Source organism: Suricata suricatta, chromosome 11, assembly GCF_006229205.1.
Source record: "Suricata suricatta isolate VVHF042 chromosome 11, meerkat_22Aug2017_6uvM2_HiC, whole genome shotgun sequence".
In the NCBI taxonomy this organism is placed as follows: Eukaryota; Metazoa; Chordata; class Mammalia; order Carnivora; family Herpestidae; genus Suricata; species Suricata suricatta.
Genome location: NC_043710.1, coordinates 91051685 through 91123773, shown reverse-complemented (window position 1 = coordinate 91123773; position 72089 = coordinate 91051685). Strand labels below are relative to the sequence as shown.

The 72089-nt window shown below is 41.9% G+C and overlaps 3 protein-coding genes across 9 annotated transcripts in view; all 3 read left to right on the top strand.

Annotated features, from left to right (window-relative positions):
- UBASH3B (ubiquitin associated and SH3 domain containing B) overlaps positions 1-3714 on the top strand; it is a 130061-nt gene extending 126347 nt beyond the window's left edge. For all 4 annotated transcript variants that reach the window (XM_029956391.1, XM_029956389.1, XM_029956390.1 and 1 more), the window contains exon 14: positions 1-3714. This exon is cut by the window's left edge and continues 913 nt beyond it. The gene's annotated coding sequence lies outside the window, so the exon portion shown is untranslated.
- Positions 3715-15156: 11442 nt separating this feature from the next.
- On the top strand, positions 15157-45095 carry CRTAM (cytotoxic and regulatory T cell molecule). The gene is made up of 10 exons (XM_029915335.1): positions 15157-15259; positions 23639-23785; positions 27144-27296; positions 29305-29448; positions 30407-30568; positions 35081-35161; positions 37155-37238; positions 39141-39287; positions 41257-41343; positions 43049-45095. The coding sequence occupies exons 1-10, from the start codon at positions 15214-15216 to the stop codon at positions 43177-43179; spliced, it is 1182 nt and encodes a 393-aa protein (XP_029771195.1). The 5' UTR covers positions 15157-15213; the 3' UTR covers positions 43180-45095.
- Positions 45096-59950: 14855 nt separating this feature from the next.
- JHY (junctional cadherin complex regulator) overlaps positions 59951-72089 on the top strand; it is a 56323-nt gene continuing 44184 nt past the window's right edge. The window contains exons 1-2 of one of the 4 annotated variants that reach the window (XM_029957162.1): positions 59951-60027; positions 62294-62701. In XM_029957162.1, the coding sequence (XP_029813022.1) occupies positions 62391-62701 (311 nt within the window). In that variant the 5' untranslated portion in view covers positions 59951-60027; positions 62294-62390. The other 3 variants (XM_029957163.1, XM_029957161.1, XM_029957164.1) reach the window with 3 other exon arrangements.

The window sequence follows — 72089 nt, the reverse complement described above, 5'->3', positions numbered from 1 at the left end:
GAAAGGGACCTGGAATTTGCCGTGTTACAGCACTTCCAGATGGCCACGATTCGCTTGTCTTTGCCCGTAGAGTCTAGACTGTGGTAACTGGTTAAGGATGTCGATGATTTGAAAGCATGTAGGTTCAATACATTATCTGAGTCAGCAAGAAGCTCATTCTTGTGCAATACAGCCGTCTTTACAAACCATTCCAAGGGTCAGGTCCTTGTATAGTTAGAGCACCTGTCAATCCTAACGGAACACCCACCAGTGTATCAGTACACCAGGGCTGTGTATTAAAGTCAGGGAACTAATTTAAAGGATGACAGTCACGATGGCTGTTTGTGCTGTCATTTTTGTTTGTTTGTTTTTCTATAACTTAAAATATGTAGGTAGGGCTACTTAAGAAAAGATAGGAGAGCCACATCCTGTGGCTTCTCATCGCACCTTGCTTCCTGATTTCAGAGGGAGTCTATTTAGAAGAAAAATAAATGACAATCAAACCAAAACATCAGTTATCAATGTGTATTTGTGTGACTAGCTGACTGTTGGCAACAGACAGGGGTTTGTGTAGTGTAGTTCACTAGATAGAATATGTGTGCAAAACATTAGTGTAAAACAAATCTATAGATTTTGTAGCACTGAATAAGCTTCAAAACCCTAATATACGTAAAACCCAGTATGTACAAATAGATCTATGCTCCTGTTTGAATCTGGAATTTGAGGATTCCTAAAAAGAAGTAAAAGGACTATGTATGTTAATCAGCGAGAGGATTACAGTTGGTTTTTATTTTTGTTTCTTCAGTCACTTAGACAAATATGTCATGAATTTTACATTTTAAGAAACAATCTTGATTTCTTCTAGCACTGCACAAACACTGATCCTGCTCCTGGGTATAAAAGTGCTCTGTGCTGATAACCATTGTATCACAGAAAACTTTTAACCTTACAGTGGGGGAAATATTCCCATTAAAAGGTTTCAAGAGAAAAATCAGGTAATGGCCAATGTAACATCACCGCTGCCGTTCGTTCTTTTATCCGTAATGAAATGAGTCCACTGTTTAATCAGATCTGTAATGTTTATTGGAGGCTCCACAAATTTCCATGGACTTGCAATGCTCGGCATAATGCTTGAACACTTTACATCCGATTTCCTTGAAAACCGTAGCGGCGTGTTCTGGGTGGAGTCTGTACCTGCACAGAACCAAGTTTAGAATAGGTCCTGCCTTGACTCTCTCGGTCCTAGATGACCTGATCGGCCAGTTTATCTGAACAACAGTCCCTTGTCCTCAGCACAGTGTGGACAGAGCCTCAGCGCTGTCATCTGCTTGCACAGGAGTCACAGATCTGAAATCATTTTCTGAATAATTTCGGTGGAAAACCCTGAATTAAAGAATTTATTCCTCTGCTTTAATCATCCAGATTGTTTATCAAAATGGTCTGAATGGTTGGAATTCATATTAAATTCTCGTTTCACATATACCTATTTTAAAACCTAAACTCGGACTCCCCACTGAGAAATCCTCTGAAAATCATGTCGAATCTGTGTGTAATAAAAGGAATGCACAAGTCTATTCCATGATTTCATTTTCATCCAAAAATTCTAGGTTGATATCAGAACCTGAAGTTCAGCATGGTTCTTTTTGATCTGAGGCTGAGGTTTCTTAAGAACAAAAGCTGGAGGGGAGGAGAGAGAAGGAAAGAAGGAAGAACATGGAAGATAAGAACCACATGTTTCTGGTAGAGAGGAATTTTTTTTTAATGTAGAAAGTTACCTGAAATAAACAGAGATGAAATTAACTAAAGGATTTGATCCGGGACTGAAACTCTGAAGCAGTTTGCCACATCAATCCGCTAATGCCCCAGGATTATTCATAGCTGGGACTTAGGTTTCGGTGATTTTAACATGCCACGTCTATTCCTTGTGGACTAGAATAATTGGCACATTTTAATGCACAAGCTGGGAGTCTCACTTTCCCAGGCCCTCTTCTCTATCCCTGCATCGGTAGCTAGGAGCCTTACCCCAGTGTGGAGGTAGCATACAGTGTTTTCCATTACATTTAGATTCATAGAATCTGAATGGCTGATTAAATGGCCATCTGATGGCTAAAAGAGGGGGGTATTTTTCACCCTGTAGTGGAAGGCTTGGAGGAGTTTCTACTTTTTATTTGAAGTATACTTTAACCAAAGAATTATTTTAGGATAACCTTATATTTAGAAGATGATTTTGCAAAAAATAAATATAAAAAACAAAAAATAATATCTTCTGAGTGATGTCAGTTTGGTAAATCACTGTGGACAATTTTCTTGCATTTCAAGCTGATGCGGTCATTTTCCTGTCAGTGGTATTTGGAGGCACATACATTGTCATCCAGCTGTGCTTAGCGTTACCATCAGTGTTATTTTTTTCCACTCAACTAGCTGTGTTCCTATTAAAGGAAGTCTTAGATTTCAGTTACCCAGTGTCATTGGGAACTCACTGAAGAGCTGTGGGAAGAGAAATTCCTATCTCATTGCCTTTGTAGGAAAGCATCCCAATGTAGCAAAAAGGGAGGCATTCCTTTGTAACCTAGGCACTCCACAACTCCAGTGTTAAATTTGAAAGCAGTGATGAATTGCTCTTTGGAATCTACTCTAAGTAATGCGTGTGTTCGAATACAGATGAACCTCCTTTTATTTTCACAGGCAAAGTCACAACTGTACTGTGTCTGTGCGAACTTCTCAGATAATGAGGCACAGGGTTATTTGCATGTAAATTGTAGGCCTGCATGTTTGAGAACGGAGAGGCGCTAGCTGCTCCGGCTGCCTTGCCAGGAGGGATCCGCCTGGCCTTGCAGGGTAGGGAAAAGAGCTATTTAACATCTACTTAGGTTAATATTCACTTTACAAAGGTGATGGGGTGGAGGTGGGGGAATATCTTGTTCGGTGATGACAGAAGCTTTTCACATTTAAACATAGGATTCAAATTGGATTTACTTCTCTTTGACGCTTCAACGCAATGAATCTTCCTAGGAAAGTTAACTAGCTGTGATGAAGATTCAAGGGAAGGGAAAGACAGGCCAATAAATACAGAGGAAGTAACTTGATCTTTAAATACATACAATGTGCTCGGTGTATGCAAGTTTAAAATTATAGCAAGGAGTAGTCAGACCTAACATACAACCCGCTCTTAGTGTATTACACAAAACCACTCGGCTGCCGCGACCCACACAAAAATCAGAGTGTTCTATTCTCGGACTCTGTACAGGAACTATTGTATAATGGGAAATGTGTGCTGGCTCTTTCTCTGTCACTCAAGATGGGAACACCGTCCCAAAGCATTCTGGTTATGCACAGGCCACTCTCAACCTGCTGCTTTCTGGAGGTGTATCAGTTTCATTCTCCTTTATAAGGCTGTTGTATCATGTGTGACTTTTTCTGTTTTGTTTTTTTTGTTTTGCTTTGGTTTGGTTTTTTTGGTTTTTCTATGTGACTCGGGTGTATTTATTTGAAGAAAAAGGTCTGTAACTATAAAAAAGGAAAACCACACCAAATTGTATTACCAAGTTCCTTGTAAACTACCTGTGGCATCTGTGCTCTCCTGGCTGTGTGTTCCTCCTCTGGATACGGCTCTGGCACCACTGTGATGAGATCATTCCATCCCACGAGCATCTCCGTTGAAGTGGTTCATAGATGATTTAATAAAGAGGAGCTGTGTCCTCAGTCAGTCCAGAGCAGTCTCCTATTAAATTCCGAGTGGTCTCTATTCCTTCCTGTTTTTAGATGCTGCTGCGGTCATTACAGTTTCATAAATATCCATTAAGAGTGTGATTCTTCTCTCAGAGGACCCCAGGGGGGTCGGGGGGGGGGGCACATTTCCTGCTGATGGAAATGGAAGGATGCCCCAGCAGCACCGTGGGTCTCTCTGGTCCCCTCAGGTGAGGCTGCTCTCCGAGGCACCCAGGCTGGAAAGGTGGCATTCACCCAGGAGAAAACAGGCTCCCATATGCTCCCACTGCCCATGGGTGAGCCTTCATCCATCACCCCTGCTCACTTGGAGGAAGTAGGTGTACCGGGAATGATCCACAGATTAAGAATTTGGGTAGGGGCACTTGGGTGGCTCAGCCGGTTAAGCATCCGACTTCAGCCTAGGTTCGTGGGTTCAAGCCCCGCATCAGGCTCTGTGCTGATAGCTCAGAGCTGGGAGCCTGCTGCGGATTCTTTGTCTCCCTCTCTCTCTCTGCCTCTCCAATGCTCATGCTCTGTCTCTCTCTCTGTTAAAAATAAACATTAAAAAAAAAAGAATTTGGATAAGTGAGGGGAGCCTATGGGTCAGTCAGTTAAGTGTCTTTCTCTTGATTTACTCAGGTCATGGTCTCACAGTTCATGAGTTCAAGCCCCACATCAGGCTCTGCACTGACAGCATGGAATCTCCTTGGGATTCTCTCTCTCTCTCTCTCTCTCTCTCTCTCTCCCCCTCCCTTGCTCACGAGCTCTCTCCCCCTCCCCCAAAATAAACATTAAAAAAAGAATTTGGGTAAGAGAGAGGGACAATCCAGCTCAAGCTAGGTTCACGCTCCTAAAAGCCATAATAGAGCCGATTTTTTAGGTATGGATATATTAAGCTGATATGCAAGTGAGAACCAGCCACGTATGCCGGTTTATACTCGGGACATGAATGCAGATTTTCACGGACACAGCCAGTCACTCCCCTGAGGCGGCTTACTGCCTGAGGAAACGGGCGCGCGCTCACGTGTGACACAAGACCAGGCTGTGCTTAAGCCTGTGGCTCGTCCTCAGTTGTTCTCTGCCCCACAGACACCCCAACGCAGTTTGCCCTCTGGTGAAGGAAGGGGAGCCTGCCTGCATATCCAGATGAATCCATGTGCGCTGGATCTGTTTAAGCTGCAAGCAGCGAAATATCTTTTTTTTTTTTTGTAGTTAAAGACTAAAAAGCAGTCTTCCTTCTGAAGAAACAGAATGCTTCATTTTGCCAGAAATCAACACGTAAAACCCAGATGGCTTGCTCCTGACCACGGAGAGGTGCCACTGTGCTGAGAGGGCAATCCAGGAGGTCTGCATGTCACTGGAGAACTTCCTGCTGTACCCCAGAAGCAGCCCTCCTGCCAGGGTCAGAGCTGGGTTATTATCCTGGCATAGCTGCTTGCTAGACCCCTTAGACCATTTGCACCTGCAAAATAGGCACGTACGTTTTTACAGCATGGTTGTATGAAATGGGATAATGAGTATGAAAAGCTAGGGGCTCCTGAGGCTCAGTCAGTTAAGCGTCCGGCTTTGGCTCAGGTCAAGCTTTCACGGGGGTCAAGCCCCGCTTCAGGCTCTGTGCTGACAGCTAACTCAGAGCCTAGAGGCTGCTTCAGATTCTGTGGCTTCCTCTCTCTCTCTCTCTCTCTCTCTCTCTCTCTCTCTCCTGCCCCTCCCCCGATCGTGCTTGCGCTTTCTCTCTCCTTTGCCCTTCCCCCCTCCCTAAAATAAACATTAAAAAAATAATAGAAATAAGTAAATTAAAACTCTAATAGGACATGCTATGCTGAAGACACTACTTGCTAATAAATAATTGCGTTTGCTAAAGCTAAAAGTAAAATCGCACATGTAGCCATTTTCATATCTGTAGAAAATATCAGGGGCAAGTAACAGAAGTAGCCTCATTCACACTGGTCTCACTTTACGTCATTCCCGTAAACTGGCTTTGACAGTCAGAAAACGGTGCAAGGGGGTTGTTGGCTGACTTCTGGGGTTCAACCAAGAGGCTGTCTTAATGATTTGCCACCTTCCTTTTTTTGTCACTCTGTATAGTCTTAAAAACACATCTGCATTCGGTCCTCATAATTTTACAAGGCAAGGAAATCCAGGATTATGAGCTCACTGTATGACAGAAACGAAGACACTGGGAGCAGGGATTCATTCATTGGTCCACAATATGGATTGAATGCTACACTCTTAGCAGGGTGGCCGGCTCAAGCTTGTCCCAAGACCTGCAAGATCCCTGCTTCTGTGCAGCAGAGAGAGGGACAGTGATTACATGAACAAGACAATCACAGCTGTCGACCAGTGTTGTCTAGGAGGAAAACCGGGTGACATGACAGTACCTCTGGGAGGGATGTGGGGCAGGGCACACTTTACAGATGGTCACGTCTGGCGTCTTCCAGCAGCTGACAATGAACCCTCCAGCTAAGGCTGGGTAGAACCTGGTCACAGCGAAGAGCTCCCGCAGAGGCTCCAGGAAAGCAGAAGGATTGCGGATGCTCCCAAGTGAAAAGGAGTTAGCGGGTGAGAACATAAGAGGCCAAGGAGCTTTAAAACTTAGGAAACACAGCAGGGAGGAAGGGGCAACAAGGCTGGAGAGGGAAGTAGACCTAGACCAGGGGTTACTGAAATACCAGTCCACAAGCAGAACCTGGCCCATAGCTTATGTTTAAATGGCCCACGAACTAAGAATGTTTTTATAATATTAAGTGGTTAAAAAACATCAAAAGAAGAGGCGCCTGGTGGGCTCAGTTGGGTAAGCGTCCAACTCTTCATTTAGGCTCAGGTCATGATCTCATGGTTCAAGAGATGGAGCCCCATACCGGGCTCTGTGCTAACAGAGGGGACCCTGCTTGGGATTCTCTTTCTCTTTCTCTCCTCTCTTTCTCTCTCTCAAGATAAATAAACAAAAAAAAAATCAAAAGAAAAATATTGTTTCATAACCCATTGCTAATTATATAAAATCCAAGTTCCAGGGCCTATCAATAAAGTTTTATTGGCACATAACCCATGCTCGTTCATTTCCATATTGCCTTAGGTGGCTTCCAGCACACGTGGGCAGAGTTTAGTAATGGAGGGAGTATTAACTACTTGGTGATCGATAAGAAGAGCTCACCAACCTCTGTTGTAGACCACGGTGAAACATTGGGTTTTATTGTAAGCCCAAGGAATCCAGCCCAGAAGCTAGTTTTCCTGGCATAACAAATTAATAGATTGGTGGTGTTCAGAGGCTAGCAAAATGATAGCATTTGTTGAGTGGTTATGTGTATCCAACACTGCTGTAAGTACTTAACAGATGTAAGCTTCTTTAAGCTTTAAGCTTCTATTATTTCCAGTTTACAGAAGAGGAAACAGAGTCTCAGATGCAGTAACTCACCCAACGTCCCTTGGCCAGTACACATTAGAGCTGAGCCAGGTCAGCCTGGTTCCGAAGCCTGCACTAATTCCTTAAAATATTTTTGTAAAGAAACTTTAAGGAAAATATCACCCAACCCTGAGGTTCCTAGCAGATACTTCTGTTTCTTCAAAATACCCTTTGGGAGCCACTGCACTTGAATCCCCTCATTTGTAGATGAAGGACCCCCTGGGAAGTCATTTGTCCTGGGACAGATATGTGAGCCAGGGACAAAGGTGGCACTGACTTATTCTGTGGTCCATTCCCCCAAACCCCAGTTTCCTTGTGAAATCAACTCTTCCTTGGGTTCTTTATTTTGTTTCCAGAATGATCCATGTGATTCAGTCCTAGGCTTTAGAACAAAAGCTTAGCAGACTCTCTCCTTTTGCAGCTACATCTAGCCTCCCGTGGTTCCTGTGGGCATGAGATACAGCCCCAGCCACCCGCAGTCTCCCGGCTGATGGAGGGTCTTTTATGGGCCACTGTGCTAGGCACTGGGGATACTCTGCACCCAGTCGCCTTCTGCTGTAATTATTCTCCCCATTTTACAGATGAGGAAACTGATACCAAGAGGCAAGTACATTACTCAAGTTTACACAGCCACTACTGACAGGCCCCAGGTGATCGTCCAGGTCTGTCTGCCAGGCCCCTTCCCCCCAGCCCCATCCCATACTCATCCCACTAAGCTTTGCTGCTGCCAAAAGAGCCTTCTCTCAGTAACTGTGACAGCTGCTGCTCTACTTTAGAAACTCCACAGCCACTTAGTGTGTGTCTACAACAGTGCTCGAAGACTCTCTACACGAGGTGTGAACCCAAGGCATCTGCTGGGAAATGCAGGTGAGGCCACTTCTGGCCTTGGCCTTGGGAAAGGCCACAGGATCCTCACAGCGGCCAAGAAATGTCAGGAAAGTTCAGGTCCTCTCCTCATCGCATCAAAAACCCCGGTGGCTTCTACACATGGGGAAGTCCCCATCTTTTCTGACCCTTAAAACAGTCTACCTTTCACGTACTTAATACATGTCTCCTTTTTCAGTTTTTTTTCCCCCCAACGGACGTTGACCAAGGCGATGGCAGGAAAGAGAAGATGTCTGTTTGTTTCTCTAAAATCTGTCCTCCACGCCACCACCCCCTGAAACGGGACTTCCTATCAGTGCTAGAACACAGGAGGAGGATTTCATTAGATGAAGATCAGAATGACCCACTGGCTGTCTGTTGCAAGGCCTCCCACGTGCAAGGTGGTCCGTAGACTCTCTTCCATCAGAGGACAGATAGCAGGTCACCCGTGACCAACCCCCTTCAACCTCATCTTTTCCTTCCACCTGGCTAGGCAGCCACACGAGTCACTTTCTGCCGAGCCCCCTGTGGGCTGCAGGGTGAAGTGGGGGTGGCGAGGGGGTGGAAAGAACCGAGAAAACCACAACTGCATGTCACTCAGGGTCACCAGCCTGCCTTCCGGCACTGCCCCCACGGACCATTTTAAACCTCAGACCAGTGGACTATCATGACGTGTGTCAAGGTCTGTGACCAGTTGGATATCACACCAGTGGGCGAAAAAGGTCATTGCCCACAGCATTGCCATCTAAAGTAAGGCCTCCTAAGCGTGTGCAGGTGGCTCAGTCAGCTGAGCGTCCAACTTCAGCTCAGGTCATGATCTCACGGATTGTGAGTTTGAGCCCTGCCTGAGGCTCGTGCTGTCAAGTCTGTCAACCTCAGCCCACTTTGGATCCTCTGTCCCCCTCTCTCTTCCCTTCCCTCACTTGTGCTGTCCAAAAAATAAATATTTTTTAAATAAATAAATAAATAAATAAATAAATAAATAAATAAAGTAGGGCCTTTCTGGGGCACCTGGGTGGCTCAGCCAGTTAAGCATCTGACTTCAGCTCAGGTCGTGATCTCACGGTTCATGAGTTCGAGCCCCACCTCAGGCTCTGTGCTGACCGCCTGCAGCCTGTGAGTCCTCAGTCCCCCTCTCTCTGCCTCTCCCCTGCTCATGCTCTCTCTCTCTCTCTCAATAATAAACAAACATTACAAAAATAAAGGCTGGTCTTCCTTAGTGCTCTGGGAGAACGACACATCAAACATCCTTTTAGGTATGAGAGAAAAAAGAGCGTCTCAAATGGAGCAGCGCTCCCTTCATTCGCTCCCTCATTTGACAATTTATTTCAGGTGCTGTTGTGGGTCAGGTTCCCCGGGTTAGGTGTCGAGATGGAGATTCGTGTGCACAGGGGATGCTCTTGGAGGACCCTTGTGAAGGAAGCGAGATCAGGCAGAGCGAGATACCGGAGTGAAAGACAGTGATCACCAAGGCCTCTCCTGATCCAGATCCTGCAGAGAGCTATGGAGCTAGAATTTTCCTTCCAGAGTTGCTCCGTCTCAGACAAAGAGGAGAGAGCCGCTAAATCCCTCCCTGAGTGCCCCATGGAGGAAGGAGATTGCTGGGTGAGATGGGTCTCTCCCACTGAGCGCAATTCCCAGAGAGGGACCCAGAGGGCAGGTCCCGTCCCTTTAGCTGCCAGGAGATCGAGGGAGAATCTGGGTGGCCCGTCAGAGTATACACCCCAAGTGCCAACTGAGGACCAGCATTTACTTAACTTGAACTTTGTTTTCTGAATTAGATTGTGAAAAGCAAATATGGGAATACCCCAGGTTCTCTTTGTTTATTACATTGAATCAGTTATAGGGTGACTCTAATTATTAAAAACTGTACCCTGATAGGGGCACCTGGGTGGCTCAGTCAGTTAAGCATCCAACTCCTGATTTCGACACCATCACGATGTCATAGTTTGTGAGTTTCAGCCCCAAACAGGGCTCTGTTCTGGCAGTATGGAGCCTGCTTGGGATTCTCTGTCTCTCTCTCTCTCTGCCCTTCTCCTGCTAGTGTGCTCATTCTCTCTCTCTCTCAAGATAAATAAACTTTAAAATAATTTAAAAATAAAAACAAAAAATCTCTACTATGGTAAACTGTCGGGGGCTGCCAAGTTTTCTGTCTGCCTGAGGCAAGGATTATCACTCTCCAGAGAGTGAACCAGTAAACAAGATTTGCATCTAGAGGCTGGAGACTGCCATTTCCTGGTCAAAATAACTTTGGCGTCTGTCATACTGGGCAAGACGTGGAGTGGCCAAGGTGCACAAAAGATAAAAACCGTATTTTAGATTATTCAGTGCTAACTCCCCCCTTCCCAGCATTGCTGAGGCAAATCTGGGCGTTTCTTTTGATATCCATTTGACTCTGTTTACCTGGTAACTGACCTTGGTCAGCTGTTTTGTTTTCCCGCCTTGAAACCTCCATTAAGAGACAGTTTTCTGAATAAAGCTCTCTCTTTCGCCTGATCGAAACCGTGAGTGCTGTCTTTACTCTCTGCGTCTCCCTCTCCTGCCCCCTTTTTCTCTCCCTCCCTCAGGAGAAGGACCCCCCGACGATTCTCCACCCTGCTGGTCGGGGTGGATGAAACAGGTACCACCTAACGCCAGGGTCGAGGCCCTGGACCCGGCCTCCGGGTTACGACAGTAAACAATCCTAAAATCCAGCTACAGGTGAACAGGTAAACAAGCCGCGGTGCGTTTATATAATGAGCCACTTCTCAGCACTAGAATGAACGCGCCCTCAGTGCAGGACACATCACAGATGAACCTCCAAGTATGCTGAGCGAAAGCCGCGAGACGAAAGTGCACACTGTATGGTTTCACTTACATAAACCTCTGGAAAAGTAAAACTAACTGATAGAGACAGAAAGGAGATCGGCGGTGGCTTCCAGGTGGGAAGTGGGGAGGGACAGGGGAGCAGGTTAAAACACGAAGGAGGGGACTTGTAGGGGTGAAGGGGGGTGGTCACTCTTGACTGTGATGAAGTTTTCAAGGGCGTATGTACATATGACGATTTATCAATTTGTGCACTTCAAATACTACCGTTCATTATGTCCATTACACTTCAATAAAGCTATTGCTATTTTTATTTTTATTTTTTGAGAGAGGGCATGAGCCAGGAAGAGAAGGGGCAGGGGGTGGAGGGGAGAAAGAGAGAGAGAGAGGAGAGAGAGAATATGAAAGAATGAATCCCATGCAGTCGCCACACTAAGCACAGAACCTGACACGGGGCTTGATCCCATGAATCGTGAGATCATGATCTGAGCTAAAATCAACTGGATGTTTAACCAAATGAGTCACCCAAGGATCCCAGTAAAGCTATTTTTAAAACATCTATACTGTAAAAGGTCCCGTGCCAGGCCTCAGGAACACCAAGCTAAGAAACAAACCGCTTTCAGGAAGCTTGGAGTCCACCAAAGGAGACAGAGGCATATTCAAAGAAACATAATGCAAGTCAGAATAAAAACCAGTATGATAAAAAAAGAAAAAGGAAAACTCTTATGGGGCAAAGAAAAGCTGAGAGGTGACTTCTTTCTAGAAGTACTGAGGACAGTAATGGCTAACTAGGTGCCAGGCACTATGTACATTAATTTCTTTAATTCTTACAGCAACCATATGAGTGGGTGCTAGCATTGTACCCATTTCACAGGTGAGGAAACTGAGGCTTTCGCCTCCAGAATCTATGTTCTTAATTGCTATCACCACTCCTCTCTGAGAAGTGGGCTACATTTGATCAGGGCCTTGAACGATGACTAGATTTTCCCCAGAGAAAGAAGGCGATTTTTGGCAGGAGGGCAGTATGAACTAAGATCCAGAAAGACTACAACAACAAAGGGGCGCCTGAGTGGCTCAGTTGGTTAAGCACCTGACCTCAGCTTCGGTCATGATCTCACTGTCTGTGAGTTCGAGCCCCACATCAGAGTCCACTGTCAGTCCACTTCTGATCCTCTGTCCCCTTCTCTCTCTGCCCCTCCCCCACTGGTTCCCTCTCTCTCTCTCAAAATAAATACACTTAAAAGAAGGCATCTTCAAAAACATTATTAAAAAAACTAAAAAGACTACAACTATGAAAATATATTATATACCTGAAATAGAGCAAGGATTTTCTATGAGCATATTTTGGGTCAGGGTAGAAAGGGGGATTGAAAAGTAGATCAGGGCCAAGTGTGAACCTTCAATGATTTGGTAGAGTCTGGACTACCATCTTCAGGCAAAAGGAAACCACTGGAAGTTTTCCAGTGGAAGAGTATTTGTGTTTTAGGAAGAGAATGGAAAGAAAGCAGAAAATCTACCTGTCTTCAGTTACATGAACACCTGATACATTTCATGTAAACCCACTCACAGGTATTGCACTAAAATCACGTGAAATCAATGGGCCTGAGCTGGGCTACACTGTAACTGTAGTTTTAATCCCAGGATATTTTATTCTCCAGTCACCTGAGTCATTCTGTTCGTTCATTCTGTCTTCACCTATGTTTTCATACATTTTTACTCAATAGAGAAAGTTACAGAAAACTGCCATTGGGAAAGAGGGAAGCAGGACCCTACCTGAATTTAATTCAGAGCCGGACCACGATTTTTTTTTCCACTGGCTTAAAATGAAATGTCCCATGATGACATTTTTACTTCTGTTTCCTGTAAAGGTGGGTTTGGCCTCCTCATACATTCATGTTTAGAGGGTATGTTCATGATCTGAAAAATCAGTACCTGGGTCCAGACGTGATGCTGGCTCATTGATGGCCCATGTGACAAGACCGGAAGTAGACTGCTTTCCCTCTGTGCTTTGACGGGAAGTGTTAGAAAACCCTGCAAGGAATAGCACTCTTCTAGATGAAAATGTAAGAAAGTACTGACTAACCATAGGCAATTCACACCTCCCATGGGAGGCCCAAAGACACACCTTACACACATGTTCCTCAGGCTTTCTTAAGGGGGTAGGAGACAAGGTACAAAAATAAGGCATCTCCCTAAAGCAAGGACATGGCAGCCACAGGAAAATCAGATGCTTAGATACCACAGAGCCTTAAATACAAAAACTGGGAGTCTCTAGAGAGAATATCACATGGGGAAAAAAAATCAGACAAAAGACTTAAGTCTTGGTTTGTCTTCTCTGCTCTGCCACTGACCGTCACTTCTAGCAAACTCCTAAATTCTCCATTTTAAAACATGGTATAGAGGCGCCTGGGTGGCTCAGTCGGTTAAGTGTCTGACTTCGCTCCGGTCATGATCTCACAGCTCAGAGCCTGGAGCCTGCTTCAGATTCTGTGTCTCCCTTTCTCTCTGCCCCTCCCCTGCTCACTCTCTGTCTCTGTCTTTGTCTCTCAAAATAAAATAACAAAGAAATTTTTTTAAAAAGATTTTTAAAAATGGTATAATAAGGAAAACCCAAGTGACTCAGTCCATGGAGCGTCCAACTCTTGATTTCAGCTCAGGTCGTGATCCCAGAGTTGTGGGATCGAGCCCTGTGTTGGGTTCTGCATTGAACATCGAGCCTGCCAAAGAGTCTCTCCCTCTCCCTCCCTCCCTCTCTCTCTTTCTCACTCCTCGCCCCATTCTTCTCTACCACTTGTACTTTTTATAAAATTAAAAAATAATAATAAAAGAAAAAATGGTCCAATGCAACCTGTCCATTCCCTGCTTCCATAAGCAAATCAACGTATTCAGTATAGCCAACAAGCAATTTATGGAGCATCTCCTCTGACCCAGCCCCCCTCCCCCCCTGGCTGGTAGAGTGAGGGATGGCGCCCACATGTCTTGATTCCCGTCGCAGAACACAGTCAGTGTCACTCAACCTTGACTTGTGATACCCTGGAGAGCTTGTTACACCCCCAGGTGGCTAGAGGCCCAAAGCATTTACATCATCATACAATTTGAGAAATATCCCATGATATCATGTTACGTCCTACAAGAAAATTTGATTTTCTCTCCTCATTTCTACACATTAAAAGAGGAAAAATATTTGAAAAACATTTTTGATGGATAGAATTTTCCCTACCCAAAGTATCAAGACATTTACAGAATAACAACATGTATGTTTGTTTATTTTAAAATTTTATGATTTTTTAAAGTCATTTCTACCCCCAACATGGGGCTTGAATTTAATTCATGACGCCGAGATCAAGAGTCGTGTGTTCTGTCAACTGAACAAGCCAGGTGTCCCATCAACATTCATTTTAATTAGAACCAGTAAATATCATTTCCTTTATAATTTGCCAAACATTGCAGACTATTTTCTTTTTTTTATTTTTTTTTCATTTTATTTATTTTAGAGAGAGAGAGACAGAGAGCAAGAGTGTGGGGGAGGGGAGGGGAGGGGGAGAGAGGGGAAGAAGGGGAGAGAGAGAAAGAGACAGAGACAGAAAGAATTTCAAGCAGGCCTCACGCTCGGCACAGAGCCCGGCAACTCTGGGATCATGACCTGAGCTACAATCAAAGGTCCGACACTCAACTGACTGAGCCACCCAGGTTCCCCTGAGTAGACTATTTTCTAACTATTAGTATTAGTCTATTAGTATTTTGCTGTGTGTCCTGGAAAAAAATGAAATATTATATCTCAATTTGCCCAATTAATAACAGTTAAATACCAAAATAGTTCATTTGCCTATTATGACCCCCTACTAGATCATACTCTCCTTAAAAATAAGGAATTTATCTATTATATGTGATATCTTAGAACAATACATACTAGATGGCTGGATAGATGTAGAGATGGATGGATGGATGGATGGATGAAAAGTTTTTAAATGATCAAATCAATAATGGTTTCTGCCCCTGGAAACCATATACATTGTTGTCAGAATTAGAAACAAACTATTCACAAAGCTTCAGCAAAGACTGTCTAATTATCACTGTCAATACACTAGCAAAGTAAAAATAAGCCTACATCACTACACAGGGAAATTTTAATCTCTCTCCCACCCCTCCTCCCCCAAAAAGCCTCGCAATGAGTTGATTTACCAGTACTTCCCACGTGTGGCAGTGACCTGTACCACCAACACATCACTCACACCTCCCCATGATTGCGATGACACATGTGGTCCCCTAAATGTTCCACCTGGAGGTATTTTGGGGGTGGCGAACTAAGAGGGGGCTCTTCAAGAGCCAATGGAGGCGGCGAGACACATGAGGTCACAAAGCGACTGCCTCTCCCCTTCAAAAGAAACCACTCTGCTCCATTTATTTCAGAATCTAGAGGAAGTTGACAGAGTGTGACAGCAGCACAGCACAGTATGTGGTGGAGACTTTTCAGCTTGCTGGCTTGCTTCCCCTTACAAGGTAAGCACTCAGAGCCCTTTCTTTTATGCTAGTCTTGACTTGGTATGTTGCCAAATCTGCCTATCAGTCCACTGTGTTGGCCATGGCCCTACAACAGAAGGCAACCCAGGTAAGTATGTTAATGCTTCCCAAGCTACACCAAAATTATACGGGGAGCGATGTTACCTCTTTATTTAACCTTTTGTTCAGTTGCTAAAGGGTATGGAAAGGGTCATCGGAGTATGTGTCTCTGGGGGATCTATGTTATGGCAAAATGTAACAGGCTTCTTGGGCTCTGTGTTTTAGGATCTACTCTCTGAAAGGGTGTCCGTTTTGGATTTTAAAAACTTTTTCGCTGAATAAGCATTAGCCAGATAATTTCTCTAAAACTCAACTTCTGTATCTTGAAATTAAGAATGATTTAAAATGTTGGGACACCAAACTCCCTGGATTAAAAAAAAACTTTTTTAATGTTTGTTTATTTTTATGAGAGAGACAGAGAGAGAGAGACAGAGCATGAGAGGGGGAGGGGCAGAGAGACAGGGAGAACACAGAATCAGAAGGAGGCTCCAGGGTCTGAGCTGTTACCACAGTGCCGGAGGCAGGGCTTGAATCCATGGACTATGAGATCATGACCTGAGCCAAAGTCAGTTGTTTAACCCACTGAGCCACCCAGGCACCCTTACAACGATCAAATTTGAAAATGGCAAAGTGCTACACAACTCTCAATTAGTTCAGAGATAATAATGAACCCCATGAAAAGTTTCTACTTATTTTTGGAGTCAGTGATACTTTACATTTTAATATTTTTTATGTTTTTATTTTATTTTTGGGGGAGATGGAGCGTGACTTGGGGGAGGAGCAGAGAGAGAGGGAGACACAGAATCCAAAGCAAGCTCCAGGCCCTGAGCTGTCAGCACAGAGCCTGATGGGGGACTCGAACTCATGGACGGTGAGATCATGACCTGAGCCAAAGTGGGACGCTTCACTGACTGAGCCACCGAGGCTCCCCTATTATACTTTACATTTTATTATAAAATCAAGTTTGATTTTTGATGCTTACTTAATTCTAATGTAGTAATATGAAAATTAAAGATATTGTTTTACAAAAGTCAAATTATTCCTGCTCAAATATCCTGCGGGGTATAGATGTCTTTCAGTCTGATTGCAAGTTGTACCAAATTCTTGCAAAAGAAGCTATGCATAAGTGTATTCCTTGTTTTGTGGGTTTGCTTGTAAATATCGAACTGAACTGAAGTTAATTTTCAAGTAAGGCACCTGTCCTTCTATATCTGCTTTCCCCATACAACTGCATCTGAATGACATTATTTAAAAAAAAAACAACCCTAAATTTCCTATTTTACACTGTATTTCAATTTCCTATTTTATACAATTAAATGAAGTGCTTTCTTTTTTGGTCCCTATACCCTGAGGCCCACAATATGAATTCAATATTGGTAATAATATTAGTTTCTTCAATAAGTGGCTTAAAGAATAGCTCATACATTTGGGAGAAGTACATTTAGACAGCTAAAATTAGAATGATTTCAATTATTCTGAAGTTTGAAGCCTTTAACTGACCTTAACTTCTGAGGATTCAAGTTATTGCCTCATAAAATTGCCTTACAAAAATTTTTTTAAACAAAAGCAGCAATAATCATGTCTTAAGATAAACCTAAGGCAACATTTTTAGAATGTAAATTATTCAAATACTATTTATAAAGACAGGAGGAAAACATATTTATTGTGCCATGCACAGTGTTGGGTACTTTTATTAATTACATTTAATTCTAGCAAAGATGTTGAGGTATTAATACACATGGGGCACCTGGGCGGCTCAGTCGGTCAAGCCTCGGACTTCGGCTCAGGTCGTGATCTCACCGTTCATGAGTTCGAGACTCACATTGGGCTCACTGCTGTCAGCTGTCAGTGCGGAGCCGGCTTCGGATTCTCTGTTCCTCTCTATCTGCCCTTCCCCTACTTGTACTCTTCCAAAAATAAATAAATATTTACTATCCCTAATTTACACGAGAATATAGAGTTTACAAGAAGTTAGATAATCTGCCCAAGTTTTCACATCTAGTGAATCAGCTTACACAGCACATATGTATTGTCTCATGAAAAGTGTGTGTGTGTGTGCATGTGCGCACGTGCAAGTCTTTCTACCAGGTTGTGATAGAAAGTGTTTCTTAATGTAGATCAAAAGTATGAGGGGCACCTGAGTGGCTCAGTTGGTTAAGCGACTGACTTCAGCTCAGGTCATGATCTCATGGTTTATGAGTTCAAGCCCCACGTCAGGCTCTGTGCAGATGGCTCAGAGCTTGGAGCCTGCTTCAGATTCTGTGCCTTTCTCTCCCCTGCTCATTCTTTCTCTCTCTCTCTCTCCCCCCCGAAAAAAAGTGTAATAGCCACTGATTTATATGGTTTGGAAGATTTGTAACTGAAGAATCCCAATCTGAAAAATCAATCAAAGGTCCACCCAGAAGGCATCTAGGCTAGGTATCAAGCACAAATTATCCCCTCTGACTTAACGTTGCTCAGGTCCAGCAGAGTCCCAAACAGGAACAGTGCTGATCATGCTGCTTTCCGGTTAGCAAAAAAGGCAGCAAATCATCAATTCTGGCAACACTATATGCTGGCAGCTGTTTTTAGCTGTGAATTATGGGAAGATCACTGTACCTTCTTCCACCATTGCAACTTCTTTTTTTAAAAATATTTTTTAAATGTTTATTTATTTTTGAGAGAGAGAGTGAGAGAGAGCAAGTGAGCGAGCATGAGCAGGGGAGGGGCAGAGATAGAAAGAGCCACAGAATCTGAAGCAGGCTCCAGGCTCTGAGCTGTCAGCCCAGAGCCTGATGCGGGGCTGGAACTCATGAACCATGAGATCATGACCTGAGCTGAAGTTAGACACTCAACTGACTGAGCCACCCAGGTGTCCCTCACCACTGCAACTTCTAACTGAGGCTGCCAAGAATTACAAACAAGAAAAGTCCCATAATCTCCGGGGCCCCCTCTTTTCAAGGTTACTACTCACATAAATAGCCTTTAGGATGGGTAAAATGCAGTAATAATGAAGAATTTTTCAAAATTCACTCATTGACCTGTATTGTGGATGATGAAAATCCACCAGTTCGAACCCTCTATTCTGATCGTTGGTAGAGGGTAGGATTCAGGGAACAAAGAACAGTAACAAATTTAAGGTGCTGTTGATATTCCTCTTGATAACCTCCATGTTTGTTGACACTTTGGGATGTCTTCTTGAAAGCCATACTGAAAATAACTTAATTCAGGCCAAGTCAGATTCATTTTCACCCTCGTAACTTTCTCTGTTAATTCTATGTAAAAAATAATCATCATCATGATTTATAATCATCTAAATTGAAGCACTTTTTTGTCTACTACTTTATAATAGTCATGTAAATAGGGCTCTGATTTGACACAATTCATTCTGTGTCTCTTGTTTTAATTTAACTCAGGTTTTCTATGCAACATAACAGTTACAGAGCTAAGTTTCTATCCTATTGCTAATGAATATATAAACTTCATTTTTTAGTGATTGGTTCACCTAATACTTATAATCTTACTTTGTATGAGGTCCTGGGACTGTATAATGAACAAATGGCATCAATCTTTCCCTGAGAAGTTTGTAAGCTAAACACAGAGACATACTTGTAACCAAATAACTATAAAGTAACGTGCTAAGCCCTCTAACAGAGTCCATTCAGAAGCTTTGGGGATCTGGAGCAGATGGCGGGTCACTGTGAGGGAGAAGGAGGCTAAAGGCTGGTTAGGCATTGGGGTGCCAGGGTGGCTCAGTCAGTTAAGCGTCCAACTTCAGCTCAGGTCATGATCTCGCGGTCCGTGAGTTCGAGCCCCGAATCAGGCTCTGTGCCGACAGCTCAGATCCAGGAACCTGCTTCAGATTCTGTCTCCCTTTCTCTCCGCCCCTCCCCAGCTCATGCTCAGTCTCTCTCTGTCTCTCAAAAATAAATAAAAGTTAAAAAAGTTAAAATTAAAAAAAAGACTGGTTAGGCAGGTTTGACAAAAGTGGTAGAATCTGAGGTGAGTCTTGAAGGAGTTAAGAAAGTTTCCATGTCAACAGAACAGCTGGACAAAGGCCAAGTATCTTCATGAGGCTGAATCTGCCAGAGGCTGGTGATGACACTGTGAATACAAGAAAACACTGAAACAGAGCAGGTGGCCTGTGTTAGGTGCATCAAGAGCACACGGGGACACTAGAAATGATGATTTCTGATGAGGCGTGATGAGTTTGGGGTCCCTGTAGGACAGTTTTGCCCTGTTCTGAAATTTTTAAATTCACTGCATGCAATAATTGGACTGCTAAGATAAGAAAAAGAAAGAACGTTTTATTCGTTCTTCAATTGACATGATTACCCCTAACAGAGGAGAAACCAGATATGGCAACTCCCAAAATCTTGGGGGGGGGAATCAAGGAATCTTAAGGATTGTACAGGTTTGATCTGGGGATGCTTGGGTAGGTGGTGGTCACTGCTACTTGTCCTTTTGCTGCAAGGTCGGTCACATATGCTTTGGCGTGAAGCCATTCCAAAGATAGGACAATTAGTTCGTGAGGCTGGGGGTGGAGATGATGGTGAAGGTCACATGGTCTACTTCCATATATAAACCAGTCCTGATCTATAAGCCCAGAGTCCACCAACAGCCTCATAACACATGGCCTTACATGGATGGATGGATCTAGTCAGAAGTCAATAATCCACTCAGTAAACATGACCTACAGACAGTAAGCGGTGACCTCCCTCCCAGGGGCGTGCACACTGGCACCAAGGCCCACCAGGGGAGCACTAGGAAGTAGTCACACAGCACTCAAGATCTACATAATAAGGGCTAAGGGTGCACAAGGATATACATGTTTTTAGAGCCTGTGGGGGAGGAAGTGGTGAACAAAGAAGGTAACCCACACCCCATCCCTCTGACAAAGAAGGTGAAAGTTTGACTCCAAACGTCAAATGTAAAAGACGAGTTCCAGTTTAGTCTGCAACAGCAGTGAGAGAATCCTGCAGAATTTTCCCTTAGAAGACGTACCATGAGACGTCAGGTACAGGTCTCTTCCTCAGCCACCCTTTAGCAGGGCCTAGACGCACTGAGCAATATTTTTAAGCACTACCGCTGAAGCAGTGTGGGTCTGTGGCTTCTCACTGAGGCCATTCTTCCTTTCTACAATGATTTCCTGTCTCGAAGTCAAACATGGGGTCTACCCATAACTCTGCAAGGGAAATAAGCCAGTCAAGCTAAAGGCAAGGCTTGGAGCAGTCCTGGAAAGAACAAATATCCTGTGTCTCCAACACAGCCCTTTCCATCTGAATCCCCACAGGCATTTATAGTTGTGGTCATTTGGCTGATACTAAATTCTCAGCAACGAAAACAAACTAATCTTAGGAGATACAATTCTTTAGCATATGCTAAAAAGCCGCACTATACTTCATTACCATTTTTAAAATGTATTTATTTTGAGAGGAAGAGTGTGGGGGTGGTGGGCAGAGAGAGAGGAGAGAATCCCAAGCAGGGATGACAGCGTGGAGCCGAACATGGGGCTTGAACCCAAGAACTGTGAGATCATGACCTGAGCCGAGACCAAGAGTCAGACGCTTAACTGACTGAGCCACCCAGGTGCCCCTCATTACAATTTTTTACACTGTAAGACTCAAATAACACAGTTTCATTCAAAAGCACACATCTTGAGAAAAAAGACGTCTTTAAAACGAAAGACATTTACTCATAAACGGGCTGCTGATAAACATGACAGCTTCTCTTTCCCCAAATGCAGGCTTCCTGTCTAGACAATCACTTTACCGAAAGGTAGGAACTTGGCCAAAACTTCCAAGGATCAACTTTTGGCCTAAAGGATGAAATCAGGGCATGTTTCTTAACAGTGGCCTTTTATCCTATCATTGATTCAACATAGTACCTTCCCTCCTGTCCCTCAGTATTCTTATTAACCACAGGAGACCAAAGATATCTGCCCATCGTCTGCATTATGGCGCTATCATAAAAACTGGCATTAAACCATTTCTTTTCAAGCTCACACTGTGACAGTTTCCGTAAGGAATGAATTTTAGAGAACTATGACATAGTCACTGCCCTCTAGAAACTTCTGTTCTGCGGGAAGCAGGACAACACACAAGAACTAGAAAATAAAGCAAGAATCATAATGGAATTATTATGGAAGCAATGGAAGGTAGACAGTTCCAGATTCAATTTCTTGGCTCAAAAGTTGCTTAACCTTAGAAGACATTCCATTGTCATTTCAAAGCACCTCTACTAATATTGTTCTTATTGCTCAATTATGGGTTGATGTTATAGATGAAAATATTTCCAAATGACCCAACCTAAGCAGAATTCGGGGCTTACACTTCAACGCTCTTACGAAAACACTGTATCTTTGTATAGACTCTTCATTGTTCATTATACTATTGGCTGCTGATATGGGTATTTTTCCAGTAGAGCTCAAGCCAACTTTTTTCCCAGGGAAGTCAATTCAAATACAACGCAACAATTCTGGTTATTATTGCCAGAGGCTAGATGGAAATTAATGACCTAGAAATGGAACAAACTAAAAAGTCTGCACCAATTAATTCCCAGGGCTCTCCGAATCACTTTTCCTAATACTTGAAATTTATCACAAGGAAGTAAACTCCTTGTTTCTTTCTCCTTTTTTTTTAAGGTTTAAGATGTTGCAGTAAAACTCGTTATATTTGCTATTCATAATTCATAACCCCACGGTATTCTGTTTATGGAACTGTTTTTTACTTTCATTGATGAGAATTGTCTTGTTCTCAGAAAAAAAATATTTTTTTAAAAATTAAAACTTGAAGAACTGGGGCGTCTGGGTGGCTCAGTTGGTTAAGCCTCCAACCTGGGCTCAGGTCATGATCTCACATCATGGGTTTGAGCCCTGCTTCGGGCTCTGTGCTGAGTGTTCAGAGCCTGGAGTCTGCTTTGAATTCTGTGTCTCCTTCTCTCTCATGCTCTGTCTTTCTCTGTATCAAAAATAAATAAAACACTTAAGGGGCACCTGGGTGGCTCAGTTGGTTGAGTGTCCGGCTTCAGCTCAGGTCATGATCTCACAGTTCGTAGGTTTGAGCCCCATATCGGACTCTGTGCTGACAGCTCAGAGCCTGGAGCCTGTTTTGGATTCTGTATCTTCCTCTCTCTCTGACCCTCCCCTGCTTGTGCTCTCTGTCTCTCAAAAATAAATAAAAAAACATAAATAAATAAATAAATAAATAAATAAATAAAACTCTTAAAAATTTTTTTTAATTGAAGAACTAACAGTACATATGTCAAATCAGTAAATCCAATTTATTATTATATATTTTTTTTATCAATTTCCTTTTTTGGGAGGATACATTTGCAGCTCCTTATAGCCAATTGTTTATCATTCTCTGGGGGTTGCGATTCGGGAAATTAGACTCTCATGTCTGCCTGGAGAAAGGGCTGCTGTGGAAAATTAAATTGGAAGAGATCTTAGAGCACCCATCCCCTGGCACAGAACTCCTTCTGCAGGTGGGGCTTCACCGCTCCCTGTGAAGGCAGCTCCCTAATTCACAAGACTGCCGCTTAGAATCCCAGACACACACCTTGTAGTTCAAGTCACAAGGAGCTTGCTTCATAAACTGAGGCCAGAGAGGCTGAGTTTTCTGGTCTCATCATTGAGACAGTCTGACCTAGTTATAGGACCATGGACTTGGAAGACCACAGACTTGGTACAGATGCCAGCTCCAGAACCTGTGAAAATCAGCCTCTATTTCCTCATCTGGAGAGCCAGCAAAATAATTCTCCCTTATTGGATTATTTTGAAAGTTAAGTTAAATATAGGTTCAACATGGCCTGGCTGAGTTTCTGGGCTATGAGAGAGCAGGTGTCCGATAGATGTTTAACATTTTTCTTATTTTCCTATCAAAATCTCACCCCTTCATTCAGACCTCCTTCAGGAGACATCCTCCTGTTTCTACATAGAGTACTAGCTTCTTTGTACTGACTTACATTTTGTTTCTACAAAAAGTATGTAATGAGAGGCACTTGGGTGGCTCAGTCAGTTGAGTGTCTGACTCTTGGTTTCTGCTGAGATCATGATCTCACAGTTTGTGAGATCGAGCCCCACGCTGGGCTCTGCACTGGCAGCGTGGAGCCTGCTTGGGATTCTCTCTCTCCCTCTCTCTCTGCCCCAACCCGCTTGCTCTCTCTATCAGAATGAATAAATTTTTTAAAATTTTAAAATGTTTATTGGAAAAGAAAAAGAAGGATGCCATGATTGATGGAATGAATGGATGAGGTTGTGTTGAGATTAGGTCCCTGCCTCAGCTTGGCAGTGTCGCAGCCCATGCCAGCCTGACAGTCCCCAATTCTCTTCCTCTGCAGAAGCCTTCCTGACCAACCACACGGAAACAGTGACGGTGGAGGAAGGCCAGGCACTCACTCTCAAGTGTGTCGCTTCTCAGGGCAAGCCCACATCCCTGCAGTGGCTGGCCCCGTCAGGCTTCACCATTTTTTTCAACAAGCATCCTGGTAAGTGAAAGAAAAAAACCATCACCACCAGACCTGAACCTGAAGGATTTTCCAGACAGATGAGCTGGTGGGATAGAAACCAGCCTGAGTCACCTAAATGGTGGGCTTGGCCCACGTATTGTCACCCGGGGATCACACCCAGAAGTCACTATCTTACACGTGGCTGCTTTTCTCGACAGGAAGTCTGAAATGGAAACCCCACCAGAATGACTGGTAAAGGGGGCTCAAATCACAAAGCACATTTCCGTGCCTGCACCTCACCCCCACATCGCCTTCTTACGCTCAGCAGCACCGTGACAGTCAGGCAGGAGACAGACTCAAGGCCCTTTGTCCCCCAGCAGCTAACACGATGGCCCCACATCTGGAGTAGCTGCTTCGTTTTCCATCTGTGAGCAATGCAAATCACATCACAAAACTCCCTTTCAAATATCTCCTCTTCCGTTAGCCTTATCACAAAAGCAAGATCGTTGAGCAACTGACAGGGCACGCTTCTTTGAAAAGGACAGTCATTCCTCTTTTTCACAAGCACACCTTGAGCCCTGATGCTTGGGATGGAAGGGGATCTTCCCCCCTCCCCCGAAGTTTTATTGAGATATAATGGACACATCATATCATATTAGTTTAACATGCACAGTAATCTAGTATTATGTGTATATTTCAGAGTAATCACCACAGTAAGTCTAGTTAATATCCATCACCTCAAATAGTCACAATGGCTTTCTTTCTTAAGGAGAGAGATTCTTTTTTTTAATGTTTATTTATTCAATTTGAGAGAGAGAGAGAGAGAGAGAGAGCGCACCAGCGAGCAGGGGAGGGGCAGAGAGAGGGAGAGAGAGAATCCCAAGCAGAATCTGCACTGTCTGCACAAAGCCCAATACAGGGCTCAAACTCACAAACTGTGAGATTATAACCAGAGCTGAAACAATGCTTTAACAAACTGAGCCACCCGGGTGCCCCAAGGAAAGGGATTCTTTTTTTTTTTTTAATGCTTTTTATTTATTTTTGAGAGACAGAGACACAGCGGTGAGCAGGGTAGGGTCAGAGAGAAAGGGAGAAGCAGGCTCCAGGCTCTGAGCTAGCTGTCAGCACAGAACCCAACAAGGGGCTTGAACCCACAAACCGTGAGGTCATGACCTGAGCTGAAGCCAGACGCCCAAACGACTAAGCCACCCAGGCATCCCCAAGGAAAGAGATTCTTAAAAGCCTATTTTAGTTCATCTCTTTGGGCAGGATTTTACTAACCCCTCCCCTTCACAACGAGACCACTGTATATCTCGATTTAATATTCCTAACTGCCAAATACTTGGAAAAGTCTCCAAAACAGTAAATTTCATTCTGCCTTGTAAAAGCAAAACCTCTAAAAAACTGAATATGCTATGAAACATTTTGAAATATTGCTGTGTTCAGGGCACCTGGGTGGCTCAGTTGGTTAAGTGTTGGACTTTGGCTCAGGTCATGATCTCAGCATGACGATCTGGAACCTGCTTCAGATTCTGTGTCTCCCTCTCTCTCTGCGCCTTCCCTGCTCCCCTCATTCACTCTCTCTCTCAAAACTAAACATTTAAAAAATTTTAAATATTTCTATGTTCAATGTAAACTAACCACATATTTCAAGCTAAATCAACTATCACTACTAGACTTCAATAAAGTAGATATTAGTTGTTTAAAGTTTTGAGAAAAAAACTTCGAGTAGAGATAATTCCTGTGAAATCATGCTTTCTCTTGTTTTGGTTTGCATCTGGTAAACTGGGAGAATATGGGCACTCTCTAAATTTCTGCAGCAGAGTAACTTGACTGAACTCGGTTGACTGAGGGTCATTCTTGCCTTCCAGGGGACATATGGCAATCAATGTCTGGAGAGAGTTCTGGTTGTTATAATTGGGGAAAAGCAGGGGTGTTGGCATCTAGTTAGGAGAAAGGCCCCCACAACAAAAAATTATGGACTCAAAAGTCAATAGTGCTGACACTGAGCATGCAGGGATTCTAGCCCAGGTCACACGAGTGTCTGAGGACACACAACCATGATTTCAGATGAGTGACAACCTTCCTTGGGCAGCCATTCAGAGTATAACTATTTTAGAATTGTTCATGTTATAGATCTACAAAGAAGAGGGAGAAGAAAGAGGGGAAAGGAGGGAACGAAGTTAAGAAGGGAAGGAAGGGAAGGAAGACAAAAGCACTCATTTCAGGAGCCTCTGATTTGCTAAGGGACCTATGATCTGAGCTAGACGTCCCAGGTCAATAAAGAATCAAACAAAAAAACAAAGCAAAACAAAAATAAAAACAAAACCCATTTGCTAAAGTCTTTAGGAAACTTCACATAATAATAAACTTCAAAAAAATCAAAAATAGGGGCACCTGGGTGGCTCAGTCGGTTGGGCGTCCGGCTTCGGCTCAGGTCAGATCTCACGTTCGTGGGTTCGAGCCCCGCGTCAGGCTCTGTGCTGACAGCTAGCTCAGAGCCTGGAGCCTGCTTCCGATTCTGTGTCTCCTTCTCTCTCTGCCCCTCCCCCTCTCATGCTCTGTCTCTCTCTGTATTAAAAATAAATAAAACATTAAAAAAAATTTTTTTAAATAAATAAAAGGGGCAACTGGCTGGTTCAGTCAGTGGAACACGCAACTCTCCATCTCCATACGAATTTGAGCCCCACATTGTGTTTAGAGATTACTTAAAAATAAAATCCTTAAAAAAATAAATAAAAGTAAAAAGCACTCAGCTGGAATAATGACTAGCCATGCATTGATCTTCCATTCTTCACATCCTGTGTGACAAGACAGCCTCAAATCAATCAGATTTCAAAGAGGTAAATCTAGGGGCGCCTGGGTGGCTCAGTCAGTTAAGTGTCCGACTTTGGCTCAGGTCATGATATCATGGTTCATGAGTTCAAGCCCCGCATTGGGCTCTGTGCTGACAGCACAGAGCCTGGAGCCTCCTTTGAATTCTGTCTCTCTCTGCCCATCCCCAATTGTGCTCTCTCTCTGTCTCTCAAAAATGAATAAACATTTAAAAAAATTTTCAAAGAGGTAAATCTAATGGGGCATTTTTCATAATGTAATCCTTCTGCAGCCTGAACCCCTCACCAGCATGGGGTAAATTTCCCACACATGCAAATAAAGCAAATGCATTATGTCACAGATCCCAGTATCAAAATGTTTTGTTTCCTAAACGAACATGGAGAACATGGAGAGGCATCCAGCTGGTAACACCAGAATTTGGAAGGCAGCTCAATCGAAGATGTGACATTTGTTCCATCCACGTGTGAAATTCAAAAGCCATTCCTGTAAAGAATTGATGCACCGAGAGTCTGCATTCATCTGCTAGTTTGTTTCCTAACAGCTCTTTTCCCCTCTTGTCCAGCCTTAAAAAATCCCAAATACCAGCTGCTGCATCACTCCGCCCATCAGCTCTCCATCCGCGTGCTTAACGTCAGCCAGCAAGATGAAGGCGTGTACAAGTGTTTACATTACAGCAGCAACGTGAGAACAGAGGAAGTAAAAGTGATCGTGCTAGGTAGGTGCTGACAGCCAGCAAACCCAACAAGGCGTCCAAACAGGACACATCATTCTTATGCTTACCATTTGAGTTAGAAATAGCGCCTAGAGCAAGGCATTTCTTAAGGGACCTCTGCCATCCTTTGTCGAAAAGAAACAGAAAGGAGCGTTTGGACTGGCAAGCCCTAGATTAAAATGTGACTTTGTGGAATGTGTCTTTGGCATCAACTAAGATTCCTCTCTGGAGAAATTAAAAGGAAGGAAAATTAATATTTGATGAGCCCTATGTGCCAGGCACTATACTAAGCTCCTGGGAATCAAAGAGGGATTAAGACACAATCGTGCCCACAAGGGGTTGGCACACTAGTTCAGACAGGCAAAACAAGTATGTACAAAAAGTAGAACCTTATGACTGCATAGCCTGAGACAGGATGAATTCAGATGTAACTGCACAAGGCAAATGGCTCACATCCTCTGTCCAGACCAGTTGCTCTCTTCCACTGGGAGGTAGGCTGGGAGACAGGGGTAGGAAGTAACAGCAATGAGATCTCCTGGGACTTGATCAGTGCTGTGGACAGTCAGGTGTGTTCAGCGTGAGTCTTACTGTCTTTACTTTTCCGATTTTTGTGATGAAACAGATCGATTCTAAGAGGTGCTTTCTGTTGATTCTAAGTGACGTAATTCCACATGCTGCACAAATGAATTTCTTAGACTTCTTCTGTTGAATGAATAGAGCGAGGCGCCTTTGTAGTAAACATCTGGGAAGGAATGGCTCCCTAGGGGTTTTAAGAACCAATGCAAGTCAGCCCACCTTACTGGCCACCCCTCCCAGCACTCTGGCTCACGCTGCTCGCTCATGTGCCTTCTGGGGTCTTCGAACACTCCATGCATACCTCTGTCACTGCACTTAACACATGACCTTTCAACTAACAGTTTAGGGGCTTGAGTCTACCACCGGACTCTTAGCTCCTCAAATAGCTGATTTTCTCCATATTTGTACTGCCAGCATTCAACGCACCTAAGGCATACTTGGAGCCGACTTTACAATGTCTCAAAGGCAGATGAATCAGCAAACAAATGTGAAACAGTAGGGTTCTGGACCAACATGTGATGTAGAATGGGAAAGAGGAGGAAGTTAGCCTAGCTAAAAAGCACACTTGACCCTTGAACCACACAGGTTTGAATTGGGCCCATCCACTTACATGCAAATTTTTGTCGATAAATACAGTCCAGTCATATAAATTATTTTAATAACATTTTCTTTTCTCTAGCTTATTTTATTGTAAGAATACAGCATAAAATACATAGAACATACAAAAATGTGCTAATCAATTTTTCACACCATCAGTAAGGCTTCCCATCAACAGGAAGTTGTTAGTTAAGTTCGGGGGGAGTCAAAAATTATACAGAGATTTTTGACTGTGCAGTGGCTGAGGGAGTGTCCACACTGTTCAAGGGTAAACTCTATTTCCAAGACAAGAGTAGGATGGAAAAGGATAAATGCATTTAAAAATGCATCTTTTGTTATAAATAAGGGACGGAACTAACTTACCTTGGCCAGAATCATATGCTCATGAAAGTTTAGAACTGAAACAGCCATAAACCAACGTAAACCCAACTCCTTCATGCCACAGACAAGGAAACTCATACACCAAGAGGTTGAGGGACATACACTAGTTCTTACAATAGTTGGTGACAGGTAAAACTAGAATTCAGGTCTGTACTCCACCTAGCATTCTACTTATCAAATACAGTCATATGTCAAATACAAAAATTGCTGTTGTAATAGAGGGGATTTCCAGGGACTGCACCCGTCCTGAGTAACAAACAATGTGACTACAGCCAAGGCAGCTTTACAAGTACATGAGAGCTCTTTAACTGTATTCTGGAAAAGGTCAAGGAAAAAAAAAAAAAAAACATTATTTAGACCATAGGCTACAATCATCCCTATAGATGGTCAGATTCTGTGATTTGCTGCAATATTTAGACCAGCCAATTAAGTATAGAAAAAACTCATTTTCTTCCAGCAACTCCTTCCACGCCAATCCTGGAAGCTTCAGTTACCAGAATGCAAAATGGAAAAGAACACGTTACACTTAAATGCTCCACCATGAGAAGTAAGCCCCCTCCACAGATAACTTGGATACTAGGCAACGACATAGAGCTCTCTGGTAAGTTAAGTACTGAGATGGTCTTTTCCTCCTTTGTTTTCCTTCCTACTTAAATTTCCAAGGAAGTTGTAAATCCTCTGGCACCCTCTGGTGGCATCAGGTGCCAGAAAATACCATTCACTAATCCACCAGTTCTTTTTCAAGTTATCTTTATAATCAATCAATATTATGCCTTCATCTTGAAAACCTATCACAAATAGTAGGATTATCTGTTATGCTTAAAACAAAGTAGAAAACTAAAATGGAGTACTTATTACGGCTTCTTAAAATTCAACAAGATTTCATAAAACAGGTACAATATAGCTATTACCTCAGCATGAACTGTTTAGCAGATGTAAAATTGAAAACACATTTACCATAATGCTTGTATATTGGGACAGGTTAAGATCCTCCTTATAAAGCGCAGAAATGTGTTACGCCCTCAGCAGCAGATAAAAATACTATACGGTACCAAAGAATCTAAACTCTGATTAGATGCAAGCAGGGTTCAATTGACTGAAGGAGGATAACTGTCACACTTGGGAACTACTTATAGTTTGTTTCCATTGTAACATAGGTTACATTCAATTTTACACAATCAGAGAGAGAGTCAGTCCAATGCCAATTCTACATCATTCTAAGACGTCTCCGTTAACTTGCCTTATTCATTCAACCGGAGTAAAGTCTTGGCTTTTTGTGTCTGATAGTATCAGGCTGCCCTTGCTGTAACCAATAAGCTTTGGATTCCCACCCCCCTCCCCAGTAGTGATGGGTTTACAGAAACCTATCCATTGTTATTCACCTGCTCCCCTCTGTGACTAGGGCCAGCATGTACAAGGGAGTTGGCTGAAGTCAGAATGAGATTAGAAATCTAACAGGTTTGCCAAGAGGTCAAGGCCATTCTTCTCTGAGAGAACCAAACCCACCGAATGGGATTAAGTAGCCACAACCTCAAACACCTCTTTAATTTGCTCCATAGGTGAAACCCGCAATGAGTTTGAAACTGATGGGAAGACATGTAACAGCAGCAGCACCCTCAGAGTCCACACGTACAGCAAAAACTCAGCCGCGGACTGCATCATCCGACACGCAGGTCTACAAGGAAGAAAACTGGTAGTGCCGTTCCGATTTGAAGATTTGGGTAAGAGGGATGAATGATCATTTTTAATCATTTTTAATTTACCTTAATATTACACTATCAAACAAAATTAAACGAAATGGAAAAAGTCCTTCAGAGTGAGATCACAGTCAATAAAGGTCTTCTTAACAGCAAATTCCTTTAATGACTGAAAATTTTCCAGTTGGGTGTCAGAATGCAACTCTTCCAACATTCAGAGCCCAGCTGGGCGGAAAGCCGAGCAGGGCGCCATATGCAAATAGCATCATGCTTGCTTTTTGAAGATGACAGCTGACATAACTTGGCCTTTAAATCCTTTTATTGCACTCACGATTTGGGAGAGGTCATCTGAAGCATACCCAAAAAGGAGATCATTTCCACTGAAATAAATCTAAACTTGTTCATATCATTTTACTTTAATATAAGACACTCACACAGTCAAACTGAGTCATGATTACTCTTTAGATTTATTGTGTTATAACTGTTCTGCAGATTTTAGTTTAACCATGCTAATATTCTGAGCAGAACAAATAATAATAAATAAAACATCATAGGAAATGTGAAGTGGAGTTGCCTCCATTTTTCCAGAATGCATCCTCTGATTCCTTCATCAAATAAAAAAAAATAGTGATTTCAAAACTTTAGAAAATTTTTTGAGTCAAGTATCTAGTAAGAAGTAGCATGAATCACAAGACTCTGACCTTCGTTATTTTATAAGGTTCCTCTTAGTGTCAAAAGAATTTCTGAAGTACAAGGATTCACTCACACTAGTGAGGGATGAAGCTGTTGGATGAGGACATATTTGCTGAAAAAGCTCCTTAGAAAATGACTGCTGATGAAAGGCGCTGGTTAAGGGGACACCATCCTGGGAAAACTGCCTCGCCGCCCTGTGGGGGCTGCTGCTGTGGCTAACAGGTCCCCTCTCACCACCACTTTCTCATCAAACCAAAAGTAGCTTTCCACCAGTCACTTTCTCATCAAACCAAAAGTAGCAAGTCTTGAGGAAGCTGCATTTAGAAGCCTTAAGCTCCCGCAGACAGAACTGGGTACTGTAAATTGACGCAAACATTCCTACTTCCTTATGACTCCTCCCCCTCCAGCCCGGGCCTGCAGTATGAGCACAGCGCATGCGTGGGGGATGCTTCTGCAAGTCATTCGGGTTCTTAAATAAGAGAACCAACGATGTCAAAAAAAAAAAATCTATGTTGACTTTTCAGCTACGGTTCGGGCCACCTACAAAAAATTGCTGTTGAGGGGAAAATCAGTTTCTCCTTCCTTATTAGCCATAGTTCTATACTACTCAAAATCATAGCCATAAAATACTTCTAATAATAATGGGATAAGACTTGACTTTTATTTATGCTCTAACTACCGATTATTTAGCACCCACTGCCAGATCTCCATCAAGAAGGCAAAGCGTAATGACGGTATCAGCTGTTGGTGGCTTCCACGTGTTTATGACTTTTCCCCTTTGGCAAGCTACTATATGGGCATACAGATATTTTACACACATTTTATTCATCCAATCAGTTTTAAAAGGTTGATTAGCTGAGGATGCTTTAAAGCACATATACAAGGGAGCACCTGGGTGGCTCAGTCGGTTAAGCCTCCGACTTCAGCTCAGGTCATGATCTTGTGATTTGTGAGTTCAAGTCCTGCACCAGGCTCTGTGCTGACAGCTCAGAGCCTGGGGCCTAATTCAGATTGTATATTTTCCCTCTCTCTCTGCTCCTTCCCTGCTTTCACTCTGTCTCTGTCTCTCTCTCTCAAAAATAAATAAACATTAAAAATTTTTAATAAAATAAGATAAAATAAAATAAATTTACAAGTAAGGATTCTGACCCCGTACATTCCCACGCTGCAGGGTAGGACCTGGAAAAATGAGGACCCGGCAAGCACCATATCTGGAGAGGGGGCAGGTACCAGATAGAGCAGTGTCCTCTTTTGAAAAACCCACACTGCAATGCTTGGAGAAGGAAAACAGAACAGGAATAGATGAGACCATCTTCAAAATGATTTACTTCATTTTTTTAGTATTCCCAGTGAGGAAGCTGGATTTCCTATTACTTACCTGGAGGTGGGATAAAAAACAAAAACCTGGGGGGTGCCTGGGTGGCTCAGTCGGTTAAGCAGCCAGCTTCAGCTCAGGTCATGATCTCACTGTTCATGGGTTCGAGCCCTGCTTCGGGTTCTGTGCTGACAGCTAGCTCAGAGCCTGGAGCCTGCTTCAAATTCTGTGTCTCCCTCTCTCTCTGACCCTCCCCTGCTTGCGCTGTCTCTCTCTGTCTCTCAAAATAAATAAAAAACATTAAAGAATTTTTTAAACAAAAGCCTGAGCAACAGTTCTCAAACATGTTAATTTTGGGACCCCTCTATACGCCTACAAATATTTGAGGACCCCAAAGAATTTTTACTTATTTGAATTGTATCTGTCAATAATTACACATTAGAAATTAAAACTAAAAAAATATACTTATTTATTTAAAAATAATAACCCACTACATATACCCAGGAATGATATACTTGCATAAAACATAATTGTTTTTTGCAACACCAAAACATTAGCGAGGAAAATGGCATTATTTTCCATTTTGAAAAATCTCTTTGGTATCTGGTTTAATAGAAAACAATTAGATTCTCATAACTTCAGCATTCAATCTCTTGCAATATGTTGTTTTGCTTGAAATATATACAAAAATACAGCCCCACACAAATATGTAGTTGGGAAGGGAAGGTGATAGTAATACACTTTCCTGATAATTGTGAATATTCTTCTTTGATATCATACTAAAACTTGACAAGGTTAATTTACTATGTGGATTCTTGAACCATATTAATGAACTTTTCATTACATTACATACTCTCATTCCATTAAAATTCTTTGAACAAATTTGCACTTTGGATAAGTCTTTTATCTAGGCATGATTTTGTAGCATCATGCCTTGGTCATTTAAAAAATATCAGTTTGTTCATTTATACAGAGCTTCCAAATGTTGACACATTTCAGTATCAAAATCCTCTTCATTAATATCATCACTGATTTCATCAAAGTCTTCACATTTGGAAGCTCTCAAGGCCCACAGTGGTGAATACAAGTTTTTCAAAGTGGAAATGTAGCTGGTGCAACTGAGTAACTAAATGCTTAATATTAAGTTATTTATTTATTTAAACTGAATTAGTGTAGCTCACATATGCTGTATGGGAGAGCATACGTCTGTAACATTCTAACCAACTAGGGAGAGAAATCCTAATACACCAGTATTCACTTAATCAAAATAACATTCAGTCTAATTGAATCTCTTCACTAGCTTGTTCATTGGGAGAACAAATCAAAGGCAATGCAAACTCCTGTGTGTATCTCCTGTTTTATACAAAAAATATATATAATTGTCTGAATTCACGTAGTACCATATGCATTATTCCAGAAGATCTTGATCATTATTGATAATTTTTATATGTGTCCCCAATGTTTCCCATATGCTCTTCTGGTAATTTGCCTCCAGTATTTCTATCTGACTAGCTTTCAAGCTTTTTCCTCTCCTTTCATTGCCAATAGCCCTCTTTTAAATTGTCTCTGGCATCTTTGTGGTCACAGAGTTCATTTTAGCCTTACAGTATAAATTACTGTTTCTCTGAGGTTTCCTTAGTGGTGGTTCTTCATTTCCTCTGAGCTCTTACATGCAACTCTGGCATTTTCATAGTTTCCGAAATTTTTTAATGTTTAAGAAAATAAATATTCAAATCCATGGAAAGTTCTCTGATTGAATAAGAAGCTGAGATGCATGGACAGATCCCATAAAACATTACCTACCTGTCATGTGTCAACATTTATAAAATTTCAGGCACCACACCCTCCTGTTGTGGGACTATTCACTGGTCAAATCTGCGCTAAGCTGAATGTCTGGAAACATCCCTAAACACTATTTTATATTATATAGTAAACATTACGCTTAATAAATAGCAAAGCATTGAGCTGAACATGTTGTATGAATGAACTCATTAATTCTCACACACACACATACACACACAACCCTCCAAAGGTAAATGCTTAGTATTTCCATTTTACAGCTAAGAAAAAACTGAACATTCAAGAGATCAGGCGTCTTGCTCAAACTCACGCAGCACAAGCAAGTCAACAGCGTTGGAATTCAACCCAATCCGTGACTGACTCCAAGGCCACCTAACTAAAATAAGGAGAGAGATATGTGAATGGGTAGACAGACAGAGGGACAGGTAGGTAGATGGGCAGAGAGAAAGACGAAGGATGCCCTTTGCACACTATTGCCAAACGTACCACTCCAAGCCCAGCATGCTGTCCTCCTAAGCCCCTGAGCCGGGCAGCCGAGCAGATGGGGAGCCAGCAGGGTACAGATTCAAAATCCGGACCAAGAGCTGCAGAATACGTAGTGCTGAGGCTTCTGCAAAACCTGCACAGGCAGGTAGCAGGCAAACACATTCTCCAACCTACTGCACTGAGCACGATGTGGGTAAAACTGCTCTCCGTAGTTGCAGAATTCTGTTTTTCCCCTTTTCTAGTTACTGATCGAGAGACAGCCTCAGATGCCCCAGAGAGAAGGTCTCCATCTTCTGCAATCCCTCAGCAGCCCACGAGCACTGGTAAGTGTCAACCCGTTAAGACTTATGGGAGAAAAAAAAATCATGCCTCCTTGGGAAGGTCACTTTTCCAATTCTCAATTTTAAGATTTTTTTTTCAAGTTTTAATAAGATTATGCAGGACTCCCTCCACCAGCTCCAGCTTTGTGGTGGACTGTCCTCTGGGTGGGATGGGCTTCGGGGTCATGAATGTCTTGTAAGTTCAGTGTTACGCTGCTTCACACACACACACACACACACACACACACACACACACACACACACACGATAGTGACATTTCAATTTCCTCTACGGTAAAGGGCAAGGTTGGATTCATTTATGGAGAGACTCATTCCTTTGTTTTCTCATCCAGAGCAGACCCAACACAAACACAAAATAAAGACTTGGTTTGCAGCAAAGGGCAAAGCAGAATCTGGAAATGTGCCGCCCTTGGTCACTGATGAACAAAACCACCTTTGAAAACACCTCAGTAACTTGGTTGTCGAGAACTCAGATAGTTTTTGATGACAGGATTGAACTACCAACGCAGAGGTTTAAAAGCTTGAATTATAATTCCAAATTTTTAACCAGTGAATCCACTAGATGGTTAGCTCTGGCCAATGATCACATATTTATCTTTGTATTTTACCTACTGCATGATATCTGGCACTAGCAGGTACTCAGAAAATGCGGTATGAATGAGTAAATACACATACAAATACATTCATTTATTATGGTGTTTTGAGCAAGACAGCTTCATCCAGAAAGGGCAGAAATTCCTGTATGTCCTCTCCCCATTTCAAGTAGTGGTCTATAATTTCATTTGATAGGATAAGTGCTTTCATATCATGTATGTTCATCATTCTGAGTATCAGATTGAATTTTTTAAGAATTTTATCTGAAATATTTAACAAGTCAACATTTGGGAGGTTTCAAACACTGATAAAAAAACAATACGTACCGTGCAGTTTTTCGAAGGGCAATGCAAATTGAAAATGACCTGAAGTGGAACAGTCACACCCCTTGCTTTAATAATCCAATATTTTTAAACGTGTTTAGAATTGACTTGTCTTTAAATTGGCTTACAGCGCTACTAAATGACCCAATCTTCTGCTCTGCTTTTTCAGATATAACATAAGATTTAATATGGCTTCTAAATTTCCTTTCAGCTTTCAATTCCTATGATTGTATTATGGTTAATAATACCTATTTTCAGTGGAATGGGTGGTTTCATTCCCCATGGGATCCACACAGTGGCGCTGTGCTATGGGCTATAAAAAAGCAAGAGACTAGGTTGGGGGTCGGGGGAGGCGGGGAGGCAGGAATATGGAGGATGAGTGACCAAATCAGAAAAAGAGATCCTGCATTTTTATGACATCTCTGCCCTAGCAAAAACATTACAGTGCATCCTGCCTGTAGGCCAGCATAGGTTTGAACGACAAGGGAGCCTAATTTTTAACATAAAAATCATTACTTTTCAGGCTGTTAGGTTGTCTTTCCTTAAAGCTTAGGATGTTCTCTTATTATCTTGTACCTTTCTAGAGACCTTCTTGCTAACAGGCCTGGTTCAGGAGGGAAGTATAAAATAACGGTTTAAATTTTGCATTCTGAAATTCAGGATTGCATTCTGAATTTCTGTCACTTCTTTGCTGCATGACTTCAGACAATTTACTTAAATTCTCTAAGCCTCTGTTCCGAGCTGCAGTGAGAAACATACTAAATGCTCAGTTTCAGGCTTAACACAGAGTTAGTGCTCAGTAAACATCTTTAAAAAATAAAGCAAAATGAGCCTGGCCCTTTGCAACTATTTTTGGAATAAGTCAGTAGTTAAGAAATGGTCTTGGGGGTTTTTTGTTTGTTTTTTTGTTTCATTTTGTTTTTAAGTTGGACCACTTAATTTGTTTCCCAAAGATGCTCTGCTTTTTTGGGATTACTCTGTACATATGCACACTATTCATATATAGTCATGTGTGTGTGTATATCTATATATTTAATGTCTTAATTTCTTTCAACATAGTTGTAGTAGTGGAAGATTCTAATACCACAGAGGTTGACAAGGAAGAGAAAGACCAAACCACTCAGGATCCTGACTTGACCACTGGTAAGTGTCCCCCTCAGCATTTAGAATAAACACTTGACATTTTATCCTCTAAACCAATAAATCTAAGGCCTTTTTCTGTCCCTATTTTTCTTCACCTTTTATTGGTTAATCACTCCCTTGTTCCTTGACTTAGTGCCTTCCTGGCTTTCTTGACGTAGTCTGCCTGACCCTGTCACTCTTTGCTAATCAGTGCTTCTCTGTGTCCGTTAGCTAACTTCCCTTTCTCCTCTGGCTTCTTATATGTGGAGATAGTTCTGACTTTCCTTCTCCATCTTTGATTCTTCCCTTAATCCTTAAAGGGTTTACCCATCCCCCAAATTGTTCCTGTTGCCACTAGGCAGATTTCCATACTTATCCTTCCAGAACATTTTCTTGAGAATGAATCCCTATTTCCTTCCACCTCCTATGTATCTGTGGTTGGATTTTCAGCCATATCCTCAAACTCAACATCACTAAAAACTGGACAGAATCTTTTCCCATAAAATCAGCTTTTCCAGACCATAACACAAGCCCCAAGGATGCTTCACTCCTGGGTTGTGGACACACACACACACACACACACACACACAATCAGTCCATCTCCAAGGATTTTTGAGTCTTTCCTTCCAGAATTTTGTCTCCTATCACTGCCACCTCCCTGGTCCAGACTTTCATCATCTCCTGCACAAAGTCCTGTAACTCACTGGAGCAGTGGTCATTTTTGGGATTCTCTTATCAAAATACCTGTCAGCATTCTTCAGACTGTGTTCTGAACACCTCTGCAGCTCTTACCATCCATGGTGTGGAACCGCACTCCACCATTCCCCTCTGCAGGCCTGACTCTAAAGTCCCGATAAGAACGCACATTTTTCTCTGAAAACATCATCCCATTTTGACGGCCCTGCCCTCACTGACCTGAATGGCCCCCGAAAAAAGGAAAGGTCTCATCTTCCCTCCCCTAACCCTTCCTTCAAGGCCAAGGTCTTCCCTAACCAACTCAGTAAACTCCTCAACACCTTACTATGTTAACACACATGGACCCAGAATTGGGTACAGATACCTGACTTTGGTTTTATTAATTTAGTTGTTTCTATATAGAGAGAACTACATCCTGAAGGAAAGGGATTGTGTCTAATGAGCTCCAATCATGTGTCCAAGGAGCTCAAGCAGCTCCCTTTCCTAGGAGAGGGTGCCCGCGATACTGGCACAGGCATTCCTGAGAGCGAGAGCCTGTCCCCACCCGGGACAAGTCTCCCCAGCCCCTCCCGCAATGGAGGTCGACCCTTGGAGGCAGGCATGGGGGTGCCTGCGTGGCGTGTATTTATTTATTTGTGAATAAATTGTGCTGGTGTAAAAAAAAAATAGCCAATGCTCCCTAACTTCTTGTTGATTAGGAGGGGGCAGGATATTTGGGCAAAACTAGACTCACAGAATCAGAAGGTGAGATTTAGAAAGATCTTAAAGACCTCATCTCATTTATCTCCGACTGCCTTCCTGGAGGACCACCTTTACCCAAGCCAACATTTATGATTTTTCATTTTATTTGCATAGCTTTTCAAACTTTTTAAAATCTCTTGCTGCTTAACTACACTTTGCTTAAAAAAAAAATCATTCCTTACAGCTCACTTAAATCCCCTGACTATAATTGAAGTCAATATTCTTACATGTTTTCTCTAGAAATGAAAAATCACAGCTTCGCTATCTATGCAACGTAAGAGCATTTTTCAAATCACCTCACAGAATTGCTTTGCTTGTTTGTATGCCTATTGGCTTGTATTCGGAGAATAAATAATATAAATCTCTTCCCCTTCAGAGTAAAGTTCTCTGTCTTTTTATCTGAGTTGCTTATCAGCCTATATGGGAAGTGTCCTGCATACTTCTCAGGGACAAAACCAAACCAGCCTTGTTTCGTCTTCCATATAGAAGCAAATCTTCAGTATGTGGGGGTGATCAGGAGGAAAAATGGCATTCTGCTGCTCACCCTTGTGTCCTTCCTCATCTTCATACTCTTCATCATCGTCCAGCTCTTCATAATGAAGCTTCGAAAAGCCCACGTGATATGGAAGAGAGGTGAGTGGCAGGGGACCTGATGGGGGGCTACAAGATGCTGAAACAATTGGCTAGACAAAAGGAAATTCTGCCAACTTAGAGACTGCTTCGCAATCTGTTTGGTGTTGTCATGCAAATAAGTACTTGTTTGTTCTGTAGTAAACACAGGTTGTGAATCTCCAGGGGCTCTAATCAAAGAGTGTGTAACCAAGAGAAATTAGAGTAGCTCTGGGAATTGACATTAAATCATAAAAGCTTCTATTCACAAAAGGATACCAAGTGGAAAACTCATTTAGTCATTCAAAGAGCATTCATTGAATACCTATCATGTGCTAGGCATGGCTCTGGGCACTGAAGATACCTCTGTCAGCAAGAAAAACCAAGTCCTGCTCTCAAGTTATTTTCTAGGGACAGTCAATCAGAGATTGAATATATACTGTTTTGGTTGTGTTCTATTTTGCTTTCATTTTTAAAATTTTATTTTATGTTCGTTTATTTTTGAGAGAGCACATGCAAGCAGGGGAGGGGCAGAGAGAGAGGGAGACACAGAACCCAAAGCAGGCTCCAGGCTCTGAGCTGTCAGCACAGAGCCCGATGCAGGCCTCAAACCCACACATCGTGAGATCATGACCTGAGCCAAAGTCAGATGCTTAACTGACAGGGCCACCCAGGTGCCCCTGTTGTGTTCTTACTTTGAAATAATGCAGTCAGCCTCCCTCAACCATAATATGTTAGTAACTTTTCCTAAGCATTCTGACTTAAAAGTTACCAATGGAATAAAATATGTACATATATAATATTACACTATTATTATATCATTCAGCTAGCATGAAAGATAGCTATTAAAATCCATAGATTCAACACATACCAAGGCTGGAAGGGACCTTAGAAGTTATCCAGAATAACTATCTACTCAATTCCTTCTATAAATGTGTACCAGGATGACATCCCCTCTTTAATTCTGCATGATTATTTAGATCTATGCTGCCCAACACAGTAGATACAGCATGGCTATTGAGCATTTGAAGTGTTGCCAGGTGCTTTTAAGATGTGCTGGAAGGATACGAAATACACCCCAGTTTGAAAACTCAACATAGGGGCCATGAGTTTGAGCCCCATGTTAGGTTCTGTGCTGACAGCTCGGAGCCTGGAGCCTGCTTCAGATTCTGTGTCTCCCTCTCTCTCTACTCTTTGATTGCTCACACTCTGTCTCTCTCTCTCTCAAAAATAAATATTTTTAAAAAAAGTTTTAAAGAAACACACACACATATAATATGTCTAATAATAATATATTGGATCTACTAGGTAAATAAAATATAAATTATTAATGATTATTAATTTTACCTACTTCTTGCTTTTTCAGCATGGCCACTAGAAAGTTTATAAAATTACACATGCGATTTGATTTCGGGGTTGCTGGCCCATACTCATTTAGCTACATTTGGCTCCAACACCTCCAGTAGCAGAGAACTGATTATATCCCAAGGCAAAATATACTACCTCTTTCAATGGCTCTCACCTTCTTCAATGTACAGCTTCTCCTGGTTTGATGTCATTCTCTCTATATATTCAGCCAGCCCAACATTGATTGTAATTAGACCAAGAGACAAACTCTGGCTTTTCAACTGGACCTGCTCAATAGGCAAATGCCATCATATGGTTGCAAAGTCTCCCATTGATGCTTCACCTCCATAGTTCTTTAAGGCCTCCTGGAATTGTTTCGTCTCAAAGGACAATACTTGATTCTAACCTGTGGAATCTAACCAGTGTAAGAATACTTGATTCTTACACTGCCTAGCACAGTGCCTGCGGGAATCCTAGCAAAGAACAAAAACAATTCTCTAAATGAAGGAGGACATGAGGTATGGGAAGGGGAGTGGCAAGTCCACTATCGTGTACACAGAAAGATCATCTTCTTCAAACATACATTTCTACATACAGGTGACATCGGTGGTAGCAGAAAGAGTAACAAAGTTTTCTTTCCTTGCAGAAAATGAAATTTCAGAACACACTCTGGAAAGTTACAAATCGAGGTCAAATAATGAAGAAACATCATCCCAAGAGAAAAATGGCCAAAGTAAGTCAACTACATGACCTAAGATTTGAAAAATGAGCTTCATTAATATGTTGTCTTTGAGGAGGAGGGTAAAAATCCAAGTCTGATTTTTAGAAGTAGAAAGTCAATCACCTAACTCATCTTGTAGAATGTTAAGTGCATCTTCAAAAAAATGAAAAGTAGCGACCCTTAAGTTCCTTTGGGAAGCCATCTCTGAGTCCTGACTTTCACACCCAGCCACAGCCCTGGATTTTATGACCCTCTTGTGCTGCAGGGTAGTTTACATACACCTTAACAATCCAGAGCTTCCCACACCATTTGGTCATTTTTGATCTGTTGATTTAGCTACCATGGTCCTCCTTTAGGTGGTGAGTAGCTAGATTTATCTCAGTGTGTCCTCAGATTCTAACATGGCGCCTGACACCAAGGAAGCATTTGATAAATTTGTGTTGAATAAATGAACACAAGGCTTAACTGATTCAAGCAGAAACATTTGGGGTCTTCTGGAGGACTCCACTGCAATTTCTAAAGCAAAATGTATTTCAAAAAAGTGAAAGGAAATCTCTAAAAGGAGACTGTGTATGTGCGTGTGCGTGTGCGTGTGTGTGTATGTGTGTGTTCTTAACAAAAATCCAGTAGAGAGCAACCAGCGCTAGGGTAAAGAATCTTGTATCTTCCAACCTTTTTGTTTCCTCCATGCAAATTAACTTACTCCACCTGCCAAGAGTTGCAAGACAGGCAGGAGGGCTTTGCTGCTAGTTTCTACTGGTTTTATTGAGGTTTTTGTAAGAAGCCGGTCTTCCACAACACCTCTGCCGTTTTTTGCTTTGACCCAGGAGGGTGTGAAGTGGAAAGAATCACTTACTAGCTGGGAGAGGGGAACAAGAGGGCAGACTGTGCGAACTGGGGGCAAGAGGGAGAGGCGTGTGCAAGGCGCCGAGAGTCTGTTGTATTGCATGTGTTTCTCTAACATCAGTGTCTGTCAACTGGACCGGCGAGTTAGGAGAATGATGTCGGTACGTGGTAGTTGGATTGTTTCCTGTGCCAATTTCCTAGGTGAGGGGAACCAGAACAGCGGGTGTTGAATTGTATCTTTCAACAGAAAAAGAAAAGCCCTGAGCTCAGCTGCTGAACAAGCAGAAAGCCTTTGGGTCTCAACTTTAAGAAAACGAGTACTTTCCCTCAGGGCTGCCTCCCCAGAAAGGTCCATCCCCAGGGGCTTCCCAGAGAGGTGGGAGGTGGAATTTCCTCCTGCGCTCAGACCTCCACTTCCATTCTTTCCTTGGCTCCCTCAGACTCAACATTTCAACCTCGCTGTTTTTGCTCACCTAAAAGGCGTCCTCAGGAACTGCCTCCAGCCTCTGTGTATAGTCAACTGGTGCTCAGTGGTCTGCCCCAACCCTTCATTTCCCATAAGCCCTGTTACTTTCGGTATAACATTTGCTAAATGCAATGTGGATTTCTTTTTTCAGGTTTTAATTGCAGAAATGTCTACATATTTTATTCAGGTTTATTAGTGTACTGTTTAGGTAAGAAGACTTTTTACAAATCAGACTACAACAATGCATTCAGACCATTTATAGGTGAGGCATCAATTTCAGATCTGATTCTTAAGACATTAACACATGGACCTAAAAACACCACGTGCAGTCAAGGTCTCTCAACCAAATGGGGGCGATGCTGTTCAAAATGAATTTTCATCTTTGACCTGTTTCTTTTTTTTCAGCTTTCCACTCTAAGAGATATGTGAACTACATCACACAGTTGTACTCGGAAGCAAAATCAAAGAAAAAAGAAGACGCACGGAGTTCAAAATTAAAAGGAGAGCCCACTCATATACCAGAGAGCATTGTGTAATGTTCCCTGCAAGAAAAAATACTGATTTCGAGGCAACCACACCCTCATGGTGGAGCAGCCTACGGGAAGGAGCATAATTACTGTCACAAGAAAAATACACTTTGAGTGCAATGCAACATGGCAGCCTCCCATTGCATGTTGCCCTGGATTCAGGGCCGTGAAATGAGAACCAGACCATGGACACAAACTTTCACAGTTTAAAAAAAAATAGAGAAGAAAAGAGAAAAGAAAAAAAATAACCTATTATGCCTGACACTACTTCAGAGAATGAGGAGGCTCCTAAACCTTGGAGATCAGGGTTGCTTTGGCTAGCTAGCATCTTACTATGAAGGGAAGAAGATTTTTAGATGCTGGACTCCAGCAGAACTATTTACCAAAAACAAAATATTTTTTAAATCTTTCCTTCTGATCTCCAAATAAAAACTTTGGGATGAAAAAGATCTAAAGAAGGTCTCTAATCCTAAGAGCTTACTTTCAAGGACTTTAAGAAGATGGAACCAGTAAGTACATACAGTATCTGGGAGAAGGTGTGCATAGCAGTGAATGGGCACTGGCCGATGAACACAGATGGGTTCATGCCCAAGACACAAGCTTTAGTTCAAGGTAGGCCCAAAGATTTGATTTTCTAAGGTTTTCTGGCTAAATCACAAGAGCTGATCTGGCAAAGTGTTCGCCAGGACACTTCATTACAAAAATGCGTACAGAAGAAAACAAAGGGTTTAACTTACTATAACCTAATTAATGCTTTAAAAATTATTTAATAAAAAGCTGAATATAGGTTTTTCTAGTGGTTGTAGTCCAAGTTGTACTCCCTCCTTTTATTTTAATGTGTGAAAGGTCATGTCTTCCTGCCCCCCCTCCCCCATCAGTTTATTTAGGATACAGCAGACTCTGACATTCACTTATGACATTTCTCATTATTTGGACCTGAATAAATTAATTCTAAAGTAACATCCCTCCCACCCTATCACACACTCATAAGTTTGTAATTTTTTACAGTGCCAGATACAGATGTGATTTTTTTTCTTGATAAAAAAGAAAAATGAGGTAATCTGTACACCAACATGGGGCTCAAATTCATGACCTCAAGATCAAGAGGTGCATGTTCTACTGAACCATACACGTGCCCTAAAAATTTTTTTAATAATCATAAAATTACTGAAAGTTGTAAAAGTAAAACCAAGCATTTTCCTTTCTGTACCATTTGAGAGAGTTAGTTGACCTGCTGCCTACCACCCTCCCCCCAAATACTTGAGTGTGTATGTCCTACAAGCAAGGACACCTTACCCTGTAACCACAAGGTAACTGATAAAATCAGGAAATTAACACTGATAGATTCCTACTAACAGTGTTCAGACTCAAGTCTCTCCAATTGTCCAGAGGATCTAGAGGATCCAGTTGAGAATCACTTTGTTTCCTTTTAGTCTCATTCCAGTTTGGAACAATTCCTCAGTCTTTCCTTCACATTTGTGATATTTTGGGATAGTTTTGGAGATTGCGGGCTATTTTATAAACTGTCCCTCAGTCATCCTTTGTCTGATTGTTTCTTCATGATTAGATTCAGGTTATAAAACTTTGACAGGACTGTCACAGAAGTGAGGTTTTATCTCTCTGCATTTTATTCACCCCTTTATTGACCATGTTTACTTTGATCACTTGATTAAGGCGGTGTCTGCCAGACCTCCCCAATGCAAAGTAACTCTTTTCTCCCTTGTAAACTAATATTTTGTGCAGAAATGCTTTAAAAACATGTACATAACCTGTTCCTCATTCACTTCACTCAAAGTTTCCAGGTATCCAAGGAGTTACACTCTGTTACTATCCTATCTCATTCATTGGGTTACAATGTTACCATCAAATTAATCCCGTGCTAACTGGATGATCAGACTGTGAAACAGGCTTTTATGTGCTTCTTATCCTCAACCTTTGAGCACTTTCTTTCTTTCTGGTACAAAATATTCCATGCTCATCTTAAACTTTTCCTGCCTCAGCCCTGTAATGAGCCATTTCTCCAAAGACCCCTGGTTCCTTTCAGTGGAAAGTGATTATTTAGAAGCCAAAACCCAGGGGCTGGGTATACTTATTGCTTTGGGGGTGTCATTGTTCTCAAGTCATCTCAGTAGACAGAGCTGGGAAATAGATGAGAAAGTATGCATAGAGTTGACCTTGAAACAACATAGGTTTGAACTTCCCAGGTTCACTTATACACAGTTTTGGTTTTTAAGAGATGACAGCAAAAACCAAAAACAATTGCCCACTCCAGTCTCTGAGGCCAAATTGAAGACAATTGGTATAAAGGTCACACCTGCTCCCCTGTGAGTACCGGGAGACCCACAGAGGCCATGAGCAACCCCCCAAAACCCTGACCCCTCCCTTCAAGTCCTCCATGATCTGGATTCCCTCTTGGTGCTAGAGTGGCTGGGACTGTTTCTATTGCTCTAGTGCCTTTTATGCAAGAAAGAGGCCAAACTAAGGTGCCAACTTTACAGCACCATGCAAAGCAGAGGTAGGCAGACTTAGCCAATTGTCAGAATCACCTGAGGGGATTTCATAAGACAGGGACTCCCAGGTTTGTACTCAAACATTGGTCTCAGCAATCCCAAAGACAGAGCTTTGGGATTTGCATGCTTTTAAAGCTCCCTGAGTAATTCCAGTAGGTGAGGGTGCCCTGTTGTAGCATAAATCAGAATTTTCCAAAGCACAGCTAAAGAAGATATACTATCATTAAAGCTGAATTAGGAACAATATTTCAAAATATTATATTCTGGAAGCAGAGGAACCTTATCTAGTCCTACCCGGTGTACAACTAAACCCCAGCACAAAGGCCAAACACATTCTGTGGACAAAAAGCATCCAATCTGTACAGTGCCTAGCTCAAGGGAAGTTTCTCAAGGGAGATTTGGCAAATGGCAGAGGGAAAACAGCAAAATGAAAGATTTCTGGGCTCAAATAAGTTTCAAAAATGCTGAACATGGGGCACTGGGGTGGCTCACTTGGTTAAGCATCCAACTCTTGGTTTTAGCTCAGGTCATGATCTCAAAGCTTATGAGTTCGAGCCCCACGTTGGGCTCTGTGTTGACAGTGAGACACGTGCTTGGAATTCTCTCTCTCTCCCTCTCTCTCGGCCCCTCCCCCATCACACACAGGTGTGCACAAACATACTCTCTCTCTCAAAATAAACTTTAGGGGCATCTGGGTGGCTCAGTCGGTTAAGCCTCCAACTTCGGCTCAGGTCAGATCTCACGTTCGTGGGTTCGAGCCCCGCGTCAGGCTCTGTGCTGACGGCTAGCTCAGAGCCTGGAGCCTGCCTTCAGTTCTGTGTCTCCTTCTCTCTCTGACCCTCCCCCTCTCATGCTCTGTCTCTCCTGTATCAAAAATTAATAAAACATTTTAAAAATCAAAATAAACTTTAAAAAAATGTTGAACACTATCTCCCTCATAGAGGTGATGCCTATTAGCATAGCAAAGGCTCTGACAAGCCTTCTCATGAAGGAATCTCTTCAGTTTTATTTAATCCAGCAGAGCTCAAACTTAACCATCTAGAGCTATTCATGATGGTTGCCCACCCAGTGACTTTTTGCCAAAGTCTTCCTCTTTACTAATGGATCTGTGATCTTATTCCAGTATCTACCCCACATTATGTGAGTAGGTAAAACTTATCCCCAGCCAAAAAGAGAAATTGTGATTTGTCTGAACCAGTCATGGTCCCATTCCCCTCATTGGTGGTCAGTTTGCACTTGGATACATAAAACAATGCTGGCCATTGGGACATATCTGGAAGCTTCTAGCAGGCTTCTGGGAAAGCTGTTTCTTAATGATAAGAAGACATACTCAAGAATGAAAGCGTCTTCTTTCCCCCCCAAATGTTGTCTTAAGTGAGTAATGCTTGGAATGGCTACAGCCATTGTGAGCCCATCTCGGAATCAGAGCCAATGTGGTGAGGATGCCAAAGGAAAGAAACAAAATGACATGGACTCTGATGATTTTGCTTAGCTGCTACGTATTTCAGAACTTCTCGTTGAGTGTAACAAAGAGTCCCATACTGTTATTTAAACCAGGGGAACTGGATTTTAAGTTACTTTCAGCTCCAAAATGGAGCATCTTTTGAAGCACAAAGCAGTTATTTCACAAAACATTAGTGTAACTAACACAATTTGGGAAACACTGATATAAAGCTGTTCTTCTGTGTAAGAGATGAGGGAACTGAGGCCCAGAAAGGTTTCCTCAGGCATCAAAGACCCAAACCGATTAGTAAAACAGTTGGGATTAGAACTTTGCTATCCTGGCTCCTAAAGAGACCAAAATAGGATCCTGCTTCTCTCCTTACATATAACTTAAATGATCAAGACAGTATTTCATGCTCACATCTTCTTGCTCATCAGGAGATGGAGCTAAAGAACAATTGAGAAATTTCCATTTAATGATCCTTCTTCATCTTACTTTTGGGGAGCTAAGTCAAAAGGATGCTTATATTACATCCTCAAAAATGACTCAAAAGAAAAACAAACACAAAAAAATTCAAACCAAATTTTCTGGCTCCAAGCATCATTTGCACCATCATTAGGTGAACCTAACAGAGGGCGAAATTATACTACCCAACATTCTGAGCCACATCAAGTCATGAGGCTCCCTGCAGATGGAAAAGGTGGTTTGAACTGCCAATCATTCATGAGTCCACTAATTTAACTTAACAACATAATCTCTTGTTACTTCCTCTGGTTGAGGTCATGGTAATTTGCTATATTTATAATGGGGTTTTGATCTAGATGAGATGTAGTTCTATTTTCACAGTGTTACACCTTCTAAGAGAGAGCCTTTTCCTTCCTGTGAGGCATTCATGAGCAAATTTGTCATCAGAGATCATTACTCTAGACCTGGTGAATATGTTAATTTTTTCCTACCTTTTCTGCTCTACATCTGATTTTTAGCTAGAGGCAAACCAAAAGTAAGGCAGCACAAACATATTCTCCCCAAATGTCTCACAGTTTATCTTAAAAAGGTGGAGCAGAGAGAGAGATCTTGCCTAACTGTAGAGAGGTCTAACTTTGTGAGACTACCCTATATAGATATTTGCAATCCCATGAAACAAGGGGTCACAACTTTTAATTAACACAGAACATCTCTTTTGAATTAGGTCTTAGCTTGTGAAATAAAAACTGTATCTCTTTAGAAAAATACCAAACTCTGTGATTTCCAATATGGTTTGAGGAAGACTAAGGCTCAGTTTTCCAGACCAAATTTTTTTTTAAATTGAATTACCCCCTTTACTGGAGATAAACATAAAACAAATAAACATTTTTCTTTAAGTGAGAAAATGGTCTCCCTGTTTTGCTTTCTTCTAATTCCAATTCCCAAAGGGTGGTTAGTTGGTTTTGATCATGAATAACCTCTTGTATCTTCAATTTCCTCATCTGTAAAGTGTAAACAATTCTCCTCACACAGGATCAGTGTGGATTATAATGAGATGAGATAATATAGGCAAAGCGTCTAGCCCAATATTCAACATGTAATAAATACGTAACAAATGTCAGTATTTTTCTCCTTTACTTTAGTTTTTGAGTTTATTTTTGAGAAAGAGAGAGAGAGAGAGAGAGCAAGAGAGAGAGAGAGCAGGAGAGGGGCAGAGAGAGAATCCCAAGAAGGCTCCATACTGTCAGTGTGGAGCGCAACTCAGGGTTCAAACTGGTGAACTGGGAGATCATGACCTGAGCCCAAATCCAAAGTTGGACACTTGATCGACTGAGGAGCCCAGGCACCTCTCTCCTCTACTTTAGATTGTTTTCTCCTTGTAGGAGCTTGAGACAATGGCTGGAGGCCAGAGAGGCTGGATTTCCTTCCTGAGAACACCCAATAACTGAACATGCAGAATTTTAACTTCAAAGCTAACAGGGCACAAAGGGACTGCTATTGAAGACAGGCTCACAGAAAGACTCACTGGTAATGAAGACTATCAATGAACTCGGTCACTCGTCTCATAATAAATCAGTAGCAATTATAAGAATGTGTTTTAATATTGACTGCCAAATAAAAATATTGTATGTGATAAAGGTGGTATCTTAAATCGATCGGAAAAGATAAATATTTTACTAACTGGGCATCCATACAGAAAAAGGTAAAATTAGACGTACTGTTCAGACCATAAACCAGAAATAAAATCCAAATGGATGCAAGATTGAAATGTACAAAATGAAATCATATAAATACTAGAAGACAACATAGGTTGATTATTCCATAACCTGCAAGTGGGATAAAGTTCTCCAAAAGGACTCAAAATCCAGAAGAAAGGGAAGAGAGGCACAAAAGATTAATAAATTTAACTACAAAAATTTGACTACATAATGCCTTTTTTGGGGCCAAAAAATGTAAATAACAAATGACAAAGTGGAAAAAATATTTGCAAATTATGTCACAAAGGGTTAAATCCCTACAGATAAAAAGAACTGTAGAACCATTATATTGTACAGCTGAAACAACATAATATTGTGTGTTCACTATGCTTCAATTAAAGAAAAGAAAAAATTAAGAAAAAAGTACCATCACACACACACACACCCACACACACACACACACACACACAGACAGGAAAAAAAAGGCAAATTATTCTTAACATATAAAAAACACACATAAGGGAAATGCAAATTTAAAATGTCACTGAAATACTCTTTCTTATCTATTATACCAGCAAAAATTCAAGCATTTCACAGTATGTTTTGTTGGCCAAGTTATAGAGAAACAAGTTCTCTCTTCTATTGCTGCTGGGAATATAAAATGATAGAGCCTCTATAAAGGGGAATTTGTCAACCTCTAGCAAAATTACATTAGTATTTACTTTTCAATTCTATAACCCCATTTTTAAGAATCAAACCCAAAGGTAAATGGCAAAAGTATCATTTGACACAATGCACAAGGCTGTTATGAAATATTTTTCACTCACAAGACTTCAGGCAACAAATGTGTGGGTTTTTCTCCATATCAACCAATTTTTCAGCTCTCTAGATATTGAGTATCCTTCAATTCAATTCAATTCAATTCAATTCAGTTCTGACACTACTTGGAGTTAGCATAGACCCAGAGGTTAAGGGTTCAGTCTCACTATACTGTCCCCCCACTTCAGATGCTAACCACAAGTTCTAGGCCACCAGTACTTCTGACTGACCAGCTATAAACCACAGATTCCCAAGCACATAAACCTCAGTCAGGTAGAGTTGGGGTTGAATTATTCTCCTGGCACACGGATGGATTCACCAATCCAGAAGCTCCCTGAACACCATCAATTAGGGCATTTTATTGAGGTTCCATTAAGTGGGCGTGACTAAGTCATTGGTCATTGGTGATTAACTCAATCTCCAGCCCGTCCCTCTCCTGAGGCGGGGTTCAAAGTTCCAATCACGTGGTTGGTTCCTATGGCAACCAGATGCCATCCCTAAGCTATCTGAGGGCCCACCAAGAGTCACCGCATTAGCATCAACTCAGATATGCTTGAAAGGGGTTTATTATAAATAACAAAAGGTACTCCTTGCACTCCTCGCACTCAGGATGTTCCAAGGGTTTTAGCGGCTGCTTGTCTCAGGGACCAGGACAAAGACCAAACATTATAATAACAGATGCTTCTGTCACCCTTGTCAGTCAGGAAATGACAAGTGTTTTAGGAGTCTGTGCCAGGTATCAGGATGACTGATATATATATAAATATATACACTTATATTTATATATAAATATATACATATACTTTTTAATGTATTTATATATATTTATGTCTTTTATGTGTTTATACATATATTTAAGTTTTATTTATATTGTGTGTTCACTATGCGTTGGGGAGGGGCAGAAAGAGAATCCCAAGCAGGCTCTGCATTGTCAGCTGTCAGCATGGAGCCCAACACGACCTGGGACTTGATCACATGAGTCGTGAGACCATGATCAAGAGTCAGGATACTTAACTGACTGCGCCACTTAGGTGCCCCTATGTATTTCTTATTGTATCACAACATCACAACTACTCCTTGCTGCACCATGTATAATAATTCAAGTATGTATCAGTAGAGAGCTAACTGGGCAGACAGTAGAGTATTACACAACGATACCAAGGAGTGGTGAGGTAGTTCACGGTATAGACCTACAGCGTCATCTCCAGGATATATCATTGAATGAAAAAAGTACAAAAGTGCAGAAGATATATTTTCCATTAATCTAAGAAAGGGGAGAGGTTAGAAATATGTACATATTGGATTATATATTTTTAATATAACTAAGCTAAAAACTAACAAAAATCACACCTTTATGACCTAAGAGTGGACTGCGTGAAGGGATGGGGATAGAAGCTAGGCTTCTCTAAATGCCTCTGGTTTTATAATTTTGACTTTGGAACTACATTAATGACCTAGATAATCATTGTAAATTAAAAAAAATTTTTTTGACATTATTTATTTTAGAGAGACAGAGAAGAGCATGAACAGAGGAGGTGCAGAGAGAGAAAAAGACACAGAATCTGAAGCAGACTCCAGGCTCTGAGCTAGAGGGCAGCAGAGAGCTCTATGTGGGGCTCAAACCCACAAATGGTGAGATCATGACCTTAGCCGAAGTCAGACGCCCAACCGACTGAGCCACCCAGGCGCCCCTTAGATAATCATTTTAAAAATTGAATCAAAATTAGAGATTAATTTCCTTACAAAGATGCAACACAGGGAAGAATTAGCTCAAGTTACTTTAAAACACAGACATTTGGGGTGACTGGGTGATCAGTCATTAAGCATCTGACTTCCACTCAGGTCATGATCTCACGCTTATGAGTTCAAGTCCCACATCGGCTGGATATGAGCCGAGCTTCCAGTGAGCCCCAGCCCCACTTCGAGGGAGCTCTGCTTCTCTTTCTCTGCCCCTCACTTACTTGAGTACTTGCTCTCTCTCGTTCTCTCAAAAAAAAAAAAAAAAAAACAAAAACACAGACATTTGAATGCATAGACTATTAGGATATACCCTAATGACAAAAAAGAACTGCAAATAAAATTTAAATTGCTTTCAGTGTCATATTGTTAGTCACAATATTAGTATAGCCATTTTAAAAGAATAATACATATTGTGTAGGATAAAATATGCAGCTAATGATGCTAATATTATGGGACTAAGGTTCTCAGCATGAAAGAGATATAAACACAAAATCAAGTAAGTTCAGTAAAAGCTTTGTGTTCTTACATCTAAATTGGGAACAAAAGCATGCACTCATATTTTTCTCTTAAAAATAGAAACAAAAATGTATTTCCTAGCTTTTCCCACTGAAAAGACCTGGAGACAATAACCATTCCAGGACCATTAGGCATCCTGGGTGCCCAGACTGTGGTTTCGAAATATTGTTCTCACTAAAATGACCCAAGATTCCTTGAAGAAATGGCCGGGTTCAGGCTGGAGCAAGAAATGTATGAAGATGAGCCTGGAACATTCTGTACTAGAAAGCAGGGACTCTTCCGGGGCTGTGTTGAAGGACACAAAAACCAATCTATGCATGCCCTGTGGGGACCTCCACTGGCACAAAATGAAATAATTCAAGGATCAAAGAGAAAAAGCTAGAAGGGATTAAATAAATTAAAACTCATGAGTTCATAATAATGCTTTACAAATTCATTGATCACCTGGAACATGTTAAATACACTGAAACTCATGATTCTTAAACATTTATTAATCACTTTTAGGGACTGCGCAGACATCAAATCTTTCATATGAAATTTGAAATATGTCCTTACAGTCCTTGTGTAATAAAAATGGCCATAAACACATGAAAAGATACTCAACATCATTAGTCATTAGGGAAATGCAAGCCAAAACTACAATGAGATAAAACTTCATACCCACAAGAATGGCTATGATTAAGAAAAAAAAAAGGTAATGACAAGTTCTGGAAAGAACACAGGGAAATGGGAATGCTCATAAATAATTGGTAGTAATATAAAATGGTTCAACCACTCTGGAAAAACAACTTGGCAGTTCCTCAAACAGTGACACAGAGAGTTACCATATGATCTACAACACCCACCCCTAGGTATATACCCAACAGCAGTGAAAACATACGTCCACACAAAACTTGAGCATGAATGTTCATAGAAGTCTTATTCGTAATAGTGGAAAGGTAGAAACAATGCAAGAATCCATCCGCTGATGAATGGATGAATAAAATGCGGTATACTCATACAGTACAATATTATTTGGCCATAAACAAGAAGGAAATACTGATACAAACTACAACATGGATAAACTTGAAAACATTATGCTAAGTGAAAGAAGCCAGTCTCTCTCCCTCCCCCCGACCTCTCTCTCTCTCTCTTTCTCTCACACACACACACACACACACACCCCACATATTGTCTGATTCCATTCATGTGAAATGTCCAGAAGAGGCAAATCTGTAGGGACAATGTAGATGAGTGGTCGTCACTGGCTGGATCAGGGGAATGGGGGGTGACTAATGCGTGTGGGGCTTTGAGGGCCAGATGTTCTGGAATTAGATGGTCGTGATGGTTGCAAAACTCTGTGAATATTCAAAAAACTAATGAATTCTGTACTTTTTTTTTTAATTTTAGAGAGAGAGTGTGTAAGCAAGGGAGAAAAGCAGGGGGTTGGGGGAAGGGGTGGGGAGAGAATCTTAAGCAGGCTCCATGCTCAGTGCAGAGCCTGACGCAGGGCTGGATCTCATGATCATGAGATGATGACCTGAGTGGAAATCAAATAGCTGCATGCCGAACTCACTGAGCCACCCTGATGCCCTTGAATTATGTATTTTCAAAGGCTGAGTTGTGTGTTATGTGAATCATATCTCAAGGCTTTTATTTAAAAAACCACTTTGTAGAACTTGTTTGAATCCTGATTCAAATGTACCAACTCTAACGATACCTGAAAGATACTGACTCAGTACTAAATGATGCTAAAGAGTCACTAATTTTATTTTAAAGGTGATAATTCTATTGCAGTTATTTAAAAGTGATCTCTTACAGATACATCCTTAAGTACTTCACAGAGAAACCATATGACAGCTGGGATTCACCTTTAAATAATTGAGTGAGAGTGAGCACAGGATGTTTAGAAACAAGACGGATCACACATTGGTCTTTGCTGAAGCTGAAGGAGGGCTTCATGTATTCATTATACTTTCCTCTCTACTGTTGTATCTGTTTTTAAGTGTCCAATATATAAACATTTTAAAATTCTTTGTAAGAAAGAAAAAAACAAAAAGGAAGAAAAGAGGTAGTCGTTGATGACTTGTCACTTATATTCATAAGAGCCACCCTATAGGATCATCTCATTCCTAAAGCCTCTGATTCCAGCCAGGCAGAATCCCCCTCCCCCACTCTGGTGGGCCCCCCGCACTTGACTCAGTCTTCTAGAATAGGGTTAAGGTTACTTGTACTTCTGTCCGTTGAACTGCATGGTCTATATAAACATATATTGATTACAATATCAGCCCTCTAAAATGCCCAAGACTGGTCATTCTAAAGAAATGCTTTTTGGAGGAATAATTATGAGTTTCTTCCTTGAAATTTTAAACATTTAAGGGGCAACTTGGTGGCTCAGTCAATTGAGCATCCAAGTCTTGATTTCTGGCTCAGGTCATGATCCCAGGGTCGTGGGATTGAGCCCCGTGTAGGATTCTCTCACTCGCTTGCTCTCTCTTTCTCTCTCTCTCTCTCTCTCAAATGAAGAAGGAGAAGAAGGAGAAGAAGAAAGAAGAAAGAAGAAGAAGACATTTTAATATTTTTGGGAAAAAATCTTTTTCTATATGAAATATATTGCATGATTTTTACCTTTCTACTTAGCATTTACTTAACTGATCAACTGTATGAGGTTTTAAAAATTTATCATTATGTGGCACAAAAACAGACACTCAGATCAATGGAACAGAATAGAGAACCCAGAAATTGACCCACAAACATATGGTCAACTAATCTTTGACAACACAGGAAAGAATAATCAGTGGAATAAAGACAGTCTCTACAGCAAATGGTACTAGGAAAACTGGACAGTGACATGCAGAAATGTGAACCCAGACTGCCTTCTTACACCATACACAAAAATAAACTCAAAATGGATGAGACCTAAATATAAGACAGGAAGCCATCAAAATCCTCGAGGAGAAAGCAGGTAAACCCCTCTTTGATCTTGGCTGCAGCAACTTTTTACTCAACACATCTCCAGAGGCAAGGGAAACAAAAGCAAAAATTAATTATTAAAACCTCATTGAGATAAAAATCTTCTCTGCACAGTGAAGGAAACAATCAGCAAAACTAAATGTCAACTGATGGAATGGGAGAAGATATTTGCAAACGACACATCAGATAAAGAGTTAGTATCTAAAACCTATAAAGAACTTACCAAACTCAACACCCCAAAACCAAATAATCCAGTGAAGAAATGGGCAAATGACATGAATAGACACTTCTCCAAAGAAGACATCCAGATGGCTGACAGACATACGAAAAAATGCTCAACATCACTCATCATCAGGGAAATGCATATTAAAACTGCAATGAGATACCACCTCATACCAGTCAGAATGGGTAAAATAAACAGCTTAGGCAACAACGAATATTGGTGAGGATGTAGAGAAAGAGGATCTCTTTTGCACTGCTGGTGGGAATGCAAACTGGTGCAGCCACTCTGGAAAACAGTGCAGAGATTCCTCAAAAAATTAAAAATAGAAACTACACTACGACCCAGCAATTGCACTACTAGGTATTTACCCAAGGGATGCAGGTGTACTGGTTCAAAGGGGCATATGCACCCCAATATTTATGGCAGCACTATAGACAATAGCCAAAGTATAGAAAGACCCCCAAATGTCCATTGATGGATGAATGGATAAAGAAGTTGTGGTATATACATACAATGGAGTATTACTCGGCAATCAAAAAGAATGAAATCTTGCCATTTGTAACTACACGGATGGAACTAGAGGGCATTATGCTAAGCGAAATTAGAGAAAGACAAACATCATATGACTTTACTCATATGAGGACTTTAAGATACAAAACATATGAGCATAAGGAAAGGGAAGCAAAAATAATATAAAAAGAGGGAGGGGGACAAAACAGAAGAGACTCTTACATATAGAGAACAAACAGAGGGTTGCTGGAGGGGATGTGGGAGGGGCGATGGGCTAAATGGGTAAGGAGCATTAAGAAATCTACTCCTGAAATCATTGTATATATGCTATATATATATATATATATATATATATATATATATATATATATGCTAACTAACTTGTATATAAATAAAAAATACAAGAAGTAATTAAAAACAGCGCTGTTCTGCTGGGAGAGGTTGGTAAATGGAGACCTGCCTTCTTGCCCTCCCCAGGGACCCCGGGGTACCAAAGAGCACAGTTTGAAAACCACAGTTCATCTAACCCTTTCATCTCCCAGATGAGGACGATGGAACCTAATGGTCTAATTCCCACCCAAGGTCATGCAGCTAATCAGAGACACACTGTCTGGGCTAGAAGCTGGATCTCCAATACCCAGGAACTTACCAACTAGCTATGGAAACAGAATACGTGTATGCTAGAACATGGAAGAGAATTGAGGCTATTTTTCAACTTGGCCAAGTTTCTTGCTCTTCGGGTTTCAGTTCCTCTACTGGACTTTTTATTCTTAATGACTTACATCTAAGTATCTATTAGCATGAAAACGGTGATCACTTACACACTCAGTTGCACCACGTTTCCATTGAATACTTTTATGAATTTGGGGATTTGTTGTGAATTTCAATATGAATGTAAAATAAAAAGGTTGACGTTGTAAAAATAAATAAATAAATAAAAAAGAATCGTGCTTGGTGTCCTCCCCTGAGTTGCACACAGCGCTCTCGGCTACAAGGCTCCCTGGTGCCTACACCAAATGACTGCAAGCCACTTTGTTTTTCTGAACATGTCTTATTTTTGTGATACTACTGTCCCTTCACTTGCTGGTAGTGTCCTGTCTCTGCCCTCCGGGTGGCTTTCCTTCTCCATCTCCAACTTGCTGCTTCTAATTTAACATACATGCAAAGGAACATACATTATAGTTGTTACAGTTATACCTAGAATGACGGCACTTTCTAGCTATCCCTGAAAATTTCAGTTTATATTCATTAATAGCATATATTTTTTATTCTTGGGTGTAACCTGGGCTTAAATAACAAGCCATCTAACCATCCTAGTTATGTGCCAAACAGAGCAAATCTCTATTAAAAGGCCTAATAGGCTATGCTTATCTGCCCTCCATGCAAGGGCTAAATTATCAAGGTATTATGGATTAAAAAATATTTTTTAATGTTTATTTTTGAGAGAAAGTGAAAGGGTGAGTGAACACACAAGCAGGGGAGAGGGAGACACAGAATCTGAAGCAGGCTCCAGGCTCTGAGCTAGCTGTCAGCACAGAGCCCGATGTGGAGCTCAACCCCATGAACCCTGAGATCATGACCTGAGCCAGAGTCAGACACTGAACCACCCAGGCTCCCTGACCTTTGTGGATTTTCAACATTTATTGAGCATCTCTTAAGTGTTATGCACAATGCTAGTCCTTGCTCTTTGGGAGCTTATCCTACAGTAAGGAAGTGACAGAATCATTAACAAGTGATCAATAAGGAATACAGTACCATACATGTGCATGTAGAAGGACAGAATCATGCACTTGGGCACTGTGGGGCCACAGACCAAGGGCCATTAGTCTAGCAGGGGATTGTCAGCCTCAGCCCTATTTACATTTTGTACTGAGTGGTTTGTTTTTTTTTTTTTTTTTTTTTGATTGTGGAGATTGTCCTACTCGTTGGCAGGATGTTGGGCCACATCCCTGGCCTCTAGCCAGTAGATGCCAGAAGTACTCCTGTAAATCTTGATGATAAATCTAATGCTAATAAAAAGCTTCATACAAAATAGTAAAATTCATCATAAAGATTTTTTCCAATTCCCTATCATTAATGAAGAAACCAGAATTGAAGCATTCTTGCCTCTTTGCAGATAGTGATTCAAATTTACTTCCAGTTTTTGGGGCGCCTAGGTGGCTCAGTTGGTTAAGCCTCCGACTTTGGCTCAGGTCAGATCTCACATTCGTGGGTTCGAGCCCCGCGTCAGGCTCTGTGCTGACAGCTAGCTCAGAGCCTGGAGCCTGCTTCCGGTTCTGTGTCTCCTTCTCTCTCTGCCCCTCCCCCTCTCATGCTCTGTCTCTCTCTGAATCAAAAATAAATAAAACATTAAAAAAAAATTTACTTCCGGTTTTTAATGTTACGTTAATGAGAATAGAATTCCCAACACTTCCTTTTTTCTTTCTTTACTCTTCTTCGAAGGATTTTTGTGTCTTAATAGCAAAATATTCTATACACCTATACATAAATGTAAAGTTTAATGAGTTGTTATGAGTAACCAGCATTAAAAATCAGAAAATACAATCTCAAAGCACTATCTGCCAACCACCGCGCCCCCCCTGCTGCAGGAGCTAACCACACTCCTAACGTTATGAGAATCACTACCTTGCTTTTCTTTAGTTTCCTCCATACACTGTGCATCCATAAACATAGTATGGCTTAATTTTTCTTGTTTTTAATTTTATATACAAAATCATACAATATGTATTTTGGGGGATTTTTGTTTTCTTAAGAAGCTTTTTTTAACGTTTATTCACTTTTGAGAGGCAGAGCGTGAGCAGGGGAGGGGCAGAGAGAGAGAACGAGACACAGACTCCAAAGCAGGCTCCAGGCTCTCAGCCGTCAGCAGTGAGCCCCACGTGGGGCTCGAACTGACAAACCGTAAGATCGCGACCTGAACCGAAGTCCGCTGCCTAACCGACTGAGCAACCCAGGCGCCCCGCGCAATATGTATTTTAAAGGGTTTTCTTCCTCAACGGTTTTAAGATCCCTCTCTGTGTCACCCTACCTCATACATTGCACGATCGTATCGTATTTAATTAACCGTCCCATCGTTGACGGACATTCCAGTTATTTCCAGTTTGGGTGCACGGAAGTTTGGGGGGGGGGTAGATAACCCAAAGTGAATCAGGTATACATATGCCAGCTAATGTCAAGCCATCTGCAGAGCGGCCGCACCGCTCCATTCTCCCGTCTGCGGAGGACGAGGGTTCTCTGTCCCGCATCCTCTCCGGTCCTGGGCGGCTGTCAGAGACTTCAGCCTACGTCCGTCTGGGGAGTACGCAGTGATAGACACGGTTTTAATTTGTCCTCTTCTGATTATTTATGACCTAAGCACCTTTTCAATCCACAGTAAACCTTTATTGGCCATTTGGGTTTCTTTCGAATTATTCCTGTTCAAGTCATTTACCCATTCTTTCCCTGGATTTTTTTCTTGATTTGTAGGCGGCCTTCACCTGTCCTTGCAGCAGTGGTCCCAAATACCTCTTCCCACTCCGTGGCCTGCCTTTCCTGGCTTTTCAGCTTTGGGAAGCGGCCCTGCGGCAGCCTGGCCCAGAGCTCCCCGTCCTTGAAGGCAGTCATCACGCTGGTCCCACCCTCTCTGCCAGGGCGAAGGGCGCCACCTTGTGGGCGGGTCCCTGCGCTGGCCCCGCCCCCTGCGGCGGTCTCCAGGGCAGCACAGGCGACGCGGGAGGGGCGGGGCCGGGCGGCGGGAGCGGGGCCCGCTGGTGGCTGCACGGGAGAATGCCAGCTGCGGGGGTCACGGTCGCCGAGGAGCGCTGGGCAGGTGACAGGCGGTTGCCTTCAGAACGGGGGTGCACGTGCCTGGGAGGGAGATGGGAAGGGCTGAGGCTTGGGGGGCGGGGGAGGGAGTGGGGACAGCAGGAAGCCTCCAGAGGAAACTGGATCAGGACCAGGAGAAAGCCAAGGAGCCCGTACTAGACTGCATTTGGGGTTCAGGTGGCAAGGGGGACCGTGGCGAGACAAGGACAAGGGGCCAGGGGCTGGCCCCTGAAAGGCGTGGGTGCCCAGACTCCCAGAGTAGCCCTGTCCTCTGTTGACTAAGACCCGTGCAGGGCACCAGACCCCTGGACCCGTCGCTTCCCTGATCTTGAAACGCCTTTGCTGCCCAGTCTTGTCCATCAGGGAAAAAAAAAAAAAGCAAACAGAGAAAACAAACTGACTGCCCCTTATGGGCAGCTTCCAGACTGTTCCACGACAGGGCAACTTTCCTTTTAGCCAGAGCAGACAGAGTTCCCTTTCACCTACAGAAGGAAATTCTTCCTCCCGGTACTAGACTAGAGACGCAAAGATTTGAAGGAAACCCTAGGGACCCGGCCGCGTCTCAGTCAGTGCCTGGATACCACTGGCGAAATCCTAGCCTGTCTTGTTTACTTTGCAGCGAGATTTGTCAGCCTCTCTAGGTCAGAAAATCAGTGAAAAACAACCGTACCACTAGGGAGTCACTTTCATGACATTTAAAATGCCTATGTGCTAATTTATTCAAGATACCAACTTTTCGCTCTTTAATCTACCTTTATAAGAGCAGGCCTTCGGCTTTGGTGGTGGTTGGCTTTGCTCTCTCCCCACTATCCCAGATTTCATTAACAACAAAATTATCTTCTTCCATGGACGTTGTTTTTTTATTCGTTAAATCTCAGAAGGCTTAGTCTATCTCGTTTAAGAACCACTGAAGGGACTGAATGATTTCATGAGCAATTCCAAATTGAAATAGAACGATTATTTTAAGCTTTGTGTTTAAAGTACAGAGGCTTAAACTCTTGCAGATGTTTGTACAAATTTTCCTTTAAAATGCTAGTTAGTACTTGGTGGGTTTGCTGCTTTCTAAAAAACGCCCTAAAATGCAGCAGTTAATCTGCTTAACAATATTAAGATAATAAGGTAAGGCACACTATGGTTGTTGTTTTTTTTAATGAGCCGATAGTCTGTACAATTAAACAATAGATTAGTCTACCACCTTGGGGGATTTTGAATTAAAAAGAAAACCACTTCACAATGTACTTAAATCTGAATGCTACCTTTTTCTGTTTTGTTTGTTAAGATATTTTCCTCTAAGGAGCCTATGGTGTTGCAACCAGGTCAACATTATTTGCAGTGCAAGGAATAGGAATAAGCTCACGTTCTGTAATTAAAGCTAGCATTTGCTGAAAGAACGAGAGAGCAAGTCTTTAAAAATGTTACAGGAATCTCTGATGGTAAAGTTTCTGTGATCTGACCTACAGGGGAAAACAAATGGCATAAAGGCAGTGAGATAGAAGACCGAGCAAAATAGGAATGCTAGGGAGAGATGAAAGGAAACACAATCCAAAATCATCATCTCCTTTCAATCTGATATGAACTCAGAGCACCCTTGCCATAAACCATCGCATGGGACTTTATGACAGCCCTTTGAGACAGGGAAGCTTGCTTGGAATCACACACTTAAGAGAGTTAGAAGGGACCCTACTGTTACTCAGGGCCAGTCTCCCACCCACACAACACTGCCCAGGAAAACATCCCTCTCAGGCAGGTAAATGTCCAGCCTCTGCTAGGAGTCATTTAGTGGCCGAATTCACAAAGCCTCCAAATATTTTGTTAAATGGTTCTAACCAGTGTTCTTTTTTTAATATATATACTGAGCTGAGGTTGATCTCCATGTGATGTCCACCTAACTTACACATCCCTACCTAGTAGCAAGCTGGGTACCAACGTGTCTCCTAAATGACAAAAGCAGCCAACACAGGTCGAAGCACAAAGTCTCTTTACAGTTCCAAACCACACTCTTCCCTTTTTTCTCCTTTACTTTCCAAAAGGTAGACCCTGAACTTGTTTTATTCTATTCATGAATACTCCTGAACTTGGCATATTTATATTGGTGTCCTGGGTGTTTGAAATCAGGCCACTGAAGTACTGTCCATAATTAACCTTTTAGCTTGTGTCCAGGCTTGTCTGTAATAGGCCGTTGGAAGCAGAAAAAGGAATCCAGCCGCTAGATTTCCTCAATAAAGCTGCATTTGATTACTCAGGCTATTTATGAACTCCACATCAGATGTATTTCCATAGAGAGAAAAACACAATAGTTTTTCTAACAGACCTTCCTCCTACAAAAGAGTACATACAAAAGGCTGCAGATAATATAACGGAGTTCTGCTCACTTAAATGTTTAACACTGGAATTAAAGAGCTTTCAGTAGTCGCAAAGTGACATAAATATAATTGTCTTCTAGGTGATGCTTTTGTGAACCACAACTTGAAATATTCAAGCCAACTGCTCCTACCATCAAGAATACTTGTATTCGCTTTCATAGTTGTATTTTTTTCAAGATGAGTCACGGTAAATTATTTCCCAAGCGCTCCGTTCAGTCTCCTATCCATCATACCAACTTAAAGGTCCAGTCCGCAGAGCCACCTTTTAAGAAAGACTCACATTTGATGGCAAAAGACTCCTTGGAATCTGATTCAGAAAGCTTCACGCAGGAGAGTAAGTCCCGGTCTGAACTTGAAGATCTAATCCAGGACAATATGGAGCCTGACAGCTTGGAGGAGGAAAGCCTGAGTGAGACAGAAGAGGAAGCAAGCAGAAAAGTAGCTCAGAAGGACAGCAAGGAAACCCTCCATACCCAGAACAATGGCAGGTAAGGAATTGACTGACGTGAGATAACAGTGGATTCCGAAACTCATCGCCAAATAATTACTGGTAGATCACAAGTGACCGTAAGGACAGGCTAGGGTAACAAACACCTTGTAATGTGTGTGACACTGGTCCCAACTAACTAAGGACAGCTTGAAGCCAGGCTTTTTGCCACCTTCTTCCTTCTCCCGCTCCTCCTCCTCCTCCTTCTTTTTAACTAAAAAATATGCAAAAGCAAGAATAGATATCAACAAGGGCATAAGCACTCCTTATTTCCTGTCCATACTCCAGGTGTCTCCACTGCTCTGACCTGACCTTGGAGAAATTGCAGGATGCCTGCTATAGGAAAGTGCCAGGACTTGGAAACAGGTGGTCTTGATTTGGTCTAGGCACTGCGATGTAGTGTATAATTTGGAATAAGTCATTTAACTCTCTATCAAACTGATCTGGCCGGCCTGTCTCCCAGGACAGCTATCAATGTCAGTAAATACGTTCTGGGAGTGGAATCCTAGCTACCTCCCGGGGCTTCTATAATCATATAAGGATTCAGTTTCTAATAATGTGTATTTATGGGGTGTTAACATTATGCTATGTATGAGCTACAAAATAATTTAAGAAGGTGTAAATGAGTGCATTACTCAGTTTTAACAAAAATATTAATTTTATGACACAGTACGGAAGAAGTTAAAAGCTATCGGTTAGAAAAGAGGTTTTCACGGGGTGAAGCGTGTGGTCCAACACAGATGGTCTGGGTTCAAATTCTGCAACTTACTAGCTGCGTGGCGTGGTCAAGTCTTAATCTCTCTGTGCCTCTGTTCCATCACCCCTGAAATGGGATAGAAATAGTTCCTTCACTGAGCTTTGAGGTGAAAATTAATCAATATATACATAGTGTGTAGAATGAAGCTCTGAGTTATATAGGTATTAGAGGTCTTTTCCCCCCAATGGGTAAAATATATTGAAGAAAGTTTATAGAAGGCCTAGAACTTGGGTAGGTAGCGTTTTAGAAAGAAGGTAAAATTTGGCAACAGAATTGGAATGAACATGTGACACGCTAAAGCCCCACTTGGTGGCAGAGGAGCATAGAGAAAGAAGACGGCATAGGACCCTGATTATAGGGGCCGTAGTGAGTGCCACCAGCCCACACCCCAGACAGGGCACGAACACAGAACCCAGAATCCCGCCCAGCAGGTGACCTGGGTTGGGTACACCCGGGAGAGAGAATACAGGTTCTTGGGGACACCTGGGAGACAAAGCCATGTGTAAGGAAGATTGTCCTGCACCAGATGCATCGTGAATTAGAGGGTAAACTCATGACGGGTAAAGAGACTACCCAAGGTAATAATTACAGCAATGACAAAATTATCTCTTTTAAAGGCCTTTTTTTTTTTTAATTTTTAACATTTATTTATGTTTGAGAGAGAGACAGTGCGAGTGTAAGAGGGGCAGAGATAGAGAGAGGGAGACAAAGAATCTGAAGCAGGTTCCAGGCTCTGAGCGGTCAGCATAGAGCCTCATGTGGGGCTCGAACCCATGAGTGGTGAGATCATGACCTGAGCCAAAGTGGAACGCTTAACCAACTGAGCCACCCAGGCAACCCTAATTTCTTTTAATTCTCCATTGTCATCCGGCAAGAAAATGCTGCTCTTCCCATGTTACGGATAAGGAAAATGAGGTGAACGGGGATCAAGTAACTTGTTGAACGTCATAGTGCTGTGGGAGGGTGTTTGTGGTTTTGTTCTTAATGTTGATTTAAATTTCGACAAAATTCTGGGGCGCCTGGGTGGCTCAGTCAGTAAGCATCTGACTCTTGATTTCAGCTCAGGTTATGGTCCCACAATTCCTGAGATTGAAGCCCATGTTGTGGAGCTTGGGAGCCTGCTCTCCCTCTTTCTCTTTCTCCCCCACCCCTACTCATGCTCTCATGCACTCCCTCGCCCTCTCTCAAAATAAAGATTAAAAAACTAAAATATGACAAGATCCTAATCTACATATTAACCCTTATTGCCATATTTGTGTCATATGTTTTTTTTAAAGACCTAAACTGTTACAGATAAAGTTTCCTTATCCCCCTTCTCAAACCCACTCCCTCATCTGCCGTCGCAGAGATAATGAATATGTGCACTTCTGTGGATATGTATCCTTCTTAGCAATCTTTTATTCATTCATTTACTGCGTAGATAATTTATAGTTAGTGGGAGGAGAAAGAAAATGAGAATATTGATGGGGCTTGTGGGCATATTAGATACGGTGACTGAAGGAAGAAGAGAAGCCAAAGTTTACTATAGGGTTCTCAACAATAACCAGCATTTACAGAATATTTATCATGAGCCCATCACAGCACTAAACACTTTACGTGTATTATCTCATTTAACCCATATGAACACCCCGTTAGGAGACGCTATCATGATCCCTCTTTTAAAGGCTGCACAAGAGGCTTAAAGGGATTGTATTACATACGTTTATTACATCAAGTGAGTGGCAGAGCAGAAAATTCACGCAGTCTGACTTGTGCCTTAAGCCATGTTCTTCTTATCATAGCTCTGATGCGCGAGAGTCAGAGTCTCCTAGGTAATAAATGGTAGTAGTTTTATTGGTTTTTCTTCTTCCAGAAATGAGGGCATTGGAAAGGACAGATCCTTTGCAGTAGATAGGCATTCTTGTCTGTACTTTTACAAGGGAGAAACTAACTCAAGGATCCATTAAGTGACCCATGTTGAGTTTTTCCTCCTTTGAGTACAGCGCTCAGGGAACGGACTCTGCCCCCTTGGTCTTTACCCAAGGACAATGTAAATGCCACTCAATATATTTCAAAATAAAGACTCCCACTTATAGAAATCAAAATTATGGTCAGGGCCTTCGTCTTCTGACTCAGAGATCCATAAAGAGTGCTGTTTTTCGTAGACTGATTTTATTTCGAAATCTTTAATGACAGACTATCATCCTCAGGGTTAGAATGGCTTTTAGCCCTAGTCATTGTTTGGCAGTGTAGTGCTTTGTACATTGAACATTAGGAGGACCAGTTCTCCACTACAAAGGAAAACAGAACTCAAGCATGTAGCCAAATAATGCCTCAAAAATAGTATTCAGGTTAGTTACTGGCCTTTTTCACTTTAGTCCTGGAAACCTTTCCTCTGTGCATTTGTTGCTTGCCTCTGGGTGGTTAGCTAGCCGTGAAATGGACAAATCGATCCCAGGCTCTCACTATGAAATTCAAGTAGGCTTTCATTTTTGCAAGGTAGATGGTATTCTGGGAATTGTAGTTCACAAACAATTAGTCAAAGCCTTGCCTTAAAACCATGAAAAATCTCTTTCTTCTTGTTGTTATGAGCAACAATTTTAAAAGCTGCCTGACAAATCACTTGAGCCCTACTCTTCTGTTTTGATGTTACCAGAACCTCCTCAAAGCAATTACTTTCTTGTACCTCACCAAAGTCAAGCCATAGTTCAATGTATATGGATTAGAGAAAACCTTTTACTTAATGGAAATTGGAGCAGCATTGACTACAGTGAATGAATCGGAGAGTGGAGAGAGGGTCTCCACGTGATAATCCTTAAACCCCACTCCACAACTAGCCATAGGAAACTCGGTGCTGGCAAAGAAAGAGATCAATGTAATTCCTTGAGCATTAGAAATAACCTCTTCAGTCCTGGAGCCTCAGAAACCTTATGTCTAAAAAAAAAAAAAATCAGGGGGCAGCGGTACAGTACCTAGCATATGTGTTTAATAAGAATACTTAAATGTAATTAGCTACCATCTGTAGAACTATTTGCTTTATATATACTATCTCATTTATCCTTACAAGAGCCTCTTAGGCATTATTATCCCCATTTTGGGGGGATTTGAGAGTCATGTAGGTATATGGAGTTTCAAAGTGGCAGAACCAGAAATTGAACTGAATGAAAGCTCTCCTAACCAAAGCCTGATCCTCTAATTATAAGTTATCTAGATAGGTGATCAGTGCTGACCTGATAAAGGATTCCATTTTACTATCTAGCAAAAATTAAAGCAATAACAATCTCGATAGGGACTAAACGGAGGCCAGAATCAATAAGCATAGAAGGTTATAAATTTTAGGAAAGTGATACACATTTTTTCAAGGATACTGTGCCTTCACAACAAATAAACATTGATCGTATTTTGCTTTGGGCAGCCGGGTCATCATAGCCTATATGCCTCAGCATCTCTCCTGGGAAACAAATGTTTTTTATTCATTAAAACCTATAGGTGTCTTTTGCATCACCTGGGAATGATAACCTTCACCCAAGATCCCATATTCTAATAAACTACCTTGTACCAGAAATTATTGGGTAGGAGACAGGCACAATGAGGAATTTTTTTTAATGTTTATTTTTGAGAGAGAAAGAGTGCGTGCGCGCGGTGGGGGGCGGGGGTAGTCACAGAGAGAGAGGGAGACACAGAACCCAAAGCAGGCTCCAGGCTCTGATCTGTCAGTACAGAGCCTGACGTGGGGCTCGAATTCATGTGCTGAGAGATCATGACCTGACCAGAGCCAAAATCGGACATTTAATCAACTGAGTCACCCAGGTGCCTCACGATGAAGAATTCTTGAACTGTAATACTCAGAATGGTCTAAAAGAAAGAAAGGGACTTGGTAAGAATAATCTCCCTTTTTATCATGCTGTGATGGTATAGGATTTAACTCTAAAATGCTTTCATATATATTATTTCTGATTAATAATATAAGAATCAGGTGGAGGGCTTAGAGCAGTACTGAAGAATCAAAACAGTCAATGGGTAAAGAGAGACTTAGTAATGAGCAAAACTCAGCATTTCATTTCCCCTCAAATGTCCTAGGCTGTTTTGTAGAACACACTGGCAATGTTAAGTTGAGGGCAGGCTTTCTCTCACAGGTGGTATAGGGTTGGTCTTTTTTTTGTTTTTTTGCACTGGTTAGGAGAGTAAGGATGACACCTGAGGGCAGATGGAACATGCTAGTATTACTAAGAACATTGAGAGAACTTCCGGGAGCCCACACTCATCCCTGTTGGTCTCTAGAAACATTCATCCATGTTGATTTTTATTGACTTTACTAGATAGGTTTTCGACTGAAGGCCATTGGTTGGCCAACCACTACAGACACATTGCACTACCTCCTTACTTTAGGGGTTCCACACAGTATTTGGGGGAATAGCTACTAGCATTTTTGTTGTTCATTTCCAATCACATGGGAATGGTTGTATCAGAAGTGACTTCTTTTGTAGGTAGTAGTCATTTCTGTTTTCTTCTCTATCATTTGCCCACAAACTCTGCTCTAGTTAAACCCTGATGTGCTCCTCAGGGCAGGCACAGCACCGTCAGAAGAGATGAGCCGTCAGAGCCGGAAGTAAGATGTGTGCGTGGACATAGATTGTGTCTATTAAAGGCAGAGTCCCTGCCAGAAATGCTAACGCTGCCGTGCCCTGGGATTTGAAGCCCTCAGAGACACCCGCCTGTTCCTTTCTGGCTTATTTCAACATTGGGATGCTTACTGTGTTAAATTAGTAAATAGCAAGTTTGAAACCTCATGAAGCAGAATTTAAATTTATATCACCTACAATCATGTGAGTGTATCAAGACGATTAAGTGGATTATAGCCAAGTTACTAAAGGAATAGTTTAATCCATGGCCTTGTCTTCATTTTATTTCTACTCCCTGACAAGTATGAAAATATAGAAAGCTTTCATTACTATATGTTTTGAATATATTGAATTTCAAATGAATGCTTTTTCCAATTCTTTTTCTTTTTAATGTTTATTTTTGAGCAGGGGTGGGAGAGGGAGGGGCAGAGAGAGAGAGGGAGACAGGATCCAAAGCAGGCTCCTCAATACAGCAGAAAGCCCGATGAGGGGCTTGAACTCACAAACCATGAGTTCCTATGAACCATGAGATCATGACCTGAGCCAAAATTGGATGCTTAATCAACTAAGCCACCCCCGCCCCATTCTTATATATACTGCTGAGATTGGCACAGTGGAATCAATCCAATTAATAAAAATGGATTCTTCAAGCTGTGGGGCTCTTAAAGCACAGCCTATTTTCCTTATTGTCCAAAGGAGGAACCCAAGGCCTCGGGTGGTGAAGAGATTCACCCAAGTGCGCCCAGGCGGTCAGTGGCAAAATCTGGACTGGGACCCATGTTTTAAGACCTTTCTCTTCCACTGCCTTTCTGGTGACATCACAGCTACCTTGCAGGTACAACGCTGTCAATATCTCGCATTTCAAAGTGAGGAAATTCTATCTAAAGAAAGCATAAGTACCCAGAAAGTTGCTAAATCCAAGGCTCTGCTTCTTAGCTAGCGTTTCCGGAGAATAAAAAGAACATCCAAGACCACCATGGAAAATTCCTAGTATAAGCACTGTAACTCTCACTGTCTGAAAAATTATGTTTCCAAATACTGGACACACAGTATTTCCCTTGCGAAGATGTAGGCTTTGCTTCATGCAAGATGATAGAAGTGAGATACTAGGATTTTACATTCCAATTACAAACAGGTGCTCTTTAGAGCATTTATTTTCCTTTAAATCACAGATTGCCCTTGAATCAAGGCTGAACGTGGGGCAAATATCTGGTTATTTTACAGCCATAAATCTGTTGTCAAAGCATGTTAAAGAAGCATTAAAAACTTTACACTTAAACAAAAATTGAATTTGCTGTTCATATGCATAAAAGATTTAATGGCATATAAATTGGGAATAATTGTTCGCTTTAAAAGGATTAAATTAAACCTAAATCAATAATAACATGTGCAGTTTCAATTTAACTGCCTACTTAAAATAAAGTGGCAAATACATAACCACTAAATGATTAATAGCAGTGCTTTCATTCACCTCCTCAACAGGCAAAATGGCCAGTTATTGAATATTTTATTATGAGTGCAAAGGATGTTAATTGTACTAGAAACATGCTCTAATTTTAGTAGTTTTTTTGATTGAATGCTATACCGCATATGAGGCTCTTCATTAAATGGAGGTTTGATTTGATTTTGTTTGGAGTACAGTAAGTCCTCAAATACAGTCCATTAAAGCCAGCAAATATCATGGCGGATGCAGATGAGGCCAGCCTGCCCTGCCTCTCTGCATCCGTGTCTTACCTAGGCATCTAAGAGGAGACCTTGCATCTGTTGTCTGAACAGTAACAAAAGAGTCGTGTATTCATTGTCTGTGTAACCTTTCCATCAAATGGGGAGGAAAAGAAGTGCATGTTTTGTGTGCAGATGATTACTGATGAAGGAGCACTTCACACTCATTTTGTTCCTGTGTGTTGACCTGGACCATGAAACATAATTGAGCTTCTTAGCGCACAAGCTCAGGACAATGGGGATCTTCAGTATCATGTTCTATTTCAACCATTAGATTTGTTTCTATGAAGTAGTGCAGCTTCCCGTGCTCATGATTTTGCAAAACATAACCTTTCAATTGTTTCTACATAGAGTTTCCATCTAGAAAGAGGACCGAGGGGGAGACTCTGAGACAGTCGTTGCCAGTGTAAGTGGCGCAGGGTAACTAAAGCTCTCAAGAGCCACATTTTCAGATTCAGATCTTCTCTGTATGCATGATCAGATACAATTGGTTTGAAACCATTTTTTTTTCCAGCCAAAGCAATTCATTCTTTCTGATTTGTTTCAAAACCCTTCATATTTTCTAGGTTCCACTTATAAACACCAGCCTCTCTGCAGCGTGTGAAAGAATTCTATGGGCATTTAAGAACAGAAATTTGTTGAGGCCCCAAAATACAGTTCTTTCTGAAGATCTAAAGTTGTTTAATTCTCCCTGTTTATCTTCCTTCTCATCTTTCAGCAGGTTATTAAAATACTTCAGCACATGGCCGAAATTTCTTAATCCTGTTCCTTAAACTATAACTCAAATAGATTGTCCATGGTGTGTAAATCATAGTTTAAAAAACCACACCCCACCCACACACATCCCCTCCCCACACACACACACACATTGGATTTTTAAAGTGTTAATCCTCCAGGCCACTAGGATGCCACTTAGTGCATCACAAGACAGCCTTATGCTCTGGAAATAACATAAGCCCTAAGGAGACAAGATTCCCTTGAGATCCATCAGCAGGAAGCACAATACACAACAAGGTTATGTCACGGCGACACTGACACTCAGCAAACAAAGAACAGGGACAGAGCTCGCTGACATAGGCTTTCGTAGCTAGTCGTCACTGGATTCCCTACCCTGTGTCCAGGACACAATTGCAAACATTCTTCTATATTAATCCACTTAATCCTCTCTGCAGCACTGTGAGATGGGACTATTGTTACCCCCATCTTACTGATGAGGAAGTTGAGGCACGCTCACACAGTGACTGGTGGCAGCAGGAACTGAGTACGGGCAGTCTGATTTGGCCCCTTGTCCTTAGACACTCTGCTGTACGCAATCAGGAAAACCATATCCTTCAATTTCTCCAAGACTACCTTTTTTTTTCTTAATAATAAGCATTCCTCAGTGTATTGCTTCTTCTGTGCGTTTATCACAGGGTTAAGAACCATAGAACCGAAATAGACTTTGAGGTGTCATCTAGCAATCGAATCTGGAAATAAGAGGTTAACACCTTTTCAGGGATAAGCAAGGTTATGCCCTCTTCATTTTAAATACGTGTAATGTGCTGCATTTCTGTATCCATCTAATTTATCACTTGATCGTGATAGCTGAATCTTCCTAGGAGGTACGATCCACCAGCCTGCTCACCACGCTTCGATGCCTAAGCACCTGGGGAGCTGCTCAGTGTGTATATGACTAATTCACTAACTCACATAAGGCCGGCCTGACTCCATGACCACCCATGGGCAGAGCTGCCCAGTACAGGCCAACGACTCCGTGGACAGGAGCCAGGACAGCGTGCCAGGGTCTCTGTCCCAGCTCCACCATGTGTTCACTCTGTGACCTTGGGAAAGTTACATAAGCTCTCTGAGCTTCAGCTTCTCCATCTATTAAATGGAGAGAATCATAGTACTTTCCCTCACAGGGTTGTTCTAAGGGAAAAAACTGGAGGCTCGCCATGACTGTTCCCTAACTGGCACACAATATGTGCTGTCTTCCCAAAGTTGGCACGTCACCTCCCACCCCAAGTTGCAGAACAGACCCCCAAAGTGATGCAACACTTTTAATGGTGGCCAGCCCCTGCTTCAAGGAATGCCCAGAGGGGACTGTCTATTCGAAAACCAAACATATACCCACACCTCTGCAGATAATCCCTTCCCAAAACTCATCACGTGGCCTATCCAAAAGTACTCATGTCTAACTAACACCTTTCTTCTCTATTTTTGCTCAGTGAAAGTCAGACTGTCAAGTTCATTGAGGCAGGCCAGGTTCCTTCACAGAATTCACAAAGCCTTTCGAGACCTCACCTCTGTTTCACCCTGAGCTCTACTCA

Excerpts from the sequence above, each read along its gene's own strand:
- CRTAM (XM_029915335.1), top strand. The coding sequence starts at position 15,214 with ATGTGGTGGAGACTTTTCAGCTTGCTGGCTTGCTTCCCCTTACAAG. Across the intron at positions 27,297-29,304 it reads AGTAAAAGTGATCGTGCTAG|CAACTCCTTCCACGCCAATC; the intron begins GTAGGTGCTGAC and ends ATTTTCTTCCAG. Across the intron at positions 35,162-37,154 it reads TCAGCAGCCCACGAGCACTG|TTGTAGTAGTGGAAGATTCT; the intron begins GTAAGTGTCAAC and ends CTTTCAACATAG.